This window comes from Podarcis raffonei, chromosome 2 (assembly GCF_027172205.1).
Source record: "Podarcis raffonei isolate rPodRaf1 chromosome 2, rPodRaf1.pri, whole genome shotgun sequence".
In the NCBI taxonomy this organism is placed as follows: domain Eukaryota; kingdom Metazoa; phylum Chordata; class Lepidosauria; order Squamata; family Lacertidae; genus Podarcis; species Podarcis raffonei.
Window position 1 is genome coordinate 20,831,290 of NC_070603.1, and position 60,948 is coordinate 20,892,237.

Consider the following 60,948-nt stretch of genomic DNA (forward strand, 5'->3'; position numbering starts at 1 on the left):
TCTCTGATGGTTAACATTGCATGTAAATGATGTCCTCTTTGGTTCAAATCTAACATTGCATGTAAATGATGGCGAGAGTCAAAAAATGGCTTTTAATGATCCATTGGGCTACAAAGCATTACACATAAAAACCTTTGTTAAAAAGAGGCAAGTGGGAGATCATGACTCAGCGTGTTATCTCCACGGTGCTGTTTAGTCTATCCGCTTTCGGAAAATTAAATAATACAATTAAAGTTAAATGGACCACACAAGAATAACAATTAGAGTATTGCAATGTATCAGAATGTTGTTAGTTTGGGCAATAATTCAAATCTGGCAAGAATCTCTCATTGTCACTGGTGTCCTTGATTTGAACTTTTTTTCCCCCCACACCGCCCCTCATTATATTTGCAAAGTCTTTGATTCGTGCTCTGTGTTTGGAAACATATGGCAGCTTCATTTTTTGCCACAGGATTCAGGAAGACCTTATTGAAAGAGGTGCAAAAATGAGCAGCTGCAGTGATGGGAAGAATACTTTGGTGAGAAGAGAATGGGAAGTTTGCCTCAGCATTCAAAACACAGCTTTGTACCAACAAAACAAACTAACAGCTCCAAGTGGTGCTGGCCAATGAAACAATCATGTGATGCATGTCAGTTGACTTCTGTGTTATTCAATTAACTCCAATGCACTTTACCAATAGCCTTGAAAAATATTGTTATGGGATCTAGCCTACAGATGTGTTGATGGCTGGGGGTAAGACCCAGCCTTAAGCTGCAATCCTGTGCACATTTACTTGGGAGTAAATCTTTTGGGCAATGAGATATACATCTGAGTAAACTTGCACCGAATTGCACTGATACTCTGGTAAATATTTGGAGCACTGTGGTCTTATTCACAGCTAGACATCCTTTTCATCTGCCCTAGTGTGGGTTTGGCTCTCATTTCATAGAAGTTCTTTTTGTGCTACAAAAGCAGCTTCTCTGTGCATAGTACATAGTTAAACTTATGAAATTCCCTATGACACTGTCAAGGCTCTGTCAAGGCTTCGGAAAAGCTATTCCTCTCCCAGTTGCAGAAAGAGCAGAGAAAACAAGGCAGGGTCCTTTTTAATGAGTTTTCTTCGATCTTAATAGCGAGAGACAAAAGAACACAACAAGAATTAACAATGGCGTTGCTCCAAACTGGGCTCCTCCAGAGCCAGTGTGGTATAGTGGTTAAGAGCAGTAGTCTTGTAATCTGGGGAACCGGGTTCGCGTCTCCGCTCCTCCACATACAGCTGCTGGGTGACCTTGGGCCCGTCACACTTCTCTGAAGTCTCTCAGCCCCACTCACCTCACAGAGTGTTTGTTGTGGGGGAGGAAGGGAAAGGAGAATGTTAGCTGCTTTGAGACTCCTTCGGGTAGTGATAAAGCATGATATCAAATCCAAACTCTTCTTCTTCTCCTCCTCCTTCTTCCTTCCTACCAACAGCATCTCCCTTTACGGTGGCTGCTTGTGGCCCAAAGTCTCTGATTCCGTTGTTCCTGCACCGTTTATGAAAGCCGAGTTCTGGGAGAAGGGGAATCAGAAATACTCTTCAGTGACAACGTATCAGTTGGCTGCCCTGCCTCTGTCTTCCCTCTTCCCAACTCTGATGTTTGTCTATCTCTGAGTTATGACTATCCTCAAACCTAAACGGCCTCGGCCCAGTATACCTGAAGGAGGGTCTCTACCTCCATCGTTCTGCCCGGACACTGAGATCCAGCTCTGAGGGCCTTCTGGTAGTTCCCTCACTGCGAGAAGCTAAGCTACAGGGAACCAGGCAGAGGGCCTTCTCGGTGGTGGCACCCACCCTGTGGAACGCCCTCCCATCAGATGTCAAAGAGATAAATAACTACCTGACATTTAGAAGACATCTGAAGGCAGCCCTGTTCAGGGAAGTTTTGAATGTGTGACATTTTAATGTATTTTTAATCTTTGTTGGAAGCCGCCCAGAGTGGCTGGGGAAACCCAGCCAGATGGGTGGGGTACAAATAAATTATTATTATTATTATTATTATTATTACTATTAATAATAATAATAATAACCCCTCAAACCCCTGCTGTAAATCAATGTTGCATTCTTCTTCTCCTGCAGCGTCAGGAGATGGGGGGGGTGATCTCCACCATTCCTCATCCATCTCGCCCTCTTGAGTCCAATCCCTGACCGACAAGGTGTAGCGATGGCCAGGAACGTGAAAAGAGTTTAGACAAATTCATGGTGGATAAAGCCAGCAATGCCTATTTGTCAGAATGGCTATGCACTACCTTCAGAATCAATGGTAAGCCTCTGAATACCAGTTGCTGGAAACCGCAGTTGTGATGTTGCCCTCGGGATCTGCTTGTGAGCTTTTCATAGGCATCTGACTGGCTAATGCAAGAACAAGATGATGGTCTGGAGGAGGTTATAGCCTGCTGTCGTAAGGCTCTTGTTAAATTCGCATCACTTCAAAGGCCCACCAAACCAAGTATCCTGTCCCTGAGGTAAATGGTAAATGGTGTTTCTGTGCGCTGTGGCTTCCGTCATGGTGTTCTGTTGCGCCAGAAGCGGTTTAGTCCTGCTGGCCACATGACCCAGAAAGCTGTCTATGGACAAACGCCGGCTCCCTCGGCCTGAAAGCAAGATAAGCGCCGTAACCCCATAGTCGTCTTACCTTTACCTTTACCTGTCCCTGAGAATGGGCAGATTCAGATGCCTTAGAAATGTATAACAAGCACAGGGAACTACTGGGTGTATTCCATTTCTAGCCTCAATCAATTAAAGGATTAGGAGCCTCTTGAGAATTTGATCAACCCACCTTCCTACTTTCCCAACATTCATAGATTTGCCTGATCTTCACTTGAAGTGTAGTTTGGGGGCTTTCGAAAATGCTTTGTCACAACTTAATAGTGTTTGAACAAACAAAGCTGTTTTCAAGTTCCAGCACAAATAAAGTTTTAGCTGCCATTTTTCCAATCACTTTGAAATCAAATTCGAAGTCATTTGGGATTATAAAGGTTGAGTTTCATAACGTTCTTAGAAAGCCAGGCTGCAGCCTTAGCCCTACCTGCATCTACTGAGATCGTATTCTAAAGGCTCTTGTCCCCACTAAAAGAAGGCTTGTTAACGTTTGCAAATCCCTTTCCAAAATCAGCTCCATGTGAATCTGCTTCTGGTTTCAACCTTTCTCAAGCTAACCTTACTTAAAGCAATATCGCTTAAATGAGTTGCATGATTTTTTGAGTCACTTGCAGCATATCAACGTGAGGCTGATTCAAGACTCCTTTGGAGCTGGCTTTGGCAACAAATACTTATTCTGAGATCAGAGGCACATTTTAATATGTAAAATGTGTTTCTTGGGCAAGAAATCCCTCTCATTTATTCTCTCTCACCCCCCCTCCCCTTTTATCATTTCAGGCTGAGCAGCAGAAAGCCTTTCATTAACATACTTCTCCACCACATAAAAGTGAGCTATTGTGTCAAAGACTACAGCTGGTGAAAGCAGTAGATGAGGTAATATCAGGCAGATGCATCTCCGCTCATCAAAGGGAACTTCAGATGCTCTGGGAAGAAGGTAGGGGAGTTGAGGTGCCCACATTTACCTACCTTTTCCAACCCCCTGGGTTGGTTTCGAAAGAGATACCCTTGATTCAAAAAGATTTAAATGCACACATACACCACCACCACTTCCTGGATTTCCTTCCTTCCCTTCAGTCTGGGCCCAGTTTGACCCCCCTCCAGGGGACCATGTAAGTTACCTCGTGTGCCCTTTATCGGCTTATGTGGGACCAACATGGATATCTGGCCCTGATGAATACTTGAGGTTCCCGACCCTATGGTTGTAATTCATGGGCAACCATTTAATTTTATCCTGATTCTAATTTTTAAGATGTATTTTAATCAATTGTTTGATTGTGTTTCAATGTATTTGATATTTGATGTTAGCCACTCTGAGCCCGGTCTTGGCCGGGGAGAGTGGGGTATAAATAAAAATTTATTTACCGTATATTTTGCTCTATAAGACTCACTTTTTCCCTCCTAAAAAGTAAGGGGGAATGTGTGTGCGTCTTATAGAGCGAATGCAGGCTGCGCAGCTATCCCAGAAGCTAGAACAGCAAGAGGGATTGCTGCTTTACTGCGCAGCGATCCCTCTTATTGTTCTGGCTGCTGAGATTCAGAATATTTATTTTCTTGTTTTCCTCCTCCAAAAACTAGGTGTGTCTTATGGTCTGGTGTGTCTTACAGAGCGAAAAATACAGTACTTACTTACTTCCTACACAGTTCTGAAACCATCTAATGAAAACATTCTCTGCACACTGCTTCAGAACACTTTTGTCACCATCATGGCATGCCAGAAATCTTCTGCTTCACTTCTCCTCTCCTCCCATTGGCTGAGCACTGGGTGGGCAGAGGTGTACAGCCAACATGCATCGTTTGCGCTGCGACACATCTGGGCCAGTTGGATGTCCGATGCAGAAATTGCTTGGAAGACAAAGCATTGGGCTGTGCACTTCATTAGGGACCAACTTTCCGTGCTCCTGGCCTGGCTGCATGACACACAACTGGGAACATGAGCAATCTGGAGCCAGGAAATGAAAAGGAACAGTAAGCCAGCACAGCCAGGACAGCAATGCTCACACTGATCCAGCAATTTGCACCCACCAGACATGTGCAATGGTGTATTGAGGGGGCAGGAGTTTGATGCACCTCACACAGCAGAATAAGCAGGAAGATTCCCAAACACAGCTGGACTGGCTTGTCTACCATCTAGAGAGCTCCCTGTAAGCCCATGAAATCCAGAGGTTCTTTTATTTTTAAAAAATGATTTGTATTGAATTTTACAATTTTATCATCATCACAATCAATATTTCAAAAACAAAATACATTATAAATCCTCAACCCCAACCCCAGTGACTTCCCTCAACTCCCTTTTCTGGTTTTTTGGTATATTATCTCTCCCTGCTTATTGGTTAATTCTTATTCTTTAAAGTTTTTAAAATGATTATTATTATTCTCTTATCATTTTGACATCCTACATTTATTTTGTGAATTGCAAGTGTTTAATCAAACCCTGCGAGTCCACTTCTTTACGTTGATTCTGTAAATATAACATAAATGGTTCCCAGTCCTTCTTAAAATCTCTATTGTCTTTATCTCGAAGTATTTCCATTAGTTTTGCCATTTCAGCGTATTCCATCACTTCTCCTTGCCATTCTTCTTTAGCTGGTATTTCAGTACTTTTCCATCTTTGTGCATGAAATCCAGAATTTAAATGGCCTGTATACACTGCATCTGTGTGCAAGTTGTGTATATTCTGTTTCTCTTGACTGCAAGCACAAGAAACATTTGAAACAATCCTCCATAACTACAAAATCAAAGCCCATTAGATAACTCCTTCGTGGAAAAAAGGGATTCTGGGCATGACCTGTGTTATGACCAAACACATTGAATACCTGCAAGCAAGGTGTGAAGGGTACCAGGTGTTAGTTCAAATAAACTAGGAGGATCAGAAAATGGAAGGTGAAACCATTGATGGCATGTTGATCATGGTGTGCTTTGCTTCGCTCCCTGGTTTCAGACAGCCCAAGCCTAACATTTGCAAGAAATGAATGTCAGTACAAAGCCTCATACATACAGATCAGCCGCCAGATCAGCCATGTTGAGGACAGTATGATTTATATCTCACACCCACACACTCAAATACACAGCCCTGACTTTATGATTGTTTCTAAGGAGGATACAATAGCTGTATATGCCAGCGAGATGTTTCTGGCCAGGAACATCAGCCATATCTCCTAGTTAAGTCCAACTTTTGTCCTCTAGATCCGGGAATAGCTGTGTGTCTCATGCTGCAGATATATATATAGGTTTTTGAGCTGGGAGTCCACTGTGCGTTTGTGGCAACTGCAGCCAGAAAATCAGTTTGCTAAACCTACCAAAAGAACAGAAAGTTTTAACTCCCAACCATTTTTGTCCTTCCAAACTTCACAAGGGGATCTTTCCTTTGGGGAAGTTTTTGTCTGAAAATCCACCCCAGTGGAAGAAGGCAGAACTTACCGCCTTAAGAAAAAGGGTCATTTCAAACTCCTCTCTGGCCCCACCTGTACCAAGCGCCTGCCAACCTAGCAGTTCGAAAGCATGCCAGTGCAAGCAGATAAACAGGTACCACTGCGGCAGGAAGATAAACAGCGTTTACATGCGCTCTGGCACTCGTCACGGTCCTCCCTGCGCCAGTAGCAGTTTAGTCATGCTGGCCACATGACCCGGAAAACTGTCTGTGGACAAACGCCGGCTCCCTCGGCTTGAAAGCGAGATGAGTGCCGCACCCCATAGTCGCCTTTGACTGGACTTAACCATCCAGGGGTCCTTTACCTTTACCTATTAGAACAGTACAAGGCCGTCTTAAGCATATCCGGCGCCATGGTACAAAGATCTCTCCAGCACCCCACCCCCCAGCAACTCCAAAACAAGAGAGATGGGGCGGTGGAAAATGTCCTCTGCCTCCCCCACCGCTCCGATCCCTGGCATGGTGGCAGCGATCAAGCAGGAAAACATGCTGGCAGACATGCTCTCAGGCATCGGGGCGCCCGAGAAGGCAGCCTGGGAAGGCAGGAAGCCAGGAAGCAGGAGGAGGACAACGATTGGGAGCAGGGCCGTCTTTAGCAGATGCAGAGGCTTGGGAGGGAAGCTGCGTGCTGCTTCCTTCCAATAATAATAATAATAATAATAATAATAATAATAATAATAATAATAATAATTTATTATTTATACCCTGCCCATCTGGCTGGGTCCCCCCAGCCACTCTGGGAGGCTTCCAAAAAAACCACTAAAATACAATAACCTATTAAACATTAAAAGCTTCCCTAAACAGGGCTGCTTTTAGATGTCTTCTAAAAGTTTGGTAGTTATTTTTCTCTTTGACATCTGTTGCGAGGGCGTTCCACAGGGCGGGTGCCACTACCGAGAAGGCCCTCTGCCTGGTTCCCTGTAATTTGGCTTCTCGCAGCTAGGGAACCGCCAGAAGGCCCTCGGCGCTGGACCTCAGCGTCCGGGCAGAACAATGGAGGTGGAGACGCTCCTTCAGGTATACTGGGCCGAGGCCTAAGCCTCTGCAGGGAACGCTCTTCTCCTGCGGAGGCTTCGGAAAGAAGCTGCACGCCCGCCAGCCATATAGTTGGCGGGGCGCAGCTGGCGGGCATGCAGGGAAAGGGGAGGCTGCCGGCAAAGCCATGCAGCTCCCCCACTCACCAGGGCGCCCCTGAGAGGCCGGCGCCCTGGCGCAACGAACCACTAAGACCAATGGGAAAGACGGCTCTGGAACAGTATCATGACAATTAAAACAGTCAAAACTTTCCCCCAAAGAATTCTGGGAGCTGTAGTTGGTTAAGGATGCTGAGAGTTGTTTGGAGACTGCCTGTTCCACTCATAGTGCTGCAGTTCCCAGTGTGGTTTAACAACCTAATCCTCTTCACAGAGAACTCTGGGAATTGTAGGTCACTGAAGGAAATAGGGGCCACCTAATGATTCTCAGCAGCCTTAACAAACGGCAGTTCCCAGGATTCTTTCGGGGAAGCCATAATACTGCTTTTAATGTTTCGTGCAGAATGGGGGTCTCTTAGAAAATGCTTCCGGTAGGGCAGTTCCTAGCACTAAGCAGCACAGTGGCTGTTTCTTTCTTTGTTTCAAACAATTAAAAATTGTTCTAAAACCCTATTTCGTTTTCAGCACGGCCGTGCAAATATTTTTAGATTTCTTTGTACAAAAAACACAGAAGCCAACTGGAGTGGCTGTTGAACCTTACGTCGGCCATGCTAATTGGATCTGAAAGCAATTGGATTTGAGATTTCCTTCAAGGGGAGAAAGCATATGCCTTAGCTGGTTCATGCCATTTCTTGTTTCGAGGCTGCCTCCAATGCTGTCCATGCAGCGTTCAGAGCTATGCGCCCTGCAATCTGGATCGTAGGCTTTGCAGTTAATCCAGCCTCAGCTTTTCTTTTCTTTTTCTTTTTTGGCAGTGAGGAGGTTCATATGTGGAACATGTTGGGCAAAGCATTCTAAGCTCTATATAAGCATAAATCCTTTCTGGATTTGGGATACATGGTTATACAACAACCCGATGTCATCTTGCTATAGCTGGCATCTTTACAATATCTTCTTGGAACGAGATGAAAGACAACTTCTTCTTTTTAATAGTACGGCTATCATGCAATTCCAAACATCTATTACAGTAATTAGAGAGGTTATTTCTGCTGACTCATTCTCCAATGAATGAGGCACGTTGCGATCTTCTCGATGTGACACAGAAACGCCCCATCTCTCCATCATCATCAGTTCCCTGGCAAGTTGCCCGACAGGGGCTGAACTTGTTGATATTATAGACGCATACGTTTCCCTGGAGAAATGTAGCCTCATATCTTCAGGAATGTATGAGAATGCAGCATTTACAAGAATGCCGTTGACCACAAGTCACTTCAGTGAACGAAGAGGAGCAACCCTCATATTCCAGTAGTGAAAACTGTGCTTTTAAATTCCTGTTAACAAATACCCATTAACAAACAAGCCCCCAGTCACTCTAGCTTTCCCCTTAAATCAATTTACAGTGGTACCTCAGGTTACATATGCTTCAGGTTACATACGCTTCAGGTTACAGACTCCGCTAACCCAGAAATATTGCTTCAGGTTAAGAACTTTGCTTCAGGATGAGAACAGAAATTGTGCTCCGGCAGCATGGCAGCAGCAGGAGGCCCCATTAGCTAAAGTGGCGCTCCAGGTTAAGAACAGTTTCAGGTTAATAACAGACCTCCAGATCGAATTAAGTACCGTATTTTTTGCTCTATAAGAATCACTTTTTCCCTCCTAAAAAGTAAAGGGAAATGTGGGTGCGTCTTATTCAGCGAGTGCAGGCTGCGCAGCTATCCCAGAAGCCAGAACAGCAAAAGGGATTGCTGCTTTCACTGCGCAGCGATCCCTCTTGCTGTTCTGGCTTCTGAGATTCAGAATATTTTTCTTCTTCTTTTTCTCCTCCAAAAACCACCTCTTGTGGTCTGGTGCGTCTTATAGAGTGAAAAATACGGTACTTAACCCGAGGTACCACTGTACTATCCAGGGGGCCACTTTATCTAAATTATATAATTCAATATTTGAACAATTGCTATTAATAATAGTGCTATAAATTGGTTTTGTTGTAATGAGGCTATTCTTGGACAGTAATTGAAAACTAAGAAAAAATATTATTTTTAAAAAATCAATTTACTACTCATCCAAATATTACTCTCAGGACAACTGCAAACAGTTGGAATAAGTGGTAGATGAACCAGAAGGCAAAAATCTCAACTGAGTCATAATCCTACTGGGAAATCGGAATGCTCATGCCGGATATGAAAATAACTTTGTGGTACAATTGATGAACCTAGATGCAAATGACTCATTCTCCTCCTTCCACAGAGACCAGATACAATTTTCTGAAATTTTTATTTCCCTATTATTTCAAATCTGTGGTGTTAGGGACTCCAGGAATCAGTTTCAAGTCCAGCCCCCAATGGATAGGATTGCCCATATTACGTCCAGCAGCTCCAGCTCGGAGCAATGGTGTGGATCCTATCTGGGCACTGTCCCAAAACTCATGTGGAGAAACCGTGTGGGACAACTGGCCGGAAACGCATGTGCAAATTGATTCAACAATCCTATTATCCACAGAGTTCAATGGGATTTGATGTCCAAAGGGGTGGGGGCAATTAAGAGAAGGAAGTCAGCTAGTGGGGAAAGGATTACTGTATTTTTTGCTCTATAAGACTCACTTTTTCCCTCCTAAAAAGTAAGGGGAAATGTGTGTGCGTCTTATAGAGCGAATGCAGGCTGCACAGCTATCACAGAAGCCAGAACAGCAAGAGGGATTGCTGCTTTCACTGCGCAGCGATCCCTCTTGCTGTTCTGGCTTCTGAGATTCAGAATATTGTTTTTCTTGTTTTCCTCCTCCAAAAACTAGGTGCATCTTGTGATCTGGTGCGTCTTACAGAGCAAAAAATACGGTAAGCTGTTCCGCTGCTCAAATCCGCAGCCTCCTGGGTTTGTTTCTGATTGAATGAAACAGCCACTGAGTAATGTGTAGTTCGCCCTGACTGTAGGACTCTAGCCTGACAGTACAACCTTGTAAATACTCAGGAAGAAAAGACCCAATAACCCCAATGGGGCTCACTTCCGAGTAAACATGTTTTGAGATTGCAGCTTTCATTTCTGGAGCTAGCATGGCAACTACTGTTTATTGTAATTAACATCTGATGATAATCATAGGGAGCCGCGGTGGTGAATTTGAATAACTAGAGTTCCCAGCCGCATCAAGAAAGGGTGTTCTGCATCTTAAACTTTTCTTCGCAAAGCTGTTTGTGCCTGCAGCCAGCGAAATTTGAAGCTCTTCGGCACACAGCTGCTCTGCAAATATAATTTTCCTATCAACTTTGACAAAGAAAAATTGCTAAACGGTTCCCACTTCTGCCATCATTGCTCTTGACAATGTTTTAACAAGCTAAGTGTTTTCATATGTTTGCTTTATGTAAGAGATACAAATTGGCAACAAGCAGTGGCGGCTGCGGCTGCTAATGCCAATCGTGGCATTGTGAACTCCAAGGTCGTAAAGTTAAGAAAAAATATATTTTTAAAAAATCAAGTTTCTTTTTCCGCCAAAGGAGTGTTCTGATCTGATCTGGTCATGAATCATGCTGCATTTCTGATTAATAAAATAAGTTACTGGGCACTAGACCTGCAAGAATTTGTAGATGGGGCTCATGCAACTTCCCAGAATCCTGATCAAGGGAGTCTGGTGAAACTAGAGGACCAATCTTATGTCTGTTTGGTAGAATGCTTGTCAGTGTGAGCAACTTATACCTGTGCGAGACCAGCAGGCTCCTCCTCTGGTCTGTCAGACTGCTGCTCTTTGGTCTGTCTGCTGTTTCACATGTTGACCCCACGTGCCCACAGACTGTCTCTCCAGAGTGGTGCATGCTCTGGTTATCTCCCGCTTGGACTACTGCAATGCACTCTACGTGGGGCTACCTTTGAAAGTGATCCAGAAACTGCAACTAATCCAGAATGCAGCAGCTAGACTGGTGACTGGGAGCGGCTGCCGAGACCACATAACACCGGTCCTGAGAGATCTGCATTGGCTCCCAGTACGTTTCTAAGCACAATTCAAAGTGTTGGTGCTGACCTTTAAAGCCCTAAACGGCCTCGGCCCAGTATACCTGAAGGAGCGTCTCCACCACCATCATTCAGCCCGGACACTGAGGTCCAGCGCCAAGGGCCTTCTGGCAGTTCCCTCACTGCGAGAAGTGAAGCTACAGGGAGCCAGGCAGAGGGCCTTCTCGGTAGTGGCACCCACCCTGTGGAACGGCCTCCCATCAGATGTCAAGGAAATAAACAACTATCTGACTTTTAGAAGACATCTGAAGGCAGCCATGTTTAGGGGAGTTTTTAATGTTTGATGTTTTATTCTGTTTCTAAGTGTTCTGTTGGGGGCCCCCCAGAGTGGCTGGGGAAACCTAGCCAGATGGGCAGGGTATAAATAATAAAATTATTATTATTGTTGACCCAAAGTCTTTTCTTTATTTACTTGGGCAACCCTCACTCAGAACTAAGTCGCAATGAGTTCTATGCCATTTGCTCTCAAGTAAATGCACATTTAGGATTGAAGTCTCCCTTGCAGTCTTTCAAGGTGGTGGTATGTCCCTCCTCTGTTTCACCCTTAGAATGGCATGGCCATGTTAAGAAGCTGAGAGGTATTCGCTCAAATCAACAGGAGCATTTCTGATTCAAAAACATTGCTGCTAAACAGCTCTGTTCTAATACACAAAATACAATTTTCTACCCAAAAAAATTGAATTTGTTTAGTGGCTGAAATAGCAGCCACTCATAACATTATCATAAATGTGCTTGTTTAGCTGAACTGAGTTCAATATTTTTTTAAAAAAGGAACTCTAAACAATATTATTTTGGAAACCATCGTTTTCAAGCATGAATTTTGAGATCATGTTTCTGACCACTTCTCCCTCACTTAAGCTCCTATTTTGGTGAGGTAGATAATCTTCTGTGTAAGGGGACAAAATGATAGCAGGTTCTACACAGTCAATTCCACCTAATGAATGCCCATTCGATTCATATATATATTGCAACACAGGCTGTATACAGCAGTCACTGGAAATACTACTACTACTAATAATAATAATAACAATTTTATAATTTATACCCCGTCCATCTGGCTGGGTTTCCCCGGTCAGTCTGGGTGGCTTCCGGCATACATAAAAATTTTAATAAAATGTCAAACATTAAAAAAAACATTAAATGACTCTGTGAGACAACACCAGCATCCCTTTGAGATGTCAAAATGTTATTTCCACTACATTTCTGCATCTATTAAGGCTGTAGTTGAAAAGCATTTTTCTGGGTTCCAAATATGCACCACCATATGGTTTCATTAACCACTTCCTTAGTGTATTTGCAGCATATGCAAGAATTAGGGGGGAGGATCTTCTGTTTGCCGTGAACTGTTATGGTAGGGGTGCAAGGCACAAATGCCCCCTCATCCACTGCCTGGCAAAGTACAGAAATTACAAAAACAAAGGCATCGTGATTTCTGCCACTCCAGCAAACTTCCACGTTGATAAATTGCCCAGCAAGGTCCAAGCAAAGGGCTTTAGTTGACCCAGGCATTGCGGAAAGGGGAAAGGAAATCTCAGGCAATGCTACTCTTTGGGGCAGCGGGTCCGTTTTCTTTGCAACGTGCAGTTCCACTCTTAAATACATGCAGTTCCACTAAGGCTGCCAGCCATCCCAGCCACTGTTTTGTGTGTCCATTATTTTAATTCAAAGTTAATGAGTGAAGTAGGACATAACCCACAAGGAAATCAAGCAACATGTCACAACTAGGTGGACTCAAAGCACAACAGGGAGCTGATTTAGTTTGCATTCACTGCACAGATTATTTGTGCCACATGCTACAGCAGAAGGTTAAAAAGTGGGGGGGAGGCCCCATGGCGTAGTGTGGGTTGCCAGTGCCCAGGGCCATGTAGAAGGGGGAAGGGAGGGGCAGTGTTGGAGTGGCAACCAGTGGCGTAGCGTGGGTTGCCAGTGCCCAGGGCTGTGTGGAGGCAGTAGGGTGGAAGGGAGGGAAACAGGCGGAGTACGCATGCACATTCAACTCCACGTCACCCAGGAGATTGCAGCTGCAAAGATAATAAAAGAAATTCCGTTCCTGTGATGGCCTGGGATTCAGACTCGGAGGCTGAACCTGAGGGATCCCAGCCTGCACAGGATTCCCCGCCTCCAGAACCAGCTGAGCTGGGGCTGGGGCTTGAACCTGAAGGGTCCTCACCTGTGCTGGATCCTCAGGTGCAGGCACCAGCTGAGTCTGCTCTGGTTCCTGAGGTGATGGAGGACCCACTGCCTGCAGGTGCTGCACTCTCAGCCCCGTCAGGGGAAGCTGAGGTTGCCTCTGGGTCCGGTAACCCTCCAGCCTCTCCTGAGCTGCAGAGGCTCAGGGCAGAGAGGTGGAGGGAACTAAGTTCTCGCAGGAGGAGTGCTCACCGCCAGGCCAGGAGAGGAGAGTCACCAGAGGATCAGGGCCGCCCTATGCCTCGGGGCAGATAAAAGCCAGCCAGCCCAGTCCCAGGTTGTGGGAGCAACATTGTTGGTAGCCTGTTACTGCCTCCACTCTGTCCTGCTCTTCTGCCAGAGTTCCTGACCTCCCCCGACTCCCTGCCTTGGACCCCACTTCAGCTTTGACGGACAGCCTCCATACCGCACCCTCGACCTCGGACTGGACTCGGACCTTGCCACACGGTTAGCCCTTGGGACCAGCACAGTTCCATTGCCTGGAGAGGTCACTTCCTGGTTAACATGGATAAGCCATTTTCAACAGAGCCCAGCAATGGAAGCATGCAGCTGTATTGAGGCAGCCCTGGGTGTTGAAATTTTGCGCCCCCTAACCATTTTGCGCCTGGGGCAATTGCCATTATCTCTGATCAGCTGGCCATGCTGTCTGGGGCTGACGAGAGTTGGTGACCAACAATATCTGGGTGGTCCCATCCCTGCTTTAGATACACAAATTCAATGAATAAGTAGAAACAAAAAAATGCTCCGTTATCCTCTTCCCACCCCACCCCATCCAATTTGGTGAGGGGAAAGAAGACCCTTCTCTGCCAGAGGCTCTGAAAATGATAGTCAAGACTGGGATAGATGGACAAATCACCTTTACTGGTATAAGGCACCATCCCTATGTTCCTGACTCATTTATTTCCACTGTCAAGAGGGTAACAAGTGAGTTCAGGACTTCTGTCTGCAATAAATGGACTTACAGGGTTGTTTTAATGACTGCAAGACACGAGAAGTAACATCTGTACTACCATACAAATGTTAAGTATTATTACATTAAAGGCCCTCCAGTTTTACAATATTATAGATAAAGTATTTTATGGTATTTGTTTAATTGTAATTTTTTTTTTGCATTAATCAAGAGTAATAAAAAAAATGCTTCTTTTTTTTAACAGACTCAATAGCCATTAAAAGATTACTAATATATAATATTCTTTAGAGCTTGAAATTAGGGGAAGACAAAGCTAACAAAAGATGGGAGAGAGTTCTAAGCAGATCCATTCATAGTGAAGAATGTTCTTATTTATGTAAACAAGGACCGGATACTTCAATGCATGTCAGCTTAAAAAAAAAAACTTTCAGAAAGGCTTGTACATCAGTATTATACATCCGTGGTATCACACATTTGCTAGACTTCCAAAATGGGTTGGTCCTCTAGGATTTGCTGGAGGTATAACACCCATAATGCTAATTTCTTATAATAATAATAATAATAATTTATTATTTATTATTTATACCCCGCCAATTTCTTGAAGATTGGGGGCACCATGTCAAAGTCTCAGCTTACTGGAGAAAAGTGGCAGATAAGATCCAGTTAATAATTGGATTCAGCTGTCACAATGTAGTTTGCTGTTGCTGTTAAAATTTGGATACCCCCCTGGCATCCACATATCTCAGGGTGGTTCACAACACAAAAATACCATATAAAAGCATAAAAAACAAAGAAAACAACCAATAACAAACCAATAATTCCCCCCCCCCAAATGAACTAAGCTACTAGAGATTGTTGCTGTCAGTTCCTTGCTTCCCTGCCAGTTGCCCCCAATGACATGGATTGGAGCTGGATTGGGGAATTTACTCTACCTAATTCATAGGGTGCTGTTAAATATTCCAGCTGGGACATCTCGCCAGTCTGGTCCTCATCACATCTCTTAAGATGCTGCCCTGCTCAAAGATGACCTACCTAGGAAATGCAACATGGCCCACCTACTGGAGTTCCAACAGCTTCCCCATTTACAACATATAATATAAAATGTTGTTTGTTCCATGTAACAAAAACACAAACTAGCAGTTGGCCTGCGGCTTGGGACACATTTCTGCCAGGGCTGGCTGTGCTGCATAACCTTAATCTAGAAGGGTGATGTGTTCAGGGGGACATGCCTTGGATAAGTGACCTTGTCAACTGTGTTCCCTGATCCAAACAAAGCTATGGTGTTAAGTCCTATAATGTTAGTGTAACTCCATAATCAAAGCGATTCAGGTTTAGGGATTTGGAGACTCATCTGGCCCAGGACATCTTTTAGAGAAGAAATGTTGATTTGTAGCTGTGCACCTGCTTGCAAAAGGCTATGCAGATGGATATTTATTTCTAGATCTTCTTCCTGTAGCTTGACCCTTGGCAACCTACCCCATCTAGGGCTATTTTAAACCTGCACGAACCATTTGGGTCAGCCTCTCCCTGTCCCACTTCTCAAGTATCTACAGTGAGCTAATAATATTAACAGGGAGGCTCTTCTTTATTCTCGATGATCTTAAACGTTCTGCTTTTGTACACTTGGCACTTCTGCTCTCAGTTTTGCTGTCTAGGAATGCAATCGGCACCATCGCTTTGGATTAAAACACACAGGGAGCTTTTTACAGACAGTTTGCCAGCGTATTTAATGTTCTCATAAAAAGTTCAACTATTGAAAAGAGAGCAAGCCAAGTAATAAAGCATTATCTGGGCCCAACAGAATACAAATGTCTAGGCACTGACCATTTCTGCTCAATAGGTTAGCCAAACCCAATAGACATTACTATTGTTTTGACCGCCAGACTTCTGATTGGTTGGCCTTTTCTACTTGGTAGACTTGTGTCATAAAATGGCTCCCCTCAGGAGGCAGGAAGTGGCTGGGTAATGTGATGACCATGTGGAGATCAACAATATTTGAGGTGTATAAAGGAGAAGCCTTGGTGCCTCCTTGAGGAGAAAGTTCCAGAGGAATGGTCTACTTTGAACCACCCTCCTACCTCTTTTCTCAAATAGCTTTGAACACTCATGGCATGAAATTGTCCGAACCAATTTCAACAATAATTCATCCATTTCATCATGTCTCCCTGCAGGATCCACTCTTATATCAACTAATATGGGATTAATATATTAATGGATGAAAAAACAAACAAGCAATAAAGAGAACAGAGGAAAAGCCTTCCCTGTCTCCAAAAATATTTTTTTTTAATAAAGAACATTATTTGGGTCAATCCAGCCATTCACTCCCCATTTTGTCCTATTCCAGCAGCTTCATACATTTTTTAAAAATGGTGCTGACTTAAAACACACACAAATAGGGTGCTAAAATGATGGCGAGATTTACCTGTTTCAAAATGTCAATTCACCTGCTAACGTATATGGTATTTCTGGGATCCCTCTGTCTGGAAGCTATAAAAGTCTATTTCCCTGCCTGCTCTTGGCTGATTCCTGCAATACCATTAGCTTTCTTGCAGTTCTTCTTAACTCCTCGCTTTTCAGTAGCAGAGAAAAGGTAGGTGTTTAACTAGGAACTTCACTGTCCTAAGCAGACTGAGAAGGATCAGTGGCCACAGCTATCAGCTCTGCTGGCTTAACATGGCAACTGTGGGGTTAACCAGCCTCATATAACCAACTTGCTTAAGTTTAATTAATGCATGAAAGGGTTAATACCACAAAGTAAGCTGTCCTGCCAGGCTTAGCTATGTCCACGGCCCTTCATCTTGGGAGGAACTAGATAAACAAGCCTTTGTTCTCCTGCAGTCTACCTGAGCAGCTCAGTGTATGAAGAGGTTTGAACTGGTTGCTCCAGCAAAACCGCATGGCTCACACAAGCCACTATACCAATAATCTAGGAACTTTGAAGACACTCGAACTCAGGACGCAAGGGAGAAATGTGCTAAGAGGAAGACACGCTTGGCAAATCCACACCGTGATCAACTCCCGCCCAGAAACCTATGTCCCCACTGTGGAAGGACGTGTGGATCCAGAATTGGCTTCCACAATCATTTACGGAATCATTGTTAAAACCATGTTTATGGAAGACAATCTTACTCGGGTACGAGTGATCGCCAGAGAAGAATCTAGAAACTTTCACCACTTTGTAACTAAACTAAGTTTTACTCCCTGTTGAACTTTTCTGAGGCACACAAATCTGACCTTTGGAGAGTTTGTAAGCAACCAATTTTTAACTGACCAGATGTGTTGTTGTTTTCCTATGCTGGGGGAAGAGGGTAACTTTTGAAAAACACTTTTTAAGTGGGCATTTTGGAACTCACATTGACAAATACTGTCCCCCCCTCTCTTTTTTGCATTCATTCTGTCTTAGCACCTGCCCGGACTAGCTCAGGAGAGGTTGTATTATGCTGACGAACTTTGCAGACCCAACTCTAACATTTTCTTAAGTTTAGTTAATACCAGTTCCTCCTTCTTTTTTTCAACTAAGAAAGGGGCTTGCCATTTTACTTTCCCTTGATTGGCCAGTTCCACAGTGTCTTACTGCAAATACAGTGTTAGTTATTCCTGCAGAATCTACAATGGTGTAGATTTATATTCGGTGCTTCCAGAGAATGTTGCAGGCTACTGCTAAAGGCTGCCCCCTTGTGGCAGCTGCTTTTAATTATAGAGTATCCTGCAACGATTTGAAAAATTCTAATTAAATGCTGCACATTTTAATCATTCGGCTAATCAACTAAATATTTAGCTGATGAACCAATAGGGCTGGGGGAAGAACAAACAGTTTATAGTATGAGTCATGAGGCTATTTTGGTCTTTGTTTGTTACTATAATAGGGAATTAATTGAGGCTATTTTAGCACAGTAATGAGAAGAATTAAATATTAAAAATAGACTTTCAATTTAAAAATGAGTAGCTGTTGCTCAGTCATTTGTTTCTTCAATATCTGCCAAAGACACAGATATTGGTAACAACTAGAATTACCGTACCTGGATTTAATCAATTAAAAAGAAATTTGACACATAATTAAACTTTTTTAAAAAAGATTGTCGGGGGGGGGGAATCCCACAAAATAATGATTGCCAGAGTCCTTTTGTTTACTTCCTAGCTGTTGCAAGTGGTATATTGGAATGGAGCAGGCAATTCCTTCATCAGAGACTCCTTGGCAAACTTCAAAGGAACTGAAGAAGTCATGTGATGTACAAAGAAATGTCTTGAGATTCTCCATGACTGAAGTGGTTGTGTTTCTGGAATGGTGTGGAATTAAAGGAATTGTGTTTCTTTCAATAAGAAAGGTGCTTGGTATTTTTTTGCCACCTCCTTTGTGAGGTTCAAGTTGGCTCGTTTCCAATAAACACAGTTAAAGATTTACCATAATGTTTGTGTGTATCTATGTATCCTAAGACAGCTTTAAACAGTATTTCACTCTTGGCGATGCCTTTAATTTATTTAGATCAGCTGCTGGAGAGAGTGTTCTTTTTGCTCATGCCCCATTTGTGGGCTTCCCAGAAGCATCTGATAGTCATGATGGGAAACAGGATATTTGACTGGATAGGACTTGGGTCTGATCCAACAGGGCTCTTTTACTACAGGACTAATCACTGTATAGTGACCTTAAGAATCACTGCCCTTAAAAAGAAGTGTTTGGAAGGGCAGTTGCACAAAGGGAGTGCTATTCCTTGGGAAATCTGATTGTGTTTCTCAAGGGCTTTTCTGAGAGTCTTGTTAATGAGAGCTAGCAGAAAGGAGCCTCAATTCACTTTCATTCAAGATAGCATTGTGTGTTTGACTTAAAAACCAGGATTTGGATCTCCAGATGTCTCTGAAATGCATCTCTCCTCATCCCTGACCACGATTAGCCACGCTGGGAGTTGGGGGTCCATAACAACCCTGATTTAAAGGCACAGGATATTCAAGATCCAGCTTAAACTTTTAAGCATGGGAATGGTTTAAGCCCAGCAGGGCCTTCTAAGCATTTTAGCAGAAAATGTCCAGGAACTCACCTTTCTTCGCCTCATCTCTTTTCAGGGTTGCATCTCCTCCCTACGTATCCAGATTCTCCCATCACTCTCCATCTCTTAGGGCCTCACCATAGCTGTCAACGTTTCCCTTTTTTTAAGGGAAATCCCCTTATTCTGAATAGGATTCCTCACAAGAAAAGGGAAACGTTGACAGCTATGGAACTCACTCACAGCCATCCCCCACTGCTTTTCTGCCACAGGTACAGGGTGCTACTTCTGCTTAAAAGGCCAGCATCCAGTCCATAGCTGTCAACGTTTCCCTTTTTTTAAAAGGGAAATTCCATTATTCCAAATAGGATTCCTCGCAAGAAAAGGGAAAAGTTGACAGCTATGATCCAGTCAAGCCTCCCTAGGACTGATAAGAAGAGTTTGCTGCAAAGCAATCAATTTCTCTGATCCAGAATTGAACGTGTTCCATTTGTGAGCTTGCTCTTGCCAATAGTTACAGAAACATGGTGACTGCATGGAAACAAAAAATCTCCTGCGTTGGAATCAACCTTGAGCAGCAAAAATAAGGCTAAGTTCACTTTTCTTCCTGCTAGATCATGGGGTTACTGTATTGAAGAGGTGGGAGCTGTTTACTACACTGAAACTTCAAGCAGGCAGATACCAGCAACAGAGTAAATTGCAAGCAGCAGCATGGCCTAGTTTGCAACATCTTGTCACCAGTTGCACAAAGGAGCTTAATCAAAGCCTTAGTGACTACTGCAAGAAGCTGCGGCACACGCCCACATGCGCTTTGCAGGATGTTTCTAACAGGGTCCAGACTCTCTTTGCTCTCCACAAGAGCATGTAATTGGGGCAGCTGGTGCGTATAGCTGGGCTCTCTGTCCCTTGACAGAGGGGCAAGTAATTGTGCATGACCTCAGCAGGTAATAAAAATCTCCTTCCAGAGGCCACAGATCCAAGCAGAGGCATGGTGCAGGGAGATGTGGCTAACCCAGATCCCATCAGCCATTCCCCATTCAGAATCTGCAAGTTTGCAAAACAAGAGGAAATCCACATCTGGAGCAGAAGGGAAAAGAGCCAGGGAAGATTCTACAGGGGGGCGAGGGAAGTTTGCAAGAAAGGGTAGATTTCTTATCCTTCTCTCAAAAGTGCAGCACTGAATCTTGAAGCCACTTCTGATTATCTGCCAGTATTTTCTTGGACATTAAATATGTCTGATTTCCTCAGTTCCAACCTATAAAATAGCTAAATGAATCTGTGTGGCAACTCTACCAATCCTGATCTGGGAGTCCTGGACCGCCATCCTGCAATCTAAGCCTGGAGGACATGGAAAGGCAAGATGCTGAAGGCACAGGGCAACAGGTGATGCTGTATTGGGAGCTGTCAAAGGCAGAAGTCTGCGCTCCTGGCCCCTCTATCAGGCTTGGCCAATCCAGAGGTTCTACAGTGCCTGCCAATCACAGGAGGCTAATGCTTTAGATCAGTGGTTCATTGATGCTTGTTTTTAACTTTTGTTGTTTTCGCCTTTTCATGTTGTTATTGTATGTTTTATATTTTTAATGTTTTCATATATTTTATGAATTAGTGGTATGTTGTTGTTGTTGTTTAGTCGTTTAGTCGTGTCCGACTCTTCGTGACCCCATGGACCAGAGCACGCCAGGCACCCCTGTCTTCCACTGCCTCCCACAGTTTGGTCAAACTCATGCTGGTAGCTTCGAGAACACTATCCAACCATCTCATCCTCTGTCGTCCCCTTCTCCTTGTGCCCTCCATCTTTCCCAACATCAGGGTCTTTTCCAGGGAGTCTTCTCTTCTCATGAGGTGGCCAAAGTATTGGAGCCTCAGCTTCACGATCTGTCCTTCCAGTGAGCACTCAGGGCTGATTTCCTTCAGAAAGGTGAGGTTTGATCTTCTTGCAGTCCATGGGACTCTCAAGAGTCTCCTCCAGCACCATAATTCAAAAGCATCAATTCTTCGGCGATCAGCCTTCTTTATGGTCCAGCTCTCACTTCCATACATCACTACTGGGAAAAACCATAGCTTTAACTATACAGACCTTTGTTGGCAAGGTGATGTCTCTACTTTTTAAGATGCTGGTATTAGTGGTATACTGTATATTTATTATTATAAATGCAGATAAAAAATAAAGATGCTTGCAATACTCTTTAGCATCTGGAGGGAGCACTTCAGCACACAGTCACAGGAAGTTCCCAGAGTTGGTCCTGGCTTCCATCCACAGGATGTCCTTGTGAAACTGTGAGCTTTGCCATTCGCCCATGAGAGTGCTAGAATTTATCAGCCTGCTTAATCCAGGTGACCTCTGCCAGACTCTCAGGGATTTAGACTAGAATCCCTAAGAATAGCAGATGGCTAGGAAGAGCTGCTGTCTTCAGCATTTTTCTCCCGGTCTGTGAAATTATTTGCATCCCCCCCCCTTTTTTTTTTACATCTGGAACTGCAGACACTAACTGAGACACTTTCAGGCTAAACATGTTTAATGATGTAACAGCTTGCCAGGCAACTGACAACAACAAAACCTCCTCAGTTATCTTCTTTTTTTAAGGAAATGGTAAGAAATGCACAGCTTGAGGAATTCCATGCAATTAAGGGGGAGGGGTGTTGAACATTTTCCTTGCGAAAGAAAGAATTAGATTGTCAAAGATCTCCCAACCATCTCCACACAAAAAATACAATCTTTGGCAGGTGCTTCACTAAAACGTGCATCACTTACAAGCATAATTTAATTGTATCCACAATGTTGATGCTGTTCCTTGGATTCTACCACATCAGCAGCATTTTATTATTTGTACCCTGCCCATCTGACTGGGTTGCCCCAGCCACTCTGGGCAGCTTCCAACATATGTATATAAAAACATTTAAAAATTGCACATTAAAAGACTTCCATATACAGAGCTGCCTTCAGATGTTCTCTAGAGGTTACACAGTGGTACCTCGGGTTACAGACGCTTCAGGTTACAGACGCCACTAACCCAGAAATAGTACCTCGGGTTAAGAATTTGCTTCAGGATGAGAACAGAAATCGTGCAGCGGTGGCAGCGGGAGGCCCCATTAGCTAAAGTGGTACCTCAGGTTAAGAACAGTTTCAGGTTAAGAACAGACCTCCAGAACGAATTAAGTTCTTAACCCGAGGTACCACTGTATAGTCAATCATCACCTTGGGGGTTCCACAGGGCGGGCGCCACTACTGACAAGGCCCTCTGCCTGGTTTCCTGTAGCTTCCATTCTTGCAGTGAAGGAACCGCCAGAAGACCCTCAGAGCTGGATCTCAGTGTCCAGGATGAATGATGGGGGCGTCGAGACACTCCTTCAGGTCTGAAGGGCTGAGGCCATTTAGGGCTTTAAAGGTCAGCACCAATACCAGACCCTCCAAGTGTCCCTATTTTCCAGGGACATCCCTGTTTTACAGAAGCCGTCCCGGTTTCTGATTTGATCCGGGAATGTCCTACTTTTCCTTAGGGCGTCCCTATTTTCATTGGAGAAATGTTGGAGGGTATGGAGTTATCCGACCCCTGAGCCATCTGAAGGCAACCCTGTATGGGGAAGGTTTTTACTGTTTAATGTTTTATTATGGTTTTATATATATTGGAAGCTGCCCAGAGTGGTTGGAGCAACCCAGTAAGATGTGTGGAGTATAAATAGTAAAATGATCATTATGGAACGGGAAGTCCCTATTTGCATTGGAGAAATGTTGGAAGGTATGCAAAATTGTGCTCGGAAATGTACTGGGAGCCAGTGAAGATCCTTTAGGACTGGTGTTATATGGTCCCAGGGGCCACTCCCAGTACCAGTCTGCCGCATTCTGCATTAGTTTTAGTTTCCAAGTCACCTTCAAAGGTAGCCCCACATAGAGCACATTGCAGTATTCCAAACAGCAGATAACCAGCACATGTAGCACTCTGGTAAGACAGTGCACAAGTAAGTAGGGTCAGCCGGCATACCAGGTGGAGCTGGTAGACAACTGCCCTGGACACAAAATTAATCTGCACCTCCATGGACAGCTGCAAGTCCAAAATGACTCCAGAATGCACAATGGAGGAGTTGCCTCTTTGGAGCATTCTCTCATCAAATAAAATAAGCAGCCAAGAGTTATTTTGGCTTCCTCTGCAGCGTCCTATTCTTGGGGAAGGTGATCATGCATGTGGTGGCAGGACAACTCTGGAGACTGTTGCATAATACTGATTGTGATAATTTATCGGTCTGGCTTCTGGCCCAGTTTCTGCGTGGAGTCTGCCTTTGATGACTATCTCTGGAAGAAGAATAGTAAACCCCAGACCTCTCAGTAGCTTTTTCTCCCATCAACCATAGTATACTTCAGAACTGGCTCTCAGGGTTAGGGAACAGAGGCATTTTTTCCCAGCCATCCCTTTCTCACCTGTTTGACAGGTTCCAGAAGATGGTGCCTCAGGTTAAAGCAGCTCCACCTCTTAAGTGTTGTCTCACGCAGTGCCACAAATACAGTGGTACCTCGGGTTAAGTACTTAATTCATTCCGGAGGTCCGTACTTAACCTGAAACTGTTCTTAACCTGAAGCACCAATTTAGCCAATGCCGCGCCACCGGATCACAATTTCTGTTCTCATCCTGAAGCAAAGTTCTTAACCTGAAGCACTATTTCTGGGTTAGCAGAGTCTGTAACCTGAAGCGTATGTAACCCGAGGTACCACTGTATTCATATCCCGTACCATCTTAACATTTGTTTCAAATCCCCAGGGGAGATTTGCCAGAGGTTTGAGCTCAAGTGCCGCTACTACTGTGCTGGTGATACCCAGTTCTGCATCTCCTGATAATAATAAAAAAAGGGGGAATGTCTGCGTATGACAATTATTTCCAAGTGAGGGGGAGTGGCAACAAAATGTTGCAGTGTGGGGTGCTCCTGGTCAGGGTTCTGACCAAGCAGGGAGCCAGCAACACTTTTCTGAGATACTTCGTTCCATTATTCTTATCCCTGGGTCCACACCCAAAAGTCAGCCGGCATTTTGTGACTACTGAGTAGGCTTCAGTCCTTATGGGGCTTGGGGTGAGGGGCTCACCCGGTTTTATTTTTTTCCTAAACATTTATTGTACTTCTGCAAACGTGGGGTTTCCCCCAAAGGAATACTTCCTTCTTGTGCATGCACGGTGCTGCTTCAGCTATGTAAGATCCACATGCAGATACTGAAGTCATTGTTAGCAATGGGATGTGATAGACCAGGGACAGCCAAATTCCAAGAGACTGCAATGATCTACTCACACAATAATAAACTGGCAGTGATCTACCCCTTGGGGGGGGGGTTGGGTCAAATAAGTTGTTGAGCTTTTTTTATGCGGGAATGATGTGCAGTCTAATTCTCTACGTATTGATTTTGATCCCTTGAAAACGAGAGTAAGGACAAGGCGATATTCTTTCTGAGCTCATAGGAAAGGGCAGCTCAATTTGCTTTCAAATATGGCAGGTGCAGCTGGATACCAATTGAACTGAACCAAAAAATATAAATCATCATTAGTTTTAAAATTATTATTCTGATAACTGGCAGATAAAATATGCAAGTTTCAAGATGTTACAATTTTTGGGGTGGGTGGGGGAACCTCACTGGCCCAATTAAGCACAATTTCACCTGCACAGTATCACCTGATCAACACTTAAACATGTCTCAGACTATATCGCTTTGCCGCTGCACCCTGTAAGAGCCTATTGTCTGAGGAAACAGGCCATAAACTATGGGCTGGGTTGCTGCTGCCCTCTAGGGGCTGTCCTGCATGGACTGCAATAGCAGGTGTCACTCAAATTAATCCTCAAAGGAGGAATCAGCCTTCACACACGTACACAGAAGTGTTTCAAGAGTTTCGGCATCAACATCAAACACCAGGTCACAATGTTCTATTTGCATCTCCGGGAAATAACCAGAGACTCAAGGCAACAGCTGGCAGGAAGCATCTAGTGAACTCAATTCAGTGCCAAAGTGCATAGCTGTCAACTTACAGATTTGAAAATAAGGGACCAGCAGCCAAAATAAGGGACCTGCAGCCTCACCTGTTCCAGGCACTCCATCTTCCTGCCCTCCTGCAGTCGGGTCAAACTCATGCTGGTAGCTTCGAGAACACTGTCCAAACAACTTTGTAACCAGAGGTTCAACTGAATAGAATCTGAATCACATGCACCACAAGGACTATGCAGCCTCAATTTAAGATGGCTCCCCAGCCTGGCTTTGCACTGCAAAGTTTGCAGCAGCATGTGCAACAAAATGGCATCCAGCATTCAAAAAACCCCTCAGCTTGCATTAACTAGCCACACACAAGGCATGCAAGCTCCACCCCCAGTCGTTCTTAGACTTCTTATTGGGTGAGCAACACAGCCAAGCAACACAGTTGGAGCCTCCCTCCTCCCTGGCCGGCAGGGAGGGAGGAAGAGGAGCTGCTTCCTTTGAAATTTAAGGGACATCCATCAATAAGGGACAGCAGCGTGACATGGCGCTGGAATAAGGGACTGTCCCTTCAAATAAGGGACACTTGACAGCTATGCAAAGTGCGATATACGGAAAAGGTGCCATGTTGCACAGATTTCTGTGTATGTTTTCACCATGTAAATGACACTGCATATGCACAGGCTGCAACTGCAATGAACTACAGGAATAAAGGAATGTGGGTGGCGCTGTGGTCTAAACCACTGAGCCTCTTGGGCTTGCCGATCGGAAGGTCGGCGGTTTGAATCCCCATGACTGGGTGAGCTCCTGTTGCTCAGTCCCAGCTCCTGCCAACCTAGCAGTTCAAAAGCATGTCAAAGTACAAGCAGATAAATAGGTACCGCTCCGGTGGGAGCGGTTTCACCAGAAGCGGCTTAGTCATGCTGGCCACATGACTCGGAAAAACTGTCTGCAGACAAACGTCTGCTCCCTCGGCCAAAAAAGTGAGATGAGCACCGCAACCCCAGAGTCATTCATGACTGGACTTAACTGTCAGGGGTCCTTTACCTTTTTACTGGGGAAAGGCACAGGGTCAGCACAGGAGCTCCTGGGCTTCTAGGAAATCAGGTGCACGGAAGCAAGTCTGAGGCTCAATTTATCTTGGGTTTGCTGATAAGAGCCCCATTGTGTTTGCATGATTAAATCAGTGGAAGGCAGGCAAAAGAATTCAGGTGCTAGAGCAGTATGTTGCATCAGCCGTTTCTCCCACATTTATATTGACAATCACATTAAATGAAACACACACATTGTACACACTCAAAAAGCCTGTATTCTTCAGGAGCGACCCTGTCAGAACACCAAAGTCTAATAAATAACATTTACAAGAAACCTGAAGTGCAACAGTTACAATGTAGAGTTTGTAACATGGATACAAATATGGATTGACAGCTCAATGAGGTCATCCGTGTCAAATCAAATAACTAAAATTGCACACGAGACAAGGGGAAAGTAATAAGCAGCTCAAAGTAACAGCATGCTAAACTGAAAAATAAAACCTATACCATTTCCAAGCCAAAGCAAAAAGTGCTACAAAATTGCCATCCACCTAGTTTCTGATCTTCCACTTCTCTAGTTTCCAAGTTTTATAAACTATTCCATAAAATACAAGAGGTGTTCATGTTGAGTCTCAAGTAAGTTTCAAGGAGATACAAGTTTAGAAGTCCACATTTCTACCCCAGTGTCACATCAGTCAACAGCGTCGTCAAATTGGCCTTCCACTGGCATAGTCTCTACCTGTCTCCAAGTCACCGGTGCTACATGGTGCAAGCTTGGGTCATACAAAGGCTTTTCTCGAACTGAACATGCCACTGGCTCTTGATCCAAGAAACCTCCGCAGTGAATCACATCTTCAAAATCTAAAGTGTTAAGTGATTTTAAATCAATATGATTATGTCTATAAAGCTGTTTTCAACAGGCTGCAATTCTAAGAACCCACGCTAGGGAATAAGGCCCTCTTGACATCAGAGCAAATTATTTTTGATAGCAATTATTCCTCTCATCCCACCCTTCCTCCAATAAGCCTAGGGCAGCATACATGGAGAGGATATCATTTTATCTTCCCAACAACCCTTAAGGCCATGTTGTCAGCTTTCTTCCTTGAGCCAAGAGAACAGAAAGCTAAATACATGCACAAAATTGGATCTCAGAGTGTTTATCAGTGTGTGCTTATTCTGCAATTCGGTTGCAACTCTCATCAAAGGATATCAACTTACTTAAGCAGTATGTCAACTTACTTTAGCCTTATAAAGGTCTATGCTGAACACAATGAAATTTGGATCCAAGTTGTTAAGTAAAATAACATGGCAAGAAAATTTGTTGTTGTTTGTTGTTGTGCCACTGAATAATTAATTTCCCCTTCCTTCACCACTCCACACATATTGCAATAAGCATGTTGGCAAGTCATGCAGAACAAATGGAAACTTCCTCTCTTGATTAGAACAAGTTTCAGGAAGATAATATTCTCCAGCTCTACTGCTCAAACCAATGCTGTAATCCAGAAGTGGTAGCACCAAAGTATATCATGTTGAGTAGAGCAATATGTGCGTACGTCTGATGGCTGCTAGACTACAAGCCCTGGCCTGTTTCCCTCTCTGCTTGCTTTTTTGGGGGCTTTTCCCAACCATCTGTGATGTACTGGGAGAAGGTAACTAGGCGAGACAGTCAGCCAACCCAGACCAACAGCAAGGAAGTATCGCTGCTTCCAGACCACCAGCTCAGAATTGGAATGACCAGAGGGTTCAGAAGAAACGGCTCAACAAACTGCTGCTGCCGCCACCACCCTACAGCACCTGCTGCCAGAAGCGGCTGATTTACTCTGCCTCATGACAGAGCTGGCCCTACAAGGAGATGGGATGTATGTTTTGTCAATGTAGTCTCAACAACTGCTGCATCTAGGTGCCAAGTAGATTTTGATCTTTAGCTGTCCTACAACTACTTTTTCAAAAGACTGGTGCATATATCCGGCCTACTCTGTTCTCCCAGACTGCTCTACTCTCTCACACATCTAATGCTGTTGCTATGAACTGAGTGACACATGTAGTCTTAGATTGCGTATCTCCAAAGTTTCACAGATTAAAAGAGATACCTTTGTGTTCTTGAAACATCCCTATTTTTACACCACACTCTGTCCTCTATAGACGGGTGGGTTAAAAAAACCATGTCCATAGTAGCTTCCTTTTAAACACCCACCCACACCCCTTACGTTTTAATCTCATACTCAATTTGGTACAACTTATTCAAAGAATACTTTTTTAAAAAATTCATGGATATGACTATGAATGGCTAATAGTCATGAAGCTATGTACCACCACAGGCATCAGAGCTGGTATACCTCTGAATACCAGCTGCTGGGAATCACAAGTGCTATTGAACTTACGTCCTGCTTATGGGATTCTCACAAACATTTATCTGGCTGGTCGCCATGAGAACAGCATGCTGGACTAGCAATCCAACAGGCTCTTTTTATGTTCTTATGACACTTTTATTGGCCTATCGCAAGAGCAGTTCTAAAGAAATCTTCCCACAATGCACCTCTCCCTAGACACCTGGCTTTCTAGCATTTCTTTTCTTCTTTTCTTTTTTTAAAAAGAACCATGTTGAAGCATCCACCTACCATAAGGATTGCTATTGTTTTCGTTGTCTTCCAACTCTTTATCCCAGTCCTCTTCTACATAGTGAGATACAGTTTTCGTCTCAATAAAAGCTGCATCTGTGGGCATGCTTAAGTCTTCGCCATCTGACTCAGAGTCTTCGTAGGGTGACTCAAAGTCTTCCAATTCCTCAAGGGCGCTTTTTGCTTTCTCCACCACATGTTCTGCCAAACCTATACAGAAAGAAGCCTTCGTTGATTTATTTGAAAAATTAAACAGCAAAATGGATCCAGAAACCTAGGGAGTTTGATAGGTTAAGGCGATAAATCAGCTTAGCCATTTCCTCACTTCATTGTACGTGGCAGCAGAAAACAACTGCTGTTGTTTGAGGCGATCTTTGAATATTACAAATTCCCACCTGGTAATCTTTTAGTATCAAATATTGTCTGAGGTTTCCCTTTCAGTTTTAACGGATAACAAGGAAAACAAGGGATAAGTAAAAACGTAACGAGTTGGGAGGGAGAGGCAGTTCAGGGCAGCCTTGGCAACTGTTGCGAAGGGAATGTGAATGCTGGTCAAGTGGCGGTTCGGGCAGTTAGCGCAGAGAGAGGAAGGGACAGTGCAGTTAAGCGAAAAAGAAGGAAATGTTGTCGTGGGTTTGTGAAGCACGTCCGGGGAGGGAAGTCTGGTTGTTCTGGGAATGACTGTGCCAGAGACGGAAGAAAACAACGATGGGGTGCAGAATGACTGTGAGGGAGCCTGCAACTTTCATGGAATAGTGTGAAAAGCTGGGTGACACCGCGTCATCCAAAAGGGATGCAACTGGGGGACAGAACAGAAGTGTTAGTCTCATTGCACAAGAGTGGATCAGCGGTACCAACTTGGAATAAAATATTGCAGGGGGGGGCAAGTAAGCCTTGCATAATTGATCACATTGCCATGGTGCACAGACACCATTTGAATGGCAATGCCCATCAGCTGGGGGGCCCCTCAAATATTTTATTGGGGGGGAGATGCAAAGACCCCTTGGCCCCTAGGAGTTGGCTCCTATGGGAAGGATACATGCTAGGGGTTACTCCATCCAACATTTATAACAAAAGCTGTTTCAGCTAGCAAAGGTGTTTGTGTAATCTTCCAAACTCCCTTCCCAGGTTGCAAACTTGGGAGCATGGCTTTCCGGCTCTCGTGGTAGCACTTCCTTGTTCAGTTTATAGCCTCACAGCTCTCATCGTAAGAGTTGGAAGGGTCCCCAAGGGTCATCTGGTCCAACCCCCTGCTGTGCAGGAATCTCAACTAAAGCACCCAGGAAGATGGCCATCCAACCTCTGCTTTAAAAGCTCTAAGGAAGGAGAGTCCACAACCTTCCGAGACAGACCATTCCACTGTTGAATAGCTCTTACTGCCAGAAAGTTCTTCCTGATGTTTAGTCGGAATCTCCTTCCTTGTAACTTGAAGCCATCGGTTTGAGTTCTACCCTCTAGAGCAGGAGAAAGCAAACTTGCTCCATCTTCCATGCGACAGCCCTTAAGATATTTGAAGATGGCTATCATATCTCCTCTCAGGCTCCTCGATTCCAGGCTAAACATACCCAGCAACTTCAACTGTTCCTCAAAAGGCTTGGTTTCTAGACCCCTGATCATCTTGGTTGTCCTCCTCTGCACACGTTCCAGTTCATGGAGATAAAAACATAGCCACAGCAGGCTCCAACAGTTTGACTTCAACCCCCGAAGGCGCACTCTTCCACTGTCTCCCGAGAGGGCGGATCCCAGCAATATATGTATGTAATATTATAAGGAGCTACCATCTACTGAACAATACCAGTGCATCACCTAAACCAGCAAGGACTAGCAGTGGCTGTCCTCTTTCCCAGTTCTGCTACTCAAAGTCTCTTACAGGGATTGAGAGCTTGGGAGATATACAAGGTATGCATTCTACTACTGAACTATAGGGCCTTCTCCCAGGAATATGGGAATTTCTGGTATTCAAAGCTAAGATTGTACTTCCCAGCCATTTCCTCCCCACCCCAAAAAAGTACCTTTTCCAGGCCTCCAGCTGAAAGTCTTCACCACTTCAAATTCCTCCTGTCCAGCAAAAGCAGATGCATCAGGCTTTTTCTAGAGGGGAAAAACATTTAAGAAGTCAAATGATCCACATATTTGATTGGATTCCTCATGAGATTGGCTGTTACTGGACAATAAATTATCCTATTATTGAGCTTTTGGTAACCATCTCTTTATTTTTGAAAGATTGTGTTGCATTACCTTTTACGGTGAGTAAAATGTTTGTGACCTATTTGTGTATATTTTTAATGCTGATTTCACTGTTATGACCTATTTGGTTAACTAAATTGTCAGATGATGATTCCTAACATATGGAAATTATTAGCCTCCTCGTGTAACCTAATGAGAACAATCTCAACACTTGTCTTAAGAAAATGTTTCCTTCAACCACAATATACAAATGCATTAGCACACTTGCTTCCCTGGAGTCAAAAAAGGAAGCCATATAAAGAGGTACACACTCCAACCCTCCTGCTCAGAGGCTGGAAATTTTATTTCTAAAGAAGGATATCAACAAGTTTATCCAAATGAACAAAAAACCTCTAAGACTCCACCCATTTGTTCACCTGATAAGGCTCATTCTTTGTCTTTGTCAGGAGCAGAACAACAGAAGATATAGGATCAACCACAGGGAAACACTCTACAGAAGATTTTTTAAAGCCCTCAGAAAGTACCGTATTTTTTGCTCCATAACACTCACTTTTTTCCTCCTAGAAAGTAAGGGGAAATGTCTGTGCGTGTTATGGAGCGAATGCCTACAGATGGCGGGGGGGATCTGCTGCAGTCGTGAGCAGAGGATCCATGGTTCCCCTTCCTTCCCTCCTCCGTGGCTCGCTTTGAAACAGCAAAGCGGGAGAAGAGCCACTGAGTGGGAAGAAGAGAGGGACAGAGAGCCTGGTTACAAAGCACGGATCCACATGGATCCTCAGTATTTTTGCACTGGGTCACCCCAAATTCACCATCAGATCACATAGCATGTCAATGGCTACAGCTTGCACCAAAAAAATCATGCACCCACTGTTGCCTGGGGCCGCAGTGGTGCAAAAACGTGGTTACAAAGCATGGATCCACATGGATCCTCAGGATTTTTGCATTGGGCTACCCCAAACTCACCGTCAGATCACATGTCTGTGGCCACAGCATGAACCACAAAAATCATACATCCACGGTTTCGTTTAGAATATTTTTTTCTTGTTTTCCTCCTCTAAAAACTATGTGCGTGTTATGGTCGGGTGCGTGTTATAGAGCGAAAAATACGGTAAATAATTTATCCAGCGATTTCTCAGAATAATACAAAATGCCTCAGATGCAGAAAGGCCCATATTAATTTCCACTTCCTCCAAAACGAAATAATAATTCTGGAGTACTGTATAGAAGTTTGAACTCCACCTTACTTCATCCAAGAAAAAGCCGGTACCCTGGGAAGCTGTTCTTTACAAGAGCAGAGGAAATGTGAGTCTGCAGCAATAAAACCACTAGCACATTTGCAAAGCTCAGCAGGGTCCGGTATGGTTTCAAATGGGATGGGGAACCTCATGTTCCTGCATGTTAGGGTTGCCACCTGTCCTGTATAATACAGGACTGACCCGTATTTAAATGTCAAATGCTAGTCCTGTATTGACAAAAGTTTTGTCCTGTACAGTGGTACCTCGGGTTACATATGCTTCGGGTTACATACACTTCAGGTTACAGACTCCGCTAACCCAGTAATAGTACCTCGGGCTAAGAACTTCAGGATGAGAACAGAAATCGCACGCTGGCAGCGCAGCAGCAGCAGGAGGCCCCATTAGATAAAGTGGTGCTTCAGGTTAAGAACAGTTTCAGGTTAAGGACGGACCTCCAGAACGAATTAAGTACTTAACCCGAGGTACCACTGTATTTCAGGGCTCTCTCTCTGCCAAGTTAGGGATGCTCTCCAAATGCATATGTTGGAAAGGGTGTGCGAAAGGTCATGCATTCAAGTTGTGCGTAGCCAAGCGCAAGACAGATTTACAATTTCATGTGTATGCATGTGTGCACGTCTGTGCAACAAACTTCAGAGCAGCCATCCTGTTAGGCTGCAACAGCTTGCAATGGATTGCTTTGAAGAGAGAGTGACAACTTGAATAAAACATTGGGGGACCCACATAATCCATCGCTAGACACGGCACATACAATCTGAATGGCAATGCCCAACAACTTTGGGGTAGCCCGGCCCCCTCAAATATTTTATTTGGGCGTGGACCTTGACCTTAGGAGTTGGCTCCTATGCTTTGAAGTCACTTCAGTATCAATTTTTTTATTTAAAAATATTTAAAAATATAACCTTCCTGCCCCGCATTTTGCCAGAACAAAAGTAGCAACACAATGTTGGACTCCCGACCCTCACAGGATTCCTTCCAATTCAGCAATTCTCAATTCCCCCATGTTGGGGGACATGGGCATAACCAAGGAGGGGCAGTTGCACCCCCCCAAAAAAAAAGTATTAAAAATCAATAGAAACACTTCAACAAACTGAAGTTCTGCTCCTCCTAACAGAAGCCTGTCACACCCTCACCTAATGTCCTCTTTTTTGCGGGGGGGGGAATCCAGGTTTCCTTTTACATTTTAAAGCCGTGGTTCCCAACCACAGGGGGGCAATTCGAAAATAACATCTCAGTGAATTGCATTTTAGGCTCCCTCCACGTGAATAGGAGTTCACCTTTCGAATAATAAGAATTTGGGAAGCATTAGGATACGGGAAGAATTAGGATTTGAGAGATGCTTAGGTGGGGCATGACCAAAAACAAAGGTTGGGGACCACTGTTTTAAAGGACCCGCTCGACAGCTTTTCGTGGGACCTCCCTTCCTCACCCTCCCAAAAAAGTAGCTGGACATTTCGAACGTGAGCACAAGTTTAACACGTGTTTCCTCCTCCTGCACGTGAACTCTTCCTCTCTCTCCCAGCCCGTGGCCGTTTTCCCCTCACCCGCTGCTCTGTGAGGAGGAGGCGCCCCGGAGGCTCGCGCTGCCCGACCGCCTCCATGCGCGCGCGGCCACCCCCCCCCCCCGCCCCCCGCGGCCAGAGTCCTCCCCTCAGTCACAGAGTCAGCCGGACGCAACCAGCGCCCGCCCGAAATGCAGCAGCGCCGCCACTTACTCCGCGGCCGCAGGCGCGCGCGTGTCACGTGGCCGACCCTCGGGGCTCTCCCCTTGAGCAGCCGACCAATCCGCTCCCGGAACCGAGAAGCTGATCCTTTGGGAACCCTCCCCCGCGCGCGCCCCTGCCGGAGTCTCGCCTGCCCGCCGCATGGGTGGGCGAGGGCGGAGAGGAGGTTGCAGCTTGCCTTATTATTATTATTATTATTACTATATAGAAGTTTGAACTCCATCTCACATCATCCATTATTATTATTATTACTGTACAGAAGTTTGAACTCCACCTAACACCATCCATTATTATTATTACTGTATAGAAGTTGTTATTATTACTGTATAGAAGTTTGAATGCCACCTCACACCATCCATTATTATTATTATTATTATTATTATTATTATTATTATTATTATTACTGTATAGAAGTTTGAACGCCACCTCACACCATCCATTATTATTAGTATTACTGTATAGAAGTTTGAACTCCATCTCACATAATCCATTATTATTATTACTATATAGAAGCTTGAACTCCACCTCACACCATCCATCATTATTATTACTGTATAGAAGTTTGAACTCCACCTCACATAATTCATTATTATTATTACTGTGTAGAAGTTTGAACGCCACGTCAAATCAACCATTATTATTATTATTACTGTATAGACGTTTGAACTCCACCTCACATCATCCATTATTATTATTCCGGTGATTATCATTTTTGGGTATGCACGCATACTCAGGAGGAATTCGCTTTGTCCTGTGTCCGAAAGGATTGTTGGCATGCGAGCCAGCACTGCACACGTTTTGCCTTATTATGCTTTCTAAACTCGTGTTTATGCTTAAAACCTATAAAATCATTTACCCAGAGCACACTACAGGTTTCGATTGGGCAGTGGTGTTATGACACCTGTTTGAAAACATGGGCCAGTGGAAACATTTTATTACATTTGGAGTCTTGACACAGGACAGTGGCACAGAGTTTTGTTTTTTCCCTAGAATAATGGATGCAAGAATTCAAGACTGCCTGGAAGTCGTTGTAGTACTCTATATGTTATATTTTAGCTGTCAACTGTATGCCCGCAAACTTTGGGTTGCATCTACTGAAATCTAAATGCAAGTGCACTGATGAGCACATTCTGTTAACTGCATTCTTGTGCAAACTCTTCTGCTAGGACTTGGAAGAATGTGGAAGTGCAGCCAATATGCCTGCAACTGCATGTCTGTTAGTGGAAAGCAATAGCTGGAGTGCACTTTCTCCCTTAAAATATGTTTGCAAGCACAGTCTCTGAGAACTCAAGCCTTGGGCAAGCCAACGTTGCTTTCTAGCATTTGTCTTCCAGCCACTGGGGTATCGTTTTGCAGTGTGCAACTGCACATGACCCAGCTATTTATTTGGGCTTGATCTGCCCTAGACAAGGTGTTTATAAAATAATCAAAACAAAATAAATCCAGACGGGAGGAAAAACAGCAAAGGATTTTGTGCAAATGGATGTACAGTGGTATCTCTGGATGCAAATGGGATCCGTTACACAGCCCCGTTCGCATCCTGAAGCGAATGCAACCCGCGTCTACGCATGTGGCGCAACCTGGAAATAACACGTTCTGTTACTTCCGGGCCGCCGCAGAGTGCAACCCAAAAACACTCAACCCGAAGCTACTTCAGCCCAAGATATGACTGTACTTGGATTTCACATTGCTTTTTAGTGCAATGCTGTACTTGCTAAGACAGAAGTCTGAACTGAAGAGACTTTCTGCTTGCAGGACATCTTTAGATACAATCTGTTGGCACATTTTAAATTTAAAAACTTCACAAGACCAAACTGACCAGTCAGTCTTAAGTTCCTTGCAATTTGAGTACAATATCAACGCATTCCAAAAAAAATCTGACAGAATGATTGGATATTAGATTGTTAATGACACTTTGGACAGCTAATGCTACTGGCTCTATATGCACTGCTAACTAGTTAATGTCCAAGAGTTAGAAATCCTATTTATTTAAATACTCTTTATTATTGTACTTGTAGACCACTTTTAAGTGTATGTCACAAGGTGGATTTGAAAAATGTGACAAAGCAAATAGATTTTACAAAAAACACACAGTAAAACCACTAAACAGTGTTATGGGATGGGGGGGGGTGTCTCTTAAGCAGGGGAAACCCTAGTTCAGGCTATTACATTGAACTAGAGATGTCTCTTGTAACAACTTTGAGAGTCCAAATGAGCTAGTTTAATACGGGTATAACAAATTAATCAATTGTGTAACAATAAACAGCTGGAAGAGCCAGGGACAAAGTGGTTACTGCAATAAATTTAGGTAGGTAGCCGTGTTGGTTTGATGCAGTCAAAATAAATTAAAAAATTGCCCAGTAGCACTTTAGAGACCAACTAAGTTTGTGCATGCACACGAAAGCTTATACCCAGAACAAACTTAGTTGATCTCTAAGATGCTACTGGACGATGCAATAAATTTGTTTGTTTGTATAGCGCTCTTCATCCAAAGATCTCAAGGTGGTTCATAGCAATGTAAGCTTTTTTTTCTGTGTCTTCTGTTTTATGGCTCAACAGAACACACACAACAATGTGCCAACTGTTTCCTCTAACTCCACTCTCATGTTCTTATAGTTCTTTTTTTTCCATTGGAGTACGCCGTATGAACGCCAGTCAGAATCTTTGATCCACCCATCAAAAAACCAACAATGAAGAGAGAAGGCCCCCCAAAATATATATTTATTTGCCTTTGGGTTACAAATTTACAAACAACGTTTAAAGTAGGTTTCGCTCTTAAGATAAGACACATCTACGATTACATTTCTCACAGGTGTCCAGTTTGCAGCAATGTGTACTTTGAAATAAAAGTTTCCACTTGTTCCCCCTGCAACATTTTCATCGCCCTCCAGTGAATGCTGCCGCAGTTCTCAGGTTTGCCTTGGGACTGAGTCAGTTCCTCTTTGATGTAATCCAGCCAAATATCTTCAAAGGAAGAAAAAAGGCTAGTTAATATTGTGATAATGGAAATGCCCCCGTGAGCCCAAAACTTAGCAACACATGATCCTATGTATGTACCACCATTGGGGTTTATGTGTGGAGTGGGTTTTTTGCAAAATCTGGAACTAAAAACTTAGCCGTTGCTATAGTACTTACAATAGCTCCTTTTTAAAGATTATGTAAAGGTAAAGGTAAAGTGACCCCTGACCATTAGGTCCAGCCGTGGCCGACTCTGGGGTTGTGGCGCTCATCTCGCTTTATTGGCCAAGGGAGCCGGCGTACAGCTTCCGGGTCATGTGGCCAGCATGACTAAGCCGCTTCTGGCAAACCAGAGCAGCGCACAGAAACGCTGTTTACCTTCCCGCCAGAGCAGTACCTATTTATCTACTTGCACTTTGACGTGCTTTCGAACTGCTAGGTTGGCAGAAGCAGGGACTGAGCAACAGGAGCTCACCCCGTCGCGGGGATTCGAACCGCCAACTTTCTGATCGGCAAGTTCTAGGCTCTGTGGTTTAACCCACAGCACCACCCGCGTATGCATAAAAGAGGAGTATGTACTCTGCATAAAAGAGGAGAAAGTGGTTCTAGCAGCAGTGACGGCTTTACGTTACGGTATATGTTGAACAATTGATGATGAGCAATCTTTGGGCCAAGTCCAGAGTAAAATAACTTGTGCACAACTTTTAAAAAAAATATCCCTTTCCTGTATATTGGATGGCTCTGGCTACCACAGCCTTATGGCCAGCCCCCAGGTTAGCCAGATACTTAATTCTGGGGATTTGAGGGGTGGTGTTGGGATTTCATCTGAGGGACGTTGCTATTTGGGCTGCCTGCTTATTTAGCTGCCGACTTCATCCTTATTACCAGGCATAGGCAAACTCCAGCACTCCAGATGTTTGGGACTACAATTCCCATCATCCCTAGCTAACAGGACCAGTGGTCAGGGATGATGGGAATTGTAGTCCCAAACATCTGGAGGGCCGGAGTTTGCCTATGCCTGCTTATTATGATTCTGGCCTAAGTAGGTTCTCATGATGACACACAATAAAATCCAGCTTTTTGTGTGCGTGTGTTTAAATTTACTCTAACCAAAATGCAGAAGGAAGGAAGAGAAGATCTCTGGTTATACCCACAACACTTGAAGAAATAAAACTTCTTACCAGGGTCTGTGGCACCGAATTCTCTCAAGGCGCGTTCATAATATTCTCGGATATTGGACATTTTACAGGATTCCTTGGAGGTAGAAAAAAGGGGGGATAACTAAGGATGCTGAGCCAAAGGTTACAGCTGTTAAATATACTTGCCAAGTACATAACACAGTGTATTGCTATTTAGTCCTTCAGCCCATGAATTAAAAGGGCACAGGAATAAGAGCAGAAGCTGTGACAGGCTTGGGCAATAAAGTATTAAGAAGCTTTCCCCTCTCACATGGCGCTTTTCCTGCCTCACCACCCAAACCCATAGCCTTGAATGCTTCCCCTCCTATTCCTTCTCCACTACCCCACCACACCCCCTGGAGCTCCCTGAAAACTATCCATAAAACACACATACAGTGGTACCTCGGGTTAAGTACTTAATCTGTTCTGGAGGTCCGTTCTTAACCTGAAGCACCACTTTAGATAATGGGGCTTCCTGTTGAAGCCGCACCGCCAGAGCACAATTTCTGTTCTCATCCTGAAGCAAAGTTCTTAACCTGGGTTAGTGGAGTCTGTAACCTGAAGCGTATGTAACCTGAAGCGTATGTAACCTGAGGTACCACTATATTCCTATCCAACCAGATACAACCATGGGCAGCAACTAACGTGAAAGTTAAAAACATTCAGAAAGCACACAGAGGAGGCTGTTTTATTCCAAGACAGAACGCAAGTCAATCCAGCTCAGAAGTGGCTGGCAGTGGCTCTTCAAAGTTTGGGGCAGGGCTATCTCTCAGCCCTACCTGAAGCTGCCAGGATTTGAACCTGGGACCTTATGCATGCAAAGCAGATGATCTACCACTGAAGGCAGCCCTGTATAGGGAAGCTTTTAAAGGTTCAATGTTTTGCTATGTCTTTATTATATACGCTGGAAGCCGCCCAGAGTGGCTGGGGCAACCCAGTCAGATGGGCGGGGTACAATTTATTATTATTATTATTATTATTATTATTATTACTACTACTACTACTATTATTATTATGCTAGACTACCAAATAGGCAGAGTAGGCACTGATCTATGGGCCTTTTCGGGGCCATACGCCTTTTAGCGCCCCCACGACAATGTATCAATCAAAATTGGTTTATTAAAATTGTTGGTTGGTAAAATAAAAATAAAAAATGTACTAGGCATCCACATTTAATCTGACACTGTGGAGCTATGACCTTTTCCCCAAACAAACAAAAAAAGTATAAAAAAGCAACATCTCTAGCTGTTTAGGGCTTTCAGAAAACAACACAACATTTTGAGCCATGTCAGGAAACGGAATAGCAACGATGCACTTGATATAGGTCAAATCCTTTAAAAAAGTTTCCAGATGTTCTCTAAAAAGGCACCTTATAGTAGTCCAATCCCAACATATTTCAGCATATTAACCGCTGCTCCCTTTGGAAAATTCACAGTGGCACATGCCTCTAATGATACAGAACATCCTAAAACTAAGTTTGTCCTAAGTTACGTTACTTACTTGCTCCTTTTCAATCTGAATCATCTTCTTGAAGAACTCAAGGGAAAACGGATGGCTCTCATGTAAACTAGGAAATAAAGATGGTGTGTGAGGGATTCAGTTTTTAAAAACCATCAGAGAAAGCAGAATAAATAAATAATTGTATTTCTGTATATGTGTGTGTTTCAGAAGGAGTTCTTCTAACCTGGTAAAGACTTTCTTTGCTTTCTTATAGCCACCAGCCCTGTACGCCCATTCGATATACTTTTCCTTCATGGTTACCGAGTCAGCAGGCAGCGTGGCAAGCAAAGATCTCTGCAAGTTAAAACGTAAAAAGAACCTGAGCACATTCAGAGAAGACCTGTGAAGCTCTTAAGCACATGTCATGGACTATGAGGAGCCAGCATATTTTGATCCGAAGTGGGATATTTCAACCCAGAGAGCTAAGGATTCAAATAGAGAGCAGGACTGGTGTACACAGATGGAATAATTCTGATTCAGCTAACTTTAGCAAATCTGAGTACATCTTGTAATTTCGAGACTGTCCTTTCCAAATCAATATACAGTCATACCTTGGTTTTTGATCAGCTTAGTTCTTGAATGTTTTAGTTCCCGAATGCCACAAACCCAGAAGTGACTGTTCTGGTTTGTGAACTATTTTTGGAAGCCGAACATCCGACAGGGCTTCCGACTGGCTGCAGGAGCTTCCTGCAGCCAATCAGAAGCTGCGCTTTGGTTTCTGAATGTTTTGGAAGTCGAACCGACTTCCAGAACGGATTCCGTTCGACTTCCAAGGTACGACTATACAGTGGTACCTTGGTTTTCGAACGTACAGTAGTACCTCTGGTTGCGAACGGAATCCGTTCCGGAGGCCCGTTCACAACATGAGCAGAACGCAACCTGCAGCGGCGTGTCTGCACATGCGTGGGTTGCGATTCGCCGCTTCTGCGCATGATGCCATTTTCTGCGTCTGCGCATGCGCAAGCGGCAAAACCCAGAAGTAACCCTTTCCGGTACTTCCGGGTCGCCGCAGGACGCAACCTGACAAAATGTATCATGAAGCAAACGTAACATGAGATATGACTGTAATCTGTTCCGGAAGACCATTTAAGTTCTGAAACGTTCGGAAATCAAAAACTCAACAGCTGACAGCTTGGCCTCAGGATCTTGCACTCAGCAGAAGCCACGTGGCATGTTTGACTTCCGAGGCGTGTTCGAAAACCGAAATATTCGTCAACGGAGACGTTCGAAAACTGAGGTACCACTGTATTTAGAAATGGAGATTGTGTCTGAATGCATTCATACACACATTTATATCTGGGGTGCTTTCAATGGGTGTGTGCTCCCCCCCCCCGTTTGAATATTACTGTCTCCAGTCATTCCCCTCCTTCTCGCACCCTCCTCCTGCTTTGCTTCCACTTCTCTATTGTCAGAGAAACTCACATCTTCAGCAAAGGCTTTCCTCAAGTATGGCAGCCAGATCGGACACTGTCTTCCCTCGCCAAAGCCCTTGAGCCCAACTTAGTCTGGCTCCTGTACTCTACAAGGCTGTCTTGGGATCACATAATTTCTTTGACTTGCAGATTACCAAGCACAGTGCTGGTTCTAAAATTAATGCTAACATGATAATGTTACTAGTAAGACTATTCCCATCCGCTTTCCTGAATAGTTCTACCCATGCTGAGCTGTCGTTGTTTTCAAGTAGGATATGTAATACCTGATAGAGTGCTTCCGTTTCAGGAGTGCTATTGACATTCTCGCTCCATTCTGTACATAGAATCCATAACGGCAAGCTGTCCTAGTGGTAGGAAGAGAGAAAAATTAATGTATTTTTAAAAATAATTTTTATTGAATGGTTTTATGTTATAAAAAACAATACAGCCATACTACCACTAAATATAATTAAGAAATAAAAATTCCATACATCGATATTTAGTTTGTTATTTGTTATTTACTGTCTTATTTCCTCCCAAACATTGCATACAACAACACACATATGTGCAGACACCCACACACCCACAGAAAATGATAATAATCAAAGTAAATATTTTTTCCCCTTTTATCTTCCAAAATCTTTTCTTCAACTATGACTTCCCGTCAAGTCCCTTTGCATATGTTTTATCTTACATTTGAATGTACTCAAAACAATAAACCTTTCTATATAAATTGAGAAAAATTAATTTTAGGCCGTGGAAATACTGGGCATGATACGTTGGGATGCGAGGCACACACGTAGGAGCCAGACCCAGCATTTGAGGCTATGTGACAGCTATGAAACATATTTTTAAAAGCCACCAGAAAGCCCAGCGTGGGCTAGGAGATTAGGATGGCAGCAGAATTAATGCACTTATCTTCCTATTGGAGGAGTCTAGGCATATCAAGCAGCTGGAACCCCTTGATGCAGAGGATAATATCAAAAGCTTGTAAGGGGACAATAATGGGTGATAAAGGTAAAGGTAAAGGTACCCCTGCCCGTACGGGCCAGTCTTGACAGACTCCGGGGTTGTGCGCCCATCTCACTTAAGAGGCCAGGGGCCAGCGCTGTCCGGAGACACTTCCGGGTCACGTGGCCAGCGTGACAAGCTGCATCTGGCGAGCCAGCGCAGCACACGGAAACGCCGTTTACCTTCCCGCTGGTAAGCGGTCCCTATTTATCTACTTGCACCCGGGGTGCTTTCGAACTGCTAGGTTGGCAGGCGCTGGGACCGAGCAACGGGAGCGCACCCCGCCGCGGGGATTCGAACCGCCGACCTTTCGATCGGCAAGCCCTAGGCGCTGAGGCTTTTACCCACAGCGCCACCCGCGTCCCTAATAATAGGTGATACCTTTGTTCTAATTACAGGCAAGTAACTTAGCTCTTAACTTAAGCATTACAAGCAAGGGGTGTGTGGCACACCATCTTAGTAACTCTGGGGTGTCCCCATAGCCATGTGCCTTTCCCCAAGTTGCAGCTGCTGCCCACCCCCATGGACAACTTATACAAATTATTATTATTATTATTATTATTATTATTATTATTATTATTATTATTATTATGCTGCCTATCTGACTGGGTGGCTTCCAACAAATTAAAACACATCAAACATTAAAAACATACAGGGCTGCCTTCAGATGTCTTCTAGAAGCCAGATAGTTGTTTACTTCCTTGACATCTGATGGGAGGGCGCCACCACCGAGAAGGCCCTCTGCCTGGTTCCCTGTAACTTCACTTCTCACAGTGAGGGAACTGCCAGAAGGCCTTTGGAGCTGGATCTCAGTGTCTGGGCTGAATGATGGGGGTGGAGACACTCCTTCAAGTATGCAGGGCCAAAGCCCTTTAGAGCTTCAAATGTCAGAACCAACACTTTGAATTGTGCTTGGAAACGTACTAGGAGCCAATGTGGTCTCAGCGGCCGCTCCCAGTCACCAGTCTGGCGGTGGCATTCTAGATTAGTTTTAGTTTCCGAGTCACCTTCAAAGGTAGCCCCCCAGAGAGTGCATTGCAGTACTCTAAGCACAAACGCATGCACACAAGACACCCTCCCACCATGGCTGGGGAAACCCAGTCTAGCATCATTCCAAAGGCATTCTGGGGGGAAAAACACTAAATGGAAGGTCCAGAGAATTTGCGCCTGTCCACTGGGGGATATAGGAAGCCCTGCACACATATTTTTTAGATGTCCCTTTTATGATGAGGCACGTAGAGAAACCATTGACCCCCCTGCTGGTGAGGCTTGCTGACCTCCCGGTAAAGCAAAAATTTGATCTTCTCCTGTTAGGCAAAGACCACAAGTCGACCTGGACTGTCGCCAGATTCTGCGCACAGATCTGTAGCCGCAGACCATCCCCCAATTCAATCTAGTTTGTTAAAATTCCCAAACCCGGATCCACGGGCGACTTTGGGTCATTTCTCTAAGGTAGTCTGTTTTGAAGTTTTTATGAGTTTACATGCCTATCGCACCTTTAAACTTAAAATCCATTATTGTATATTGTTTTAAATGTTTGTTTTGCTATTGGGGTGGTAGTTCCATTTCTGTTTCTCAAGCTGGTCTCTGACCGTAATAAATTTCATCACTAAATGGAAGGAGCAAATGAGAAGAGCTGTTGCCCCTGTCATCACAGTAAATATTCCTGAACACCATCTGTCCCCAAGATGAGGGGAACATTTCCCACCCACCCACCCAAGATCAGAACACATGCCCCCCAAAATGCAAGTGAGGTGGCAAATTGGGGAGGGGGGTATTTCAAGGAAGCTGCCTGTGGCGTTTGCCTCTTAGGATGGGTCATAAGGAAAGGGTTAAAATGGGTGTGAAGTGATTGGCCAGTGAGAATGCAAGGGGGGAATAAAAGTTAGAGTGGGAGGTTTTGAAAGTCAGTTGAGGTTTGGGAGTTGCGAGTTGAGGTTTGGGAGTTGAAGAAGGAAAAGGGAGGTTTAGGTGTGGGTTGGTAGAGTTGTTTTGTGAGAGAGTGAGAGGAATTGTTAGGTGGAGTCAGATAGATAGTTGGAATAATCAGTTTGGAGTTGTTAGGAACTAAGATTAAGAAACTGTCAAGGAAAACTAACTGAAACCATAAGCTTGTTCCTGCATTTAAAAATAAACTTGATTATTTGTTTATGTTAACAACTGACTGGACTCCGTGTGTCCCCGTCAAATACGGGGTGGTGGCAGTGGAAAAAGCAATTGCAGTGGCGGCACAGGGTCAATAGACCATCAAACGTCCGGGGGCCCTGTGTGATCGCCACACTGCCCCTCCACCATGAGGCTTGCAAACAGCGATCCTTTCATTCCAGGGGCTTGTCGCTTACCTTTGCCTTAACTGCCCTAAATGCTTCCTGGAAACAAGGGCCTACACCATCCGTGTTCAGCTGGAGTAGCAACTTCAGCCTCATCTCCCACATTTCTACCAAGTGACTGAATCGCCTCGTTGCCGCTGCTGCCACCTCTTCAGCCTTTTCTCGGAGGTCGAGCCCCAGTAAGAGCTGGAGCTGACGAGATGCAAATCAAAGATAAAACGGAAGCCTTTATTGAGAAATGTGTCCCAAGACCCAAAGTCAAGTCTTCCTGTTTCATGCGATGTGGTGCTTTTATATATATATTTTTTAAAAACCCAGCAAGAGTCATATACATCCTTACCCACTGCTGATAGAGAGAAGCTGGTAGCAACTGTAATTCATGAGCCCGGCTGCAAACACTTGATATCCTTTCCAACCTCTAAAAATACAAGGAGAGATAAGGAAAAAAGAATGAGCTTCACTGCCAGGCAGACTAGCCTCCACAAAAACAAAAGTAAACTTCTGAAATTGTCTGCAGGAATACTTAAAGCGTTTACCTTCTGCTTTAACTCTTCACTGTTTGTCTTCCGGTTATATCTTTCCAAGCAAAAAGCGACGTAACGTTCCCACATGGCCTCTGGAGGGTTAAAAATGTTTTATTAAATAAAAACGGCAGTCACTCCTTCTGAAAGAAAACAACCACAACACTGCTTTTCCAAGACCCGCTAAAGAAAAATTCAACTCCTAAGCAAAAGCTATCAAACCAACAATTAAAAGGGGGGTGGAAACCACCTATTCACAAGATTTGCTACAAGTTCCTTTCCTCCTTCAGTATCTTTATTTAGAAATTTTATAAGCCACTTGATCAAAGAGCTCACCGAGCAGTGCACGAATAAAATCGTAGATAAAACACAGCTAAAATCCACACGGTACAGACACCGTATAAACCTCAAGGCAGCTCTGGTGCTTTCTCCTACTTCTCTCTCTTTTTTTTTTAAATAGATATTTATTAAAGTTTCAAAAATTATATAAAAACAAAACAAAACAAAAAATACAAACAGACAAGAATAAAAACAAGTATACTTTCAATCCCTTATTTTCTTATAACTTACTTCCCCGACTTCCTCATACCTCCCCTTTCTGTATTCCAATTTCTAATTTATTAATTCAGCAAATCCTTTCCCTTAATTTTCATTTAATTTTTAACCTTTCTTTTCTTTTTGCTTATCCATTACAGCTGGAAACCACATAAATTCTAAACCAGCGATATTCTAACATTCATTAATTTTGCAATGTTTCTTAAGATAGTCAAAAATATGGAACGCTTCACGAATCTGCATGTCATCGGCACGCACATATACTAAAATTGGAACGATACAGAGAAGATTAGCATGGCTTTCTCCTACTTCTCTGAGTCAGCTGGGGATGAAAACGTACAAAATCTGACTCTCTTGGAGCACGTCATGAGTGAAAAGTGGATTACAGGACACCAGAAAGCAGACACACATATTCTACCCACCTCACGGCTCTTTTCCGTCACCAAAGCAACACAACCGTAAGTGGGCAATACTGCCCTTTGAATATGATTTCTGAAGCGTTTCATGGGAGGCCTGTGGGAAAGTTGTGCATGAAATAAACCCTTGCTAACCAGGCTAGCCGGGTTCACTCAGCTGTTCCCTCCTCCAAGCAAATTGCACAATGTACGTTAAGTCCCTGAGGTGAAGCAGTTAGTGGCATGAGGCCCGCAAACCCTTGTGCTACATGAAGGTACAGGAGGGCCCTGCTCCCTCCCACCGCTGACACTCTGGCCGCCTTCTCAAATTCGGCAGAAGTGGCCATGAAATGGTTTTGGACAATACCACTTCAGACTGCAGGGCAAAGGTTCTGAGGAAAAATCACTCTCTCGTGAGCAGCAGTACACTCCCAAGCACGGAATATGTCCGATAAAAGCTTAGCCTGGAAGCTTGCTCCTTGAAATTTAAATTTCTACGTGGAGGGATTTTGAGACCCAGGAAGGTGCTGAATGGGGGAACATTCAGTTATGCGAGTCTCTACCTGCAGTCTTGAGGTGGTCAAATCCAGACATGGCTTCATCACCTCATCTGCTCTTAGAACTAGGCCAACAAGCCTCCAGTTCACCTTAATAGCTTAATTAGTATTTTTGGAGGACATAAATCACCACTGTTATCATGTAAAGGTAAAGGACCCCTGGACGGTTAAGTCCAGTCAAAGGTGACTATGTGGTTGCGGCACTCATCTCGCTTTTCAGGCTGTGGGAGCTGGCACTTATCTGCAGACAGCTTTCCAGGTCATGTGGCCAGCATGACTAAACTGCTTCTGGCGCAATGGGACACCGTGACGCAAACCACAACGAATGGAAACGCCATTTACCTTCCCACCGCAGCAGTACCTATTTATCTACTTGCACTGGTGTGCTTTCAAACTGCTTGGTTGGCAAGACCTGGGACAGAGCAACAGGAGATGACCCGGTCGTGGGGATTTGAACTGCCAACCTTCTGATCAGCCAAGCCCAAGAGGCTCAGTGGTTGAGACCACAGCGCCACCCACATCGTGAAACCTGATTAACAATTGCAAGCGGATGAGAAGGACAAATGGACAAGCACTTGGAAAGCTTGCTACCTCTCTTGCATTTCCAGATGGGTGTTTAAGAGTGGGAAGGAGGCTCATCGCGTGTCAGGGAACTGCCATCGGAGACACAGGAGGTGAAAGGGCTCACAGAGGCTGAGAGAGACTTATCCGCTGAGGAGGGAACCAGCAGGGGGAGAGGAAGGGCTCCAAGGGAAAGTGAGTCGGAGGGAGGGCTCAGAGACACTTCCAGCGAAAATAGTGGGGAGGTTTCAGGACCTCCCATAGGGACACCCACTCCTCGCCGGAAACTGTCACGCCGAGAGTCCAGAAGACGCGTTTCCGTTAAGGAACTTTTATGCTGGAAGAAGTTCCGTAAACGCCCACTGTCCGATTCTACGAGCGACTGATGGAGCCATGCTTAAGGAGCTCCGTCACAGACAGAGGTTTGTGGACTTAGCCAAACTCTGAGGGACTAGGACTTTATGCACAAGCAGCTCATCATCCCATGACATCGCGCATGCAAATTCTTCGCAGCATCTGCATGACATCATTGGCAAAAACAAATGTATTGCCTTCCCATTTTCATTCAAATATACTAGGGGAAATCTGAAGAGTTAAAAATTAAAAAATAACCACATACATATTGAGCTCTTCAAGTCCCTCAGTTCATAATTAAATAGGGAATCATGACTACATACATCTTCAAAGCTCTACCGCAAGAACTGGAAGTATCGTTTATGTTTTAGAGATTTTATACTTTATAAATGCTGATATATATTAGAGGCACAAGTTCTAACCTGTGGGAAGGGAGGCAACTGCTTCATCAAACACCATGCAACACCGTTCTTCTTTTAGGGCTGCTTCCTGTGCTTTTGATTGTTTGGACCGATGTTCTGTTGTGGGCAAGGAGCCCTTCTCCAGCTCCTGCCGTGCTATGTAGTCCCACATAAGGGGATCGTTGGCGTATTCTGCCTGCAGGCTAAGAGGAAAACTATCATGCTATTGTTCCATGGCTACCCTCTTCTTAGGAGGGAGCATTAAGAGTGCTTTGCTCTCCAAGCAGACAGCTACCGTATTTTTCCCTCTATTACACGCAGATTTTTTCTCCTAAAAAGTAAGGGGAAATGTCTGTGCGTGTTATTGAGCGAATGTGTGGTCCCTGGAGCTGACAAGCGCGAGTGAAGGCAAAAATCAGGCAAATATCAAATCGTCCGGAGAAGGGAGGAAAGGAGGGAGGAAGCTGCTGCTTTCCTGCATTCTGCCTCAGGGTCTTACTGCCCACCCGCTTCTGTTTCCTTACTGTGTTTGCTCAAACGGAACAAAGAGTAGAGAAAACCCCTCCCCTCCAGGCAAACAGAGTGGAAAGCAGAGCGTCCTTCCTTCTAATTCCTCTCCGTGCGTCTGGGACTCGAAGGCAACATGCAGGTTGGGGGGGGGGAGAGAGAGAGAGAGCTGGCTGGCTGGCTTGTGGGGGGTGGGGACTTTTGCCTTCCTTTCCGGGGACTTTTGCCTTCCTTTCCTCCCTCCGGTAAAACCCCTCTCCTGCATTCTTAGCCAGCTGCTTCTCTGCACACCCCTCTCGGTGCTCCTTGTCGCTTCTATGTTTTTCCTTCCCTCCCTACTTAAAACGTGGTTCCAATCACGGATCCAAATGGATCCTCAGGATCTTTGCATTGAGTCACCCCAAATTCACCATCAGATCACATAGCATGTCCATGGCTACAGCCTGCACCAAAAAAATCACGCACCCACTGTTGCCTGGGGCTGCAATGGTACAAAAACGTGGTTACAAAGCATGGATCCACATGGATCCTCAGTATCTTTGCATTGGGTCACCCCAAATTCACCATCAGATCACATAGCATGTCCATGGCTACAGCCTGCACCAAAAAAATCACGCACCCACTGTGGCCTGGGGCTGCAATGGTGCAAAAACGTGGTTACAAAGCATGGATCCACATGGATCCTCAGGATCTTTGCATTGGGCTACCCCAAACTCACCGTCAAATCACATGTCTGTGGCCGCAGCATGAAGCACAAAAATGATACATCCACTGTTTCATTCAGAATTTTTTTTTCTTGTTTTCCTTCTCTAAAAACTATGTGCATGTTATGGTCAGCTGCGTGTTATCGAGCGAAAAATACAGTATATCACAACAGTGACATTTTATTTATCCTGAGATACTCTCGGCACCAATTCAGGTGAAGCCACGTCAGACATGCCGGAGTCTGCCAAGTCATAGTGTGGTCTACACACACTAAAGAACAGAATGGGGATGAGGTGATAGACTGAAAGTGAGAACATCAAACCTGAATGCTTTCCATGTTAAACAAAATAATACTTCCAGCACAGTGGTTTCCAAACTTTTCTTTCCCACAGACCGTTTGGAAATTGCTGAAGGTCTTGGCAGACCACTTAATGATTTTTCTGCCTGTTGTAGCAATTGCAATGCGCTGCGATATATGCTGTATGATATATGTTTTAAAAAATTGTCTTTTTACAGACATGCAGACCACCTGAATGTACCACACTAATCGTGCTCTAGTTCTCCACACCCACCCCGAACTTACTTTTCCAGAATTTCCTTTTGAAGGTCTTGTGTAAAATCAAAAAGTTTTGCAATTGACAGCAGTGACAGAAGAAACTCGGCACCTAGAATGGAGTGAGACAGACAGACAGTAATTAGGGAGGGTCCAGAACCTTATAAACAGTCTCTCTTAAGCCAGAAAATATTTAACAAATAAAATATATGTACTCTATAACAAGAGGATTAATTTAAAAAATGAATAAAACCATAAGAACTCTCCAAACTTTGCTTGAAACGCATCTCTTTAATGTGGAGTGTCAAATTCTGCCGCAAGGCTTGGATTGACTTGTATGTGAACTTGCCTACACAATTCATGAATGCTCAGTACAGCAGCTGGGACAGATCAGTCTGTAGATCATGAGGCTCTTAACCTCAGGGTCATGGGTTCGAGCCCAACATTGGGCAAAAGATTCCTGCATTGCGGGGGGTTCGACTAGATGACCCTCAGAGTCCCTTTCAACTCTTACGATTCTATGCAGGTAATACCGGGTCAGAGACAACTGGCCCATCAACACTGGCATCCTGAGAGCAGCCAAGTCCAGATGCTACAAGAAAGCCGAATAACTCATCCTACGTATTTAACACCTTTCCGCAGGGCCTGCAAGACAGAGCTGTTCCACCAGGCCTTTGGCCAGGGTACACAGCCTGACTCCCTCCTTCGGCAATCTTCGCGGAGCTCTGGCCCAATGGTTGCCATTAATTTGATTGGAATTAATTTTAGAATGAAATGATTTTACAATGTTTTATCGTTTTACTGTTGTTAGCCGCTCTGAGCACAGCTTTGGCTGGGGAGGGCGGGATATAAATAAATAAAAAATAATTATTATTATTATACTAGTAAATATATTTCTTAAAAACCTAGGTGCCACTTTTGAATTTTAAATCAGTCCCAATATTCATAAAACCATTCGAAACAATAAACAATAAACAAAAGTGAAAACATCCATATAGTCAATTTAATTTCAGCAGCCTCTGCAGCAGCCAGAACCAACCCAGAACTCGGTTATCAACACTTGTGGAAAGTTAGGGTGAGCAGAGAGGTCTTTTAACTGTCTGTGAAAGTACCCCTTTGTCAGTAACACCTTCAGGGTTGTAGCCATCCCAAAGTCATTCTGTTAGAATGGGTGCCGCAATATTCAACCCCAGCCAAACAAACCAGTGGCCTGTATTTATTTTTTAAAACCTAAGCCATGTTGCTGGGACACGGGTGGCGCTGTGGGTTAAACCACAGAGCCTAGGACTTGCCGATCAGAAGGTCAGCGGTTCGAATCCCCGCGACGGGGTGAGCTCCCATTGCTCGGTCCCTGCTCCTGCCAACCTAGCAGTTCGAAAGCACGTCAAAGTGCAAGTAGATAAATAGGTACCGCTCTGGCGGGAAGGTAAACAGCGTTTTCCGTGCGCTGCTCTGGTTTGCCAGAAGCGGCTTAGTCATGCTGGCCACATGACCCGGAAGCTGTACGCTGGCTCCCTTGGCCAATAAAGCGAGATAAGCGCCGTAACCCCAGAGTCGGTCACGACTGGACCTAATGGTCAGGGGTCCCTTTACCTTTACCTTAGGCAGGTTGCTACTTAAAACACACACACACACACAGGAAACAAAACATGGGAGTTACCTTTGATTTTCTGAACAGCATTTCTGTAGACAACTCGGGCCATTGCACCATTAAGTATTTCCTCAGAATAGCTGACTTCACCCTAAAATTGCAGGCAAAAGTCAAGCTTTCATGTCCTAGACCCTTTTCAGTTAAAGAACAATTCATGGCACACGATCAACACTTTTTCCTCCACAGAGTTGCAGCTGGGGCCGCACTGCATATATGGGCCACTGCACTGTCAGAGAAATGCTCCACATATATTGATAGCTGGACATTCCCCAATATTGAAAAAGCAACAATAGTGTGGCCTCTGGTTAGCTTTGTTGGCATATATTTTCCATAAGCAATGAGGGTAGGGGAGGAGGAAAGGCACAGCAGGTCACAAGAAACTTGCAGCTTGTCAACATCTTCCAGAAGCAACACAATACACTTTGGTGGGCAGGGTCAGGAAAGGGCAAAATAGAATAATTTAGCTTTTTCCTACCCACCCCAAGCCATTTGGATGGGGTGGGCTACATGTTCAACAGAATACATAAATTAAAAAGGAACTTGGCAAAGAACCTTTCACAAGAGGTGTGTGGTCTCTGAAAGAGTGCAGTCACTCAACAAAACACAATCCGGTGCTCGCCTTGCGTTTGTTAACAGCTGTACAAGTTACTAGAACTGTTCCACAACACATGTCCCAAGTTGATGACTCGCCACTATTACAGGAGCACAGAAACATTGATCCACAGGAGAAAGCTGCGCCAGCGACGTTCCTCGAGTCATGCAGACTCTGTGCTGCACTTAAAGGACAAGCACAAGACCAATTAAGGGATAGCTGTTTTTGCTTCAGATGTCTCAAATGGACGCATAGCACAGGAAAGTACAGTGGACGCTCGGGTTGCGAACGTGATCTGTGAGGGATGCACGTTCACAACCCGCAGCGTTCGCAACCCACAGCTACGCACACATGGGTTGCGATTTGGCGCTTCTGCGCATGCGCGACCACCGAAACCTAGAAGTAACCCGTTCCGGTACTTCCGGGTTTCGGCGGTCCGTAACCTCAAAAAATGCAACCTAAGGCATCTGTTAACCCGAGGTATGACTGTACTGTATAAGTGTGTCGTAATTTATTGTATCACAAACACTTCAAATGATACAACTTAACTGTCTAAGTCAGAGGCGGGAAAACATTTTCCAGATTAAGGGTCCCCATACCCTCCTGGGCCATGTTTTGGGGGATGCACACCAGTGATGGGAAGGCGAAAAGTGAGTACTGTTGTGACACTTTACCGTACAAAGTTAAGTGCATCCCAGTCGCCAGGGCCGGATTTAGGTTTGATGCGGCCCTAAGCTACTGAAGGTAATGGGGCCCTTTATATGTCCAGCTGTCCTTTGTCAACAACAAATTGTTGCTGTTTTTTGGGTTGAATATATGCTATATGGTAATTTATGGAACTAATGGGTATCTAAAGCCATTTGCACGTAACAAAATATGTATTTTATCAAAGTAATTGTTGAACTGAAATACAATTAAGAACAATTAATAGTGAAATACAATTAAGAAGAAGTATATTGGGGGTACAGAAGTACTGTTTTGGGGGGACAGGAGACAGGCGGGTGTGGAGGTCCTGAATGGGGTAACTGTGCCCCTGAAAGACCAGGTGCGCAGCCTGGGAGTCATTCTGCACTCACAGCTGTCCATGGAGGTGCAGGTCAATTCTGTGTCCAGGGCAGCTGTTTATCAGCTCCATCTGGTACGCAGGCTGAGACCCTACCTGCCCGCAGACTGTCTCGCCAGAGTGGTGCATGCTCTAGTTATCTCTCGCTTGGACTACTGCAATGTGCTCTATGTGGGGCTACCTTTGGGCGGGGTATAAATAATAAATTATTATTATTATTATTATTATTATTATTATTACGCAAGAGAATGGGGCTCTAAGCTATAGCTTGTTTAGCTTATACGTTAATCCGGCAGTGCCAGTCACACAACGCTCACAGGTTTTCACAAACACACACCCATCTCCACCCAGGGAGGAAAGAGGCATCTTCACAGTTCAAGGACTTATTTCAGCCAAGCAAAAGCACTTGAGAAGGGTGCAGAGACAGGCTGAAAGGAGTGTGGCCTGGGGACAGGAGATGTAGCCTGGAAAAAAATCCCAAGGGCTCAGCAGACAGGTCTAGATTTTCCCCACCCCAGACCCAAGAGGAATTGTTTCTGGCACAGGCAGAAATTTTCCGTGACAACGGCATCTCATTTCTTACCAGGTCCATCTTTGCTTGCTCAAATTCTTTCTTCTCTTTCCTTTGCTTTTCGGCATTCATGAGCTCCATCCTGAAATACTGCAGAAACAAAGAAAGGCAAAGAGGGGGAAACGCCAGTGGAGAAGGATTCCTTGTTACTACTGTGGTTAATAGTGGTGCTGATATAAAACATAACTGGAGAAATATCAGGAATAGGAAATCAGCCATTTTGTGGCACGCTCCCAATTAACCATGATTAAGGGACTCCCAGCATTATGACTACTACTAAAAAAAAAATTAGCTGTCTTCTTAATAAACTTTGCATTCGTTGTTCTTTTGACTTTTCCCTCACTACTGTTCTTGAAACTGTTGGAAGACTTTGCCCGGTTAAGCGCTTCACCAGAAACTGACGCCGTCATTGTGGATGGACCAGGATAAACATGGCTGTTTCACAACAACAGAGGCTATAAAAATAATGACAATAGTGGAGATCAAGTTGGCATGTTAAAATTTTAGAGAGAAATTTTAAAGCTCCCTTGGACTTTTGATGATTTTAACAACAAAAGCAATATTACAAAATTGCATCACTTTCAGGCTGCAAAGATAAAACACGAAGGACTTTACAACTATTGCATATCTTACTTTCCCACGCGTGGTAAAGACAATTGCATCTGAGGTTTTTCCTGGAAGACACACTCAGACTCAATGCCTACCATATTTAACTATAGCTTTGAGAATGAAAGAAGGGCATCATACTATTAGCACGAAAGTTATACGTATATAAAAAAGCAACAGTATGTCCAACCAGGCTCACTTGGCCCACTCATTACATCTCCTTAGGCACTAAACAAAACCATTTCTCTTCAACCAGGTCTTTGACTGATTAGCATTATATGGCTTTTTAAATGCGCCTGAGGGAGAGCGGTTATTGGTTTGTTTTGCTTTCGTTTTATTACGCATTTTGTGTTTTTGTTTTGTATTTTTCTGTTGTGAACGGCCCTGTGATCTTCGGAGGAAGGGCGGTATACAACTACTACAACTAAAAAAAAGAATAATTTGCCAGTGAGGATGGAAAACCAGAATGGCGTTCTGTTCTTCAGTTCAACAAACCAGCAGTCAATGAACAAGCAGATCTTAGCTGAAACGAACTAGTTAAACATTTGCAGCGGAGGGAGTGAGGAAGCATCAGAATCACATATTACCTCTTGATACAGTTTGGGACATTCTGGATGGAAACGCAAGGCACGAAGGAACAACTGCCGGGCACTTTCAGATGAGAGACGGTCCTCCATTTCCCATTTTGCAGCCATGATCCAGAGAGCTACAACAGAGAGAGAGAGAGAGAGAGAGAGAGAGAGAGAGAGAGAGAGAGAGATGCATGGTGCTGTTTAAGACAGTCACTGCAAAACCAGCTGACAACCAAGAAGTCATTCCAAGTAATGGTTCTTATGCCTTGTTCTGCTAGCCTCGCCTTCCCCAACTTGGTACCTTTCAGATACTGCTAGACTACAACTCTCATCATCCCTGGGCATTGGCCACACTGGCTGGAGCTGATGGGATCTGGAGGACACAACATTGGGGAAGGTTGCTCTAGTATAGCAGTAACTCTAGTATAGCATAACCTGTTCCATCAGCTTAAATGAGCCACATCAGGCAAGTGAATTGTGCCACTGCCAGGATATCCCATCCATCTTTTCCAAGACTGCCTACCCTACTCACTTCATTTACAAGAGTAAGTACCGTACCTGGTTTGTTGGGATGAAGGGCTAACATGGCTGAAAACACCTTGCCCAGCTGTATTCTCCTGTTCTATTAGGAAACAGAAAGCATCATATCACTCTCTTATATTGTGTACCTTTTCAAGTGAAACAGATTCACCTTCATTACAGAGGACTTTGATACTGTTTGGTTTGCCATCTTACAGTGAAATATATCTAGATCTGCACAGAGGGAACTTACAGTTTTTAGCACCTGCATTCCCCATAACAAAAGCTAGGGGTGGTCAGGCAGAACAGCAAAGCTCAAACAGCAGCAAGACTGTGAATATTTATTTAGTATTTATTTATTTATCACAAACTCCGGCTGTTGTAAACTCTGTCATGCATACTCATATATAAGAGACAGAGACTAACTCACAGTCCTCTGATAGTACTGGCAGGTGAAAATATCAAAAGCAAGTCCAGTCGTTCCAACAAATCCGGTCATTTCAACAAGGTTCTTCCAAATTATCACCATGCAAAGACCACATCCCGTGGCTCCCTTGAAAGGAGGTTCAACTGCTTTATAAGCTCACAGCTGAAATGAGGAAATTACACTCCAATACTCACCCATTTCTTGCAAAAGGCCACATGAGACAACCACAGCTGAAGATCATCCTATGGAAGTGAAACAAAAAGGAGGGTACGGGTAAGCTAAGAACACAACAAGTACCATTAATCCAGAATTGTTATCCTTTTTACAACAATGGCGTAAGGAGCAAGATATGGGAAAGTCAAAGCTTCCACAGCCAGCAATTGGGAAAAGAAACTATGGAATGAAGAAGTGTCTCAACTAGCAGTCAGTGATGGACCTGTCTTTCAGGAGGAGGAAGAACCAGTATTCTAAAACAAGCATTTTAGAAACTAAAAAGGTAAAGGTAAAGGTAAAGGGCCCCTGACCATTAGGTCCAGTCGTGGCCGACTCTGGGGTTGCGGCGCTCATCTCGCTTTATTGGCCAAGGGAGCTGCTGTACAGCTTCCGGGTCATGTGGCCAGCATGACTAAGCTGCTTCTGGCGAACCAGAGCAGCGCACGGAAACGCCGTTTACCTTCCCGCCGGAGCGGTACCTATTTATCTACTTGCACTTTGACGTGCTTTCGAACTGCTAGGTTGGCAGGAGCAGGGACCAAGCAACGGGAGCTCACCCCGTCGCCGGGATTCGAACCACCGACCTTCTGATCGGCAGGTCCTAGGCTCTGTGGTTTAACCCACAGCGCCACCCGCGTCCCTATTTTAGAAACTAGAAAGCTACAAATTGCAACTGGTTTGTTCTTGGCTTACCACTCATGGTTTGTTTGGAGCAAGACAACCCATGAGCCCAGGTTTGAACATAACACTAAGCCAAACTCTGTCACAGCTCCAAGAAAAACAGCAGCAGCACCAGGAGAGGCGTGAAACAGCTGCTGTTTTCTAACTATGTCGCTAGGACACCTGCTCATTCATACTTAGCTGCAGTTTGGCTTTAGAATTACGCACAAATAAGCTCAGCATCATGTTACAAAAGAGGTTATACAAAATCATCCAAGAGCTATAGAATAAAACAGTCTTACACTCCATTTTGTTGTGGCCCGTTTGAAGACACCATGTATTCTCTGCAGAATGGAGTACTCAATCTCATCTTTCTTGAACGAGTAGCCAGTGCGCTATGGAAAACAACGACCAACTTTACAATCCTTGGTAAATTCCATAAGGACCCCTTCAAGTTTTCAGTTACATGTCAACTTACCGCTCTTCTTTTCTTAATCAATTCCAACAGATTGATTTCATACTGAAGGGGAAGAAAATATTTAGAAGGTCAACAATACTTCAAGGATGATAAAAACTGAGCAATAGCTAGCACAGTAAAGCCATGCATTTATTGCTTTATATACATTTTATGTGATATTATATAATAACAACTGCAATTAAGGCCTGTAATAATGAGGTGAATAAATCAAGAATTATCCAGTGCCCATTCATCCTAGCTACTAAACATGGAGAAATGATCCTCCCCACTGAATCAGTGGGCTGAACCCTCTTGGATTTTGATGGAACCAAAACATACATTTACCTCTCTCTCTCTCTCTCTCTCACACACACACACACACACACACAAATTTCTCTAGGTAGGGTCCAGAAAGACTTCTGTCTATTCTTAAGAGCTGCTGCTAATCAGTGCATAGACCAGGGATGGGGAACCTGCAAACCTCCAGATGTTGGTAGTCCAAACCCCATCAGCCTCAGCCAGCATGGCCAATTGTCAGGGATTATGGGACCTGTAGTCCAGCAACATCTGGAGGGTCAATAAGTTATCTACTCATCTGGTGATATAAGGCAGCTTCCTCTGTTTTTAAAAGGCCCTCTCTACATCCTTACAACTGCATCGTAATTAATGTATAAATCTGCTGCAGCAAAATTTAGAACCAAGAGATATACCAGACTGTGCATTTGACAACTAAGCCATGCTTTCTTGCATTATGTTTTCAGTTCACATTTTTAAGAAACACCACAAGATATAACGCTTGTTAACTGTGACAAATATCAAGAGACGAAAGCTTACCGAAAATGAATCTTCTTAAGAAACCTACCTGAATGTAACTGATAAAATTCTCCTTATGGAGTGCTCTCCGTTGTATTTTATATTCAAGGGCTAAGGTCTTCTTAATAACCGCCCTGCAGAAATACAAAAAGGCAACATCCTTCCATGGTTCCCAATCCACAGAAAAACACAGGTATCACAACAAATTGAGGTGTTAACAACTCAATTTCCTCCTTATCGTCCATGTCTGGTGAGGGACATGCAGGTTCTAAATCAGTGCCTGGCTGCTAGAATGGTCTGGGTGGGGGGCTGATAAAATCCTGAAAAGATGTTACTGAATATATGGGAAATAACTGTGTACAGCTGACAACGTTGTCAGCATTAAGATAAATTCCACAGTGTAAATAAGTTTTGAGGGATGTCACAATGGAAAAGCGACTGGCATAGTTTTTTGTAAAATATGCAAGGATATAAAATATATATGAGAGAAGGGAAGAAGAAGGGAAGTCTTAAGTATGTAAAATGTTTATCTGAACTTGTAAAACAGAAGATTTAATAAAAAGCACATTTACAAAAAATAAAAATAAAAGATGTAATGACTTGGCCATGAAATTTAGAACCCACAAGATATATAAGAATGTGCATTTGAGCACTAAGCAGTGCTTTCCTGGCATTATATTTTCAGTTTGCATTTATGAGAAACAAAAGACACAGTTGGTAGCATTGAGATAAATTCCACAGTTTAAATAAGTTTTGATGGATGCAATAATGGAATAACTGAATGGTATAGTTTTTGTAAAAAAAAATACAGGGATGTAAGATATGTAAAATGAACCATGGAAAGAGAAGAAGGGAAGTCATTGATATCTTAAGTATGTTAAATGTTTCTCTGAAATAGTAAAAATTAATAAGAATCATATTTATTTTTTTAAAGAAGATATTATGGCTTGGCTGCTTGCAGGTCTGCCGAGTAAGGTGAACAGCCTGTTCCCTACCAACCTTGAAGGAGTAGGACCAGGGCCGGATTTAGGTTTGATGAGGCCCTAAGCTACTGAAGGTAATGGGGCCCTTTATATGTCCAGCTGTCCTTTGTCAACAAATTGTCACTGATTTTTTTGTGTTGAATATATGCTACATGGTCATTTATGGACCTAATAGGTATCCAAAGCCATTTGCACATAACAAATTATGTATTTTATCAAAGTAATTGTTGAACTGAAATAAAATTTAGAAGTATATTAATATATTAATAGTGAAATACAATTAATAAGTACATTAATAGGTAAAGGTAAAGGGACCCCTGACCATTAGGTCCAGTCGTGACCGACTCTGGGGTTGTGGCGCTCATCTCGCTTTATTGGCCGAGGGAGCCAGCGTACAGCTTCCGGGTCATGTGGCCAGCATGCCTAAGCCGCTTCTGGCGAACCAGAGCAGCGCAGGGAAACGCAGTTTACCTTCCCACCGGAGTGGTACCTATTTATCTACTTGCACTTTGACATGCTTTCGAACTGCTAGGTTGGCAGGAGCAGGGACCGAGCAACCGGAGCTCACCCATCGCAGGGATTCGAACCGCCAACCTTCTGATCGGCAAGTCCTAGGCTCTGTGGTTTAACCCACAGCGCCACCCGCGTCCCAAGTACATTAAGTGTGAAATAATTATTAAGCTCTAACTTAAAATGGTTGGGGGCCCATTACGTACATCACAGGAGCCTACACAACACAAAACACTGTTGCTGTACGTAGGTTTTATTTGATTTGTTTTTTATCTTACATTTTGGAAACGTACATCCAGGGTTTTTTTGCCTTTAAATTTTTGAGGGACCCCAAGAGAGTGTGACCCTAAGCTAGAGCTTGTTTAGCTTATACGTAAAACCGACCCACACAAACGAGGTTCCCTTTCCCCATCTTCCTGCTTCCACCCCCAATCCATGGGGTCGTTCCCTCCCTAGATCCCTGGGGATCGCGGAGATCCCGCCTCGCCCAACCTGATCTCTTTGCTGGTGAGGAGCCCGACCCTCCCCAGCTCCTCTAGCTCGGGGATCCGGTCCTCGATGCGCTGCTCGATCCTCTCCGCCATGACCGGGAAAGGCGACCAGCCTCCGAGCGCCGGTCTCTAGCTAAATGCACAGCAGCAGCGAGCGACACATGCCCGCGCCAGGAGAGAGACTCGGCTTCCGCTTCCGCCGGGGTGTTGCCGCGTTTCCCTTCCGCGCAGGGCTCGCTGCCTCCCTGCGGCTCCCAGGGGAACTGCAGCATTTCTGGCTCCGGCCGGGAAAAGGGGTCAGGTCAGATCAGGGCCGCTTTGTCAGCCTTTCCTCCTCCGCTCCTGTGAAAGGAAAGCCTGGTCCAGACCTGAGGTGGGAGGAGGGCCTGGTGACAACCTGAGTTGCTAAGATGTGGAATATACACTTCATTAATTCAAGGAATATACATTAATTACAATTTACCAATTTCTGTGAAACATCCCCAGCAAATTCCTACTACATCTTGTCTTCCATACTACAAACGCTGTCATTCGGGATCTCCCTCTTTGATATATCATCTGCAACACTCCTCTAAAATCAAAGGAGTTGCAGATAGTGTGAAATATCACGAAAATAATGGCATCGAGTGCCAGCTATAAAATACTAGCTGTACCTTCCCCACAGAAGCACCCAATAAAACAAAACAAAAATCCAACCTGCAATCTGAATGTGTAAAGGTAAAGGGACCCCTGACCATTAGGTCCAGTCGTGGCCGACTCTGGGGTTGCGGCGCTCATCTCGCTTTATTGGCCGAGGGAGCTGGCGTACAGCTTCCGGGTCATGTGGCCAGCATGACTAAGCCGCTTCTGGCGAACCAGAGCAGCACACGGAAACGCCATTTACCTTCCCACCCTATTTATCTACTTGTACTTTGACATGGTTTCGAATTGCTAGGTGGCAGGAACAGTGACCGAACAACGGGAGCTCACCCCGTCGTGGGGATTCGAACTGCCGACCTTCTGATCGGTAAGTCCTAGGCTATGTGGTTTAAACCACAGCGCCACCCGCGTCCCAATCTGAATGTGTAGGATAAATTATTGTTCACAATACTATCTATATTCAGGTAGGTAGCCGTGTTGGTCTGACGCAGTCGAAATATATAAAAAAAATTGTCCAGTAGCACCTTAGAGACCAACTAAGTTTGTTCTTGGTATAAGCTTTCTGAAGAAGTTTGCATGCACATGAAAGCTTATACCAAGAACAAACTTAGTTGGTCTCTAAGGTGCTACTGGACAATTTTTTATTTATATATATATTAATACTATCTATGACAGC

The 60,948-nt window shown here is 44.2% G+C and overlaps 2 protein-coding genes across 2 annotated transcripts; both read right to left on the reverse strand.

The window, feature by feature from the left end:
* Positions 1 to 26,477: 26,477 nt before the first annotated feature.
* COPRS (coordinator of PRMT5 and differentiation stimulator) lies at positions 26,478 to 33,926 on the reverse strand. The gene is made up of 4 exons (XM_053375182.1): positions 33,828 to 33,926; positions 30,856 to 30,934; positions 28,844 to 29,053; positions 26,478 to 27,086 (listed from the first exon to the last, which is right to left on the reverse strand). The coding sequence occupies exons 1-4, from the start codon at positions 33,882 to 33,884 to the stop codon at positions 26,917 to 26,919; spliced, it is 516 nt and encodes a 171-aa protein (XP_053231157.1). The 5' UTR covers positions 33,885 to 33,926; the 3' UTR covers positions 26,478 to 26,916.
* Positions 33,927 to 36,710: 2,784 nt separating this feature from the next.
* UTP6 (UTP6 small subunit processome component) lies at positions 36,711 to 59,826 on the reverse strand. The gene is made up of 19 exons (XM_053375179.1): positions 59,635 to 59,826; positions 57,699 to 57,783; positions 56,858 to 56,899; positions 56,682 to 56,774; positions 55,701 to 55,748; positions 55,119 to 55,182; positions 54,576 to 54,694; positions 53,395 to 53,472; positions 51,166 to 51,247; positions 49,536 to 49,617; positions 47,762 to 47,943; positions 44,933 to 45,012; positions 44,737 to 44,814; positions 44,409 to 44,588; positions 41,340 to 41,420; positions 39,828 to 39,937; positions 39,644 to 39,710; positions 38,147 to 38,219; positions 36,711 to 36,971 (listed from the first exon to the last, which is right to left on the reverse strand). The coding sequence occupies exons 1-19, from the start codon at positions 59,724 to 59,726 to the stop codon at positions 36,814 to 36,816; spliced, it is 1,794 nt and encodes a 597-aa protein (XP_053231154.1). The 5' UTR covers positions 59,727 to 59,826; the 3' UTR covers positions 36,711 to 36,813.
* Between the last annotated feature and the right edge of the window lie 1,122 nt (positions 59,827 to 60,948).

Coding starts and splice junctions, on each gene's coding strand:
- COPRS (XM_053375182.1), bottom strand. CDS start 33,884: ATGGAGGCGGTCGGGCAGCGCGAGCCTCCGGGGCGCCTCCTCCTCACA. Junction 30,935..33,827: donor TCCTCCTCACAGAGCAGCGG/GTGAGGGGAAAA, acceptor TTTCCCCTCTAG/AAAAAGCCTGATGCATCTGC. Junction 27,087..28,843: donor AAACAATAGCAATCCTTATG/GTAGGTGGATGC, acceptor TTAACACTTTAG/ATTTTGAAGATGTGATTCAC.
- UTP6 (XM_053375179.1), bottom strand. CDS start 59,726: ATGGCGGAGAGGATCGAGCAGCGCATCGAGGACCGGATCCCCGAGCTA. Junction 44,815..44,932: donor GTGAAGAGTTAAAGCAGAAG/GTAAACGCTTTA, acceptor TTGTATTTTTAG/AGGTTGGAAAGGATATCAAG. Junction 36,972..38,146: donor ATTCGGTGCCACAGACCCTG/GTAAGAAGTTTT, acceptor CTTCCTTTGAAG/ATATTTGGCTGGATTACATC.